Consider the following 72,089-nt stretch of genomic DNA (forward strand, 5'->3'; position numbering starts at 1 on the left):
TAACGTGACTAAGGAGAAAACCCAAATGGATCTGGAGATCTCCTCTGCTGCAGTGACAGACTCTGCTCTGTACTACTGTGCTGTGAAGCCCACAGTGACAGGAAACCCAGAGTCACTGTACAAAAACCTGACATCTCCTGACAGATTATTTAGACACTTCAGTTCTTCATTTTAATACCAACAGTGCCATCAAGTGGAATTATCAGAACAGCATGTTGACATGTTTCACTGAAAAAAAGCTTAATTATTTGATCTTTCACAAAATGGACTTACATTTTTACACTTAAACTTCACAATGTTATTGATTATTATTGACTTTTGATATAGATGTAATTGACAACAGTATCCTTTATCTCCACTCTGTTAGTTATTGCCGTTGTGGATGAGATGAAGTAGCAGACCTCATATTGTCTTCTTATACCTTGTAATGATATGAATACTAAATTGTATTCTGTGTTTCTCTCTATGCTAGAAATAGACTAATCTTATTTCTATCTGCCATGACTAATAAATGAAGTTACATGATGACTGCAGCTTCACTGTCAGAACTGTAACTCAGAGAAAATACAGTGTTATGAGAGGAGGGAGAGATACAGGGAGGAGAAAACTGTCACTGAACTATAGAAGAGAAAGGAACTTCCATATTCATAAGTGTTCAATACATGAACCATTATCTTTATTTGATGGCACGGTACAACTGCATATTTTCTCAACTGTTTCTCACCATAATTACAGGTATGTTACACACTGCATTAAGAACAACGTTTTATTCCAATGCCTTTGGAACATGTTTCATTCCACAAGTGTTTTACAACATGTTATAAACCAGTTATCTCTTCCTTTAGGTGTCAGCTGTGAAGAGTTAATTTAAGGAAGCAAGATGCTCTCAAAATGCCATTTGATTTGCTGAATCTCATTATCAAGTGTTTTATGTTCCCTTCTAACTCTTCAATTGAGGGATTGATTTTATTTTTTCCAGGGAGTGGAGTTCATACCAAAGAGTGCCTGTAAATTTGAGAAGACCAACACCACTACAAGAACAACAGTGTCCTCCTAACAGAAGTGGAGTGGGTGTGATGCTGTTCCATTCATGGTTTCTAAAGCAGTTCACTCCTCCTCCTTGTTCACTTCCGCTCCATGCGAGTATCACTCCACATGACAGATATACAGCAGCTGCCTCTTACAGTGGAGTGACAGTTTACACACTCCTGGAAGGAGATTCAGCTGTTGTGACTTTAGGAAAAGAGGATGGACTTCCTGTACGGCTGATCAGAAATACAGCAGACCTCACATAGTTCAGTTTTAGGATTATTGGTGTGTTTTTCTTCCAAGATGATGCTGTCAGCGTACTCACTGCTCTTCCTCAGCATATTTACCAGTAAGTTACTGTGACTGATTCTTTTAGATTTCAGTCCAATAGATTATGACATTGTTTTTTGGGAAATGTATGACCATTTTGCATTGAGATTTTTTTGCCACACAGAACAAATTACATGTCACTGGAAATGTAAATTTATTCAAAAATATTTGTGTTAAATTATTTTTATGTAGGTGTAACCTGTGCGGACCTCCATCCAGTCAAGAATGAAGAGTACAGCTTAGAAGGCAGCGCTGTTACTCTGTCATACAAAAACAAAAAACCTTCAACTAGTGAAACTTTCTTCTGGTATCTCCAAGACCCAGGAAAACCACCACAGTTCCTCATCTATCACTCAGCAACAGGTTCAGTATTGAACAGAGCAGATCCAAAGTCTGGACTGACTGTGAATGTGACTGAGGATAAAACCCAAATGGATCTGAAGATCCCCTCTGCTGCAGTGACAGACTCTGCTCTGTACTACTGTGCTGTGCAGCCCACAGTGACAGGAAACCCAGAGTCACTGTACAAAAACCTGACAGCCAGGAGCTGAAGATAACACATCTGTACATTGACAATGGAAACCATAAGAGAAATGGACTCACAGAGATATTGATGCTTGTGATGGAGTTCCCTCACTTCCCTCACATCATGTTGTGTGTTTGATTAATGTCTGTGCTTGTGTAACTTAGGAGGATTCACTGGTCTGCAGTTCTTAGCAGCCATGGAAGTCAGTCCGACACAAGGCAGGAGACATGGAGAAGCAGTTGGGGCAATACCACAAACAGGCATGACGGCTGTCTATTGTTTGATGGTAGTCTAAATACTGTTAACATAACTGTTTCTCTGGATGTACTTACCAGTGTGTTGTAGGTCCTGTGTTCGGGTAAAAGAGTCCTACAGCAGCTGAAGTTTAATTTATAGTTCTGGGTGCTCCCATTAGTAATGGAGGGGGGGGACATCCTACAGATTGGAAGCTATAGTAAGGTTGTATTGTTAGTAGTAGTAGTACTTCCTACATTATTGTTATATGTACATATATAGGAGACTACAAATTGTATAACTACTAAATATAACTCTATATCTGTTAATTATGTGTAAGAATGTCTTTGTGGGAGCTCCCCTGTTGTTGGTTTGATCCACTAATTAAGCACCTGGGTAGGATGGTATATAAGGAGTGACTGTGTGTGGGGATACAAGGCTGTTTGGGTAATGCTGCTTGGGCTGGTGGTAGCACCTGCAAAGAAGTTCTGCTTGAATAAATGTGCCTCACCATGGGCTTAAAAAGAAGTTGATCTGCCACCTGCCTCCTCACTGAATCTCCAGTATCGGCAAACTTCACAGTGCTCAACAGACAAACCCAACCATTTTGGACATTTTTCTATATTGGGTCTAAAGCAGTGATCTGAACTCCTTTTCAGTGTATTACTGGTGCATAATAATAATAATAATAATAATAATAAAAACACAATGGTGTAGTTGATTTTGTGTTGTTGATTTCATAATCAACAAGGGGGGAACTGTGGAAGAAAACTCAAGATGGTCACCTCACTGTAAACCTTGTGCCATAACTTACTATGCCAGAGGTCTTGTTGTCAGAGTGGCTCCTGGATGTCTCCAAGATGTCAATGGAAGCTTTAACTTAAGACATAACATGTCTTGCTTATACTCTACTTTGGTGACCTGTTTTAATGTCAGCACATTCTGTACATCCTTGGAAGATACATAAAGGACTGGTTCTCTTTCTCTTTGAAGAAGTGTATGTAGCCTCCTGCTGTGTGCATCTCTTCCTCTTGCAAGAATCTCCTTTCAATTAATATACATTCAAGTAAGAGGAACCTCTGACTCCAGACATTTCTTCAACACCCATCCTCTCTAAATTAGATGCAGCAGATTCTCCCTGTTTTCCCAAATTAGTTTCAGTCAGTTAACTCCAGCTGCCACTTGGGGTCGCCAAAGTACAAAGTGTCCTACGGCACCTTTAACTGTCTGTTGTCCCTGATGAAATGAGACAAAATACCTCAGTGGTGCTCAACTTAACATTTCTTAACTTTTACTACTGGTGAATATCTTGTTGAAAACTTCTCAGTCTACTTCAGCACACAATGATTTGCATTCAGGCAGTGTGGATGGAAGGAAATTCAGTGTAGGACAACCTGATGATGACCCATAACCCCACCCTGCTGAGATCAGTGATGTCAAGGCATATGATAAGAGGAGGTACTTCCTGTACAGCAGGGAGAGGTGAGGCTGTCAGGATCAGAAATACAGCAGACTTCAGTTTTAGGATTATTTGTGTGTTTTTCTTCTAAAATGGTGCTGTCAGTGTCAGTGTGCTCAATACTGTTCCTCAGTATATTCATCGGTAAGTTATTTAGTGAATTGTTATTCTACAGTTCAGTCCAATGGACAATTACATTAATATCTGGGAATATTATAACAGTTTCTATTGAAGCCCAGAACAAGCTCTAAAAGTCTCGGGAAAACCTTAATTATTCACTAACTTCTGTATGAAATTATTTTTTTGTAGGTGTCAGCTGTGAAGAACTCACTCCAGTCAAGACTGAAGAGTCCAGTTTAGAAGGCAGCACTGTTACTCTGTCATACAATTACTCTGTAACAACTGGTGATCATTTCTTCTGGTATCGACAATATCCAGGAAAACAACCAGAATTCCTCCTGTACATCTCAGGATATACAAAGTCAACAGAGACTCTTGAATCAGACACAAGGTTCTCTACTAAACTGGCTGAAGGAAAGCGTGGTGTGGATCTGGAGATCTCCTCTGCTGCAGTGACAGACTCTGCTCTGTACTACTGTGCTGTGAGGCCCACAGTGACAGGAAACACCAAAGCTCAATACAAAAACCTTTTGTGCATAAATCCTCTATGCAAAGACAAGGCAATACTCCACAATGTCCACTAGATAGAGGGAAATACAATTAAATTAAAGTGGTATGTTAGAATGTAGTGTCATTTCTTAGCGTCAATGACAAAAACAATTTAACAATCAGTAAATAAAGTTCAAGGGCAGAAAGAGATAGAGTGTTTGTTATTGCATATCAATTAAATTGCAGAGTGTGAGGTTTTCTGTGATGTTAACAATGAAGTATGATTACATAAATAAGAGAGTATTACACAGCAAGCTGTATGACACCTCTAACCTATACACATGAGAGTCATCTGTATAGGAACTGTTACCTGTTCACTTAAGAAAATCTACAGTAAATCAAAACGCTTTGAAACCTGAACATTCATGCTGGTTTCTTCTGCACTTCATCACTTCGTGGAAAGCAGATGCCATCCTAGGCAGTGGGTTTCACCCTCCAACCCAACAAACATACATATGAATATTAGTCATCCCATTATTTAAAACTGGGGATAGACATAATTTTACTAAATATTGGCCAGTGTCATTACTTTTCCAGTTCTTTCCCAGTTCTCCAAGGTGTTGGAAAAGCTCATCATTGATAGGCTTGACAGTTTTATTGATAATTATGCATTGCTGACTGATAGTCAAGGGAATATGTAATGCATAGTAATAGCAAAATCTAAAGATACAGAAAGCATTTGACACATTTTCCAGTTAGTAATATAGTAAATAAGATGGAACCAATTCAAAAACCCTGGGACAGTCCTTTACTGACACTTTGCAGTTCATTTATAAGTTCATGCCAGTCAAGAAAAATAAACAACCAACAAATAATTGAAAAGACGTTCACACATGAAGGGAAAGTGGTACAAAAGTGTGTATTGTATACAATCGGTAATTGGAGTAATAACACAGGGTTGTGAATGAGCCCTGTCACTCTGAACAAGCTCCTCCTTCAAATCTACCAACTTAGTTTTTAAGATGAAGACAAAACAGTGGGACTCAGAGCCTGCTCTCTAGTTGCTGTATCTCATAGTTACTGAAGAGTGCAGCTATGATGTCTCTGCTCATTTCAGTGTTGCTGTTTGCTATGTGCTTTGGTATGATTGAACTCTGTTCCCTTGATATTAATCCAACATTTTGCATATGGATTCGTTAACATTACATTGATACTGTTTGCTGTTGTTCTACAGAATGCAGAGCACAAAAAGACAACGTGCTACAACCAAAAGGAGATGTGACTGCTACTGAAGGAGAGGCAGTAACACTTGGCTGTGAATATAACACCAGTCAAAGAACTGCATATCTCTACTGGTACAAGCAGGATGTAAACGACATTCCCAAATTCATCCTTAGCCGCTATACGCTTGGCTATGAGAACAGAGTGGATGGGTTAAAGCAGAGATTTCAGGTCATGCTGGATACCACCTTAAGATCAGTTCCTCTGACAATCCAGAAGCTGCAGCCGTCTGACTCTGCTGTGTACTACTGTGCTCTGCAGCCCACAGTGACAGGAAACACCAAAACTCAGTACAAAAACCTTTAGTGCAGACATCCAGAATACTAGAACAACACAATAGTGCACAACCTCCACTAGAGGGAGGCAAACACAATTCAATTCCAATGGTATATTATACTACAGTCTAGTTTCTTTGCACTAATGACAAAAGCAGTAGAAAAAAGTTCAAAGAAAGAAGGAGGAAGCGTGTTTGTTGTAGCATGTAACACTTAAACTCGGCAGAGTGTGAGGTGTTGTGGGATGTTAACGATGTACATGAGGTATTTCATTTCATTTAAAACCATTATTTAAACTCGAATAACCATTGAGGTTGCCCTCATTTAAAATGATGTCGAGTTACAAACAAGTTAAAAGTTTTAAATAAATAGGACAAGACATAGATGAGATAAAAAATCAATTAAATCGATTAAAATTGACTTTTGATATAGATGTAATTGAAAACAAGATCCTTTATCTCCACTCTGTTAGTTATTGCCGTTGTGGATGAGATGTAGTAGCGGACCTCATATTGTCTTCTAATACCTTGTAACAATGTGAATACTAAATTGTATTGTATGTGTTTCTCTTTATGCTAGAAATAGACAAATCTTATTTCTATCTGCCATGACTAATAAATGTAGTGACATGATGACTGCAGCTTCACTGTCAGAACTATAACTCAGAGAAAATACAGAGAATACAGAGAAACATCCGCATTTTATTTTTTTTAGGGAGTGGAGTTCATACCAAAGAGTGCCTGTAAATTTGAGAAGACCAACACCACAACAGTGTCCTCCTAACAGAAGTGGAGCGGGTGTGATGCTGTTCCATTCATGGTTTCTAAAGCAGTTCACTCCTCCTCCTTGTTCACTTCCGCTCCATGCGAGTATCACTCCACATGACAGATATACAGCAGCTGCCTCTTACAGTGGAGTGACAGTTTACACACTCCTGGAAGGAGATTCAGCTGTTGTGACTTTAAGAAAAGAGGATGGACTTCCTGTACGGCTGATCAGAAATACAGCAGACCTCACAAAGTTCAGTTTTAGGATTATTGGTGTGTTTTTCTTCCAAGATGCTGCTGTCAGCGTACTCACTGCTCTTCCTCAGCATATTTACCAGTAAGTTACTGTGACTGATTCTTTAGATTTCAGTCCAATAGATTATGACATTGTTTTTTGGATGACCATTTTGCATTGAGATTTTTTTGCCACACAGAACAAATTACATGTCACAGGAAATGTTAATTTATTCAAAAATATTTGTGTTAAATTATTTTTATGTAGGTGTAACCTGTGCAGACCTCAGTCCAGTCAAGAATGAAGAGTACAGCTTAGAAGGCAGCACTGTTACTTTGTCATACAAAAACAAAAAACCTTCAGCTGGTGAAACGTTCCTCTGGTATCGCCAAGACCCAGGAAAACCACCACAGTTCCTCATCTCTCACTCAGCAACAGGTTCACTATCGAACAGAGCAGATCCAAAGTCTGGACTGACTGTTAATGTGACTGAGGATAAAACCCAAATGGATCTGAAGATCCCCTCTGCTGCAGTGACAGACTCTGCTCTGTATTACTGTGCTGTGAGGCCCACAGTGACAGGAAACCCAGAGTCACTGTTCAAAAACCTGACAGCCAGCAGTACAAGATAACACATCTGTACATTGGCAATGGAAACCATAAGAGAAAGAGACTCACAGAGACATTGGTGCAGATAAACAGATAAACCCAACCATTTTGGACATTTTTCTATATTAGTTCTAAAGCAGTGATCTCAACTCCTTTTTCAGTTCATTACTGCATGCATAATAATTATTATAATTATTAAAAACAATGATGTAGTTGATTTTGTGTTGTTGATTTCATAATCAACAAGGGGGGAACTGTGGAAGAAAACTCAAGATGGTCACCTTACTGTAACCCTTGTGCCATAACTTACTATGCCAGAGGTCTTGTTGTCAGAGTGGCTCCTGGATGTCTCCAAGATGTCAATGGAAGCTCTAACTTAAGACATAACATGTCTTGCTTATACTCTACTTTGGTGACCTGTTTTAATGTCAGCACATTCTGTACATCCTTGGAAGATACATGAAGGACTGGTTCAATCTCTTTCGCTTTGAAGAAGTGTATGTAGCCTCCTGCTGTGTGCATCTCTTCCTCTTGCAAGAATCTCCTTTCAATAAATATACATTCAAGTAAGATGAACCACTGACTCCAGAACATTTCTTCAACACCCATCCTCTCTGAATTAGATGCAGCATTCTCCCTCTTTTTCCAAATTAGATTCAATCAGTTAACTCCTGCTGCCACTTGGGGTTGCCAAAGTACAAAGTGTCCTACTGCACCTTTAACTGTCTGTTGTCACTGATGAAAGGAGACAAAATACCTCAGTGGTGCTCAACTTAACATTTAACTTTTACTACTGGTGAATCTTATGTTGAAAACTTCTCAGTCTACTTCAGCACACAATGATTTGTCTTTGAGCTAGGAATTAGTGATCATTTCCCTATAGCATGTATTAGAAATACTCGGCTAAAGAAAACAAAATCTCACACAGTTACAAAGAGAATTCTAAGACATTTTAGTGACCAAGCCTTTTTTACTGATGTTTTCCATAGCGACATACATTATACATCTGAAATCCCAGATATTGAAATGGCACTGGATTTTTTCACAAAAACCCTTCTTTCAGTCATTAACAAACATGCACCATTCAAAAAGTTTAGAATAAAAGACAGATTAACCCCTTGGTTTTCACCCGAATCATCAGCTTTATTTAAGGAAAGGAACAGAGCCTGGTCACTTGCCAGACACTCTGGGGATCCATCCCATTGGTCATCATTTAGACAGCTTATAAATAAATGCACATCATCTGTGAGAAATGCCAAATCTAATTATTACTTAGACTTAATTACTAGCTCCTATTCAAACCCTGCAAAATTTTGGAGAGCAGTACACTCAAACAGAAATGAAACCACTATTTCCCTACCTGCACATATTAAATGTGGTGACTGATTTCGGAACAGGAAGAGGTTTGCCAAGCTCTCAATAGGCACTTTTCAAATATATGCCCAGCATCAGCAAATGATTACACAGGGCTCCCTCTCATTAATATTAATAACGATTGTGTATGTACCATGAACCATGTCTCTCAGTTTAACTTTCAGCCGTTCTCTCCTAGTGATGTATTTGAAGCATTACAAGCCATTGATACCAGGGGTTCAACAGGAGAGGATAAATTGGATCCTTTTTTTCTAAGAGTGTCCGCTCCACTTATTACAGAGCAATTAACACATATATTTAATCTTTCTATCACAACAGGAATATTTCCTAGTGTTTGGAAATCAGCCCATGTAACTCCATTACATAAAGGAGATGATAGAAATGATCTAGATAATTACAGACCAATCTCCAAATTATCTTGTCTAGCAAAAATCCTGGAATCTTTGGTAAATAACCAACTCAAGGCATTTCTTTCAAGTCACTCTGTATTAAGTACGCACCAATCTGGATTTAGAGCTAACCACAGCACTATCTCAGCTATTACATTAGTTACAAATAATATAGTTTCCGCTCTAGACAATAAGAAACATTGTGCTGCCCTATTTATAGATCTGTCAAAAGCATTTGATACAGTTGATCATCCTTTGCTCTTACAAAGGTTATGCAGTATTGGCTTTGATGGAAAGGCTTGTGATTGGTTTCAGAGTTATTTGTTTGAGAGACTTCAGTGTGTAAAGTCGGGAAGTGTCCAGTCTGAGTTCTTGCCGGTAACAAAAGGTGTTCCGCCAGGTTCAATTTTGGGTCCTGTCCTCTTCACCATTTATATAAATGATATTGTCTCTTCATTGAGTGGCTGTCAAGTCCATCTTTATGCTGATGACACCATTGTATATTGTATTGCTGATTCTGTACAACTAGCCATTGAGAACTTGCAACTTTCCTTTAATGCTCTACAAGATGCTCTTATCAATCTTACACTGGTACTTAATGCATATAAAACAAAATTCATGCTGTTTACTAGAGCCAGAACTATTGATCACAATTGTATGCATATATCCACTGCAAATGGATCTAACATTGAGAAAGTTACTGAATATACTTATCTTGGCATCTGGCTTGATGAGAAATTTACTTTTAAATACCATATAGACAATCTTGTTCGCAAACTGCGTCAAAACATTGGTTCTGTTTCTGTAAAAGAAGCCAGCTTCCCTATGATTAGCAGAAAGAGGATTGTTGAGGCAGTTTTCCTATCAGTGTTGGATTATGGGGATGTAATTTACAGAAAGGGCGTAATAAACATTGGTATTTGTTTATATATAAAGCCCTCGTTGGAAAGCTACCACCCTACATTTCAGTGATGCTGGACTGGAACCTTGGACCCTATCAAACTCGCTCAAATGACTTTCTTATGCTTAAGGACCCCCAAGCACGGTCTAAATTTGGACAATCAGCCTTTTATTTTAGTGCTCCTAATTCTTGGAATGATCTTCAACACACACTAAAAATCAATACTCTACTAACCTATGGACAATTTAAAACCATGATCACAAACCTCCCTGCCTCAATGTGTAACTGTTTTAACTGATTTTCTTTATTCTCATCTATGTCTTGTCCTATTTATTTAAAACTTTGAACTTGTTTGTAACTCAACATCATTCTAAATGAGGGCAACCTCAATGGTTATTCGGGTTTAAATAAAGGTTTGAAATGAAATGAAGGAAGCAAGATGCTCTCAAAATGCCATTTGATTTGCTGAATCTCATTATTGAGTGTTTTATGTTCCCGTCTAGCTCTGCAATTGAGGGAATCCCCTGCATTACCTTATGAGTTAACACCCCCATTTTATTTTTTCCAGGGAGTGGAGTTCATACCAAAGAGTGCCTGTAAATTGGAGAAGACCAACACCACTACAACAACAACAGTGTCCATCCTAACAGAAGTGGAGCGGGTGTGATGCTGTTCCATTCATGGTTTCTAAAGCAGTTCACTCCTCCTCCTTGTTCACTTCCGCTCCATGCGAGTATCACTCCACATGACAGATATACAGCAGCTGCCTCTTACAGTGGAGTGACAGTTTACACACTCCTGGAAGGAGATTCAGCTGTTGTGACTTTAAGAAAAGAGGATGGACTTCCTGTACGGCTGATCAGAAATACAGCAGACCTCGCATAGTTCAGTTTTAGGATTATTGGTGTGTTTTTCTTCCAAGATGCTGCTGTCAGCGTACTCACTGCTCTTCCTCAGCATATTTACCAGTAAGTTACTGTGACTGATTCTTTTAGATTTCACTCCAATAGATTATGACATTGTTTTTCGGGAAATGTATGACCATTTTGCATTGAGATTTTTTTGCCACACAGAACAAACTGTATATATGTCACGGAAATCTTAATTTATTAAAAAATATTTGTGTCAAATTATTTTTATGTAGGTGTATCCTGTGCGGACCTCAGTCCAGTCAAGAATGAAGAGTACAGCTTAGAAGGCAGCACTGTTACTCTGTCATACAATTACTCCAAAACTGCTGACGGTGGTGATTATTTCTTCTGGTATCGCCAATATCCAGGAAAACCACCAGAATTCCTCCTGTCCATCACAGGTTATAAAACGTCAGCAGAGACTCTCAAATCAGATGCAAGATTCTCTACTAAACTGGCTGAAGGAAAGCGTGGTGTGGATCTGGAGATCTCCTCTGCTGCAGTGACAGACTCTGCTCTGTACTACTGTGCTGTGCAGCCCACAGTGACATGAAACACCAAAACTCAATACAAAAACCTTTTGTGCATAAATCCTGTATGCAAAGACAATGCAATACTCCACAATGTCCACTAGATGGAGGTAAATACAATTAAATAATAAATACAAGTAAATAAAGTTCAAGGGCAGAAAGAGATAGAGTGTTTGTTATTGCATATCAATTAAATTGCAGAGTGTTAACAATGAAGTATGATTACATAAATAAGAGAGTATTACACAGCAAGCTGTATGACACCTCTAACCTATACAGATGAGAGTCATCTGTATAGGAACTGTTACCTGTTCACTTAAGAAAATCTACAGTAAATCAAAGCGCTTTGAAACCTGAACATTGCTTCATGCTGGTTTCTTCTGCACTTCATCACTTCGTGGAAAGCAGATACCATCCTAGGCAGTGGGTTTCACCCTCCAACCCAATCCTTTACTGACACTTTGCAGTTCATTTATAAGTTCATGCCAGTCAAGAAAAATAAACAACCAACAAATAATTGAAAAGACTTTCACACATGAAGGGAAAGTGGTACAAAAGTGTGTATTGTATACAATCGGTAATTGGAGTAATAACACAGGGTTGTGAATGAGCCCTGTCACTCTGAACAAGCTCCTCCTTCAAATCTACCAACTTAGTTTTTAAGATGAAGACAAAACAGTGGGACTCAGAGCCTGCTCTCTAGTTGCTGTATCTCATAGTTACTGAAGAGTGCAGCTATGATGTCTCTGCTCATTTCAGTGTTGCTGGTTGCTATGTGCTTTGGTATGATCGAACTCTGTTCCCTTGATATTAATCCAACATTTTGCATATGGATTTGTTAACATTACATTGATACTGTTTGCTGTTGTTCTACAGAATGCAGAGCACAAAAAGACAACGTGCTACAACCAAAAGGAGATGTGACTGCTACTGAAGGAGAGGCAGTAACACTTGGCTGTGAATATAACACCAGTCAAACAAACGCATATCTCTACTGGTACAAGCAGGATGTAAACGACATTCCCAAATTCATCCTTAGCCGCTATACGCTTGGCTATGAGAACAGAGTGGATGGGTTAAAGCAGAGATTTCAGGTCATGCTGGATCCCACCTTAAGATCAGTTCCTCTGACGATCCAGAAGCTGCAGCCGTCTGACTCTGCTGTGTACTACTGTGCTCTGCAGCCCACAGTGACAGGAAACACCAAAACTCAGTACAAAAACCTTTAGTGCAGACATCCAGAATACTAGAACAGCACAATAGTGCACAACCTCCACTAGAGGGAGGCAAACACAATTCAATGCCAATGGTATATTATACTGCAGTCTAGTTTCTTTGCACTAATGACAAAAGCAGTAGAAAAAAAATTCAAAGAAAGAATGAGGAAGCGTGTTTGTTGTAGCATGTAACACTTAAACTCGGCAGAGTGTGAGGTGTTGTGGGATGTTTACTATGTACATGAGGTATTTAATTTAATTTCAAACCTTTATTTAAACTCGAATAACCATTGAGGTTGCCCTCATTTACAATGATGTTGAGTTACAAACAAGTTCAAAGTTTTAAATAAATAGGACAAGACATAGATGGGAATAAAGAAAATCAATTAAAACAGTTACACATTGAGGCAGGGAGGTTTGTGATCATGGTTTTAAATTGGTTAGTAGAGGTATGATTTTAAATTGTCCATAGGTTAGTAGAAGTATGATTACATAAATAAGACAGCATCACACAGCTAGCTGTATGACACCTCTAACCTATACATCTGAGAGACATCTGCCAAGGATTTCCACTCTCCACACACTACAACAGATAATCTCACACTAAAACAGATAATCCATTAATTTTTAGGGGGAATATTTTGGACTAAAAACAGAATCTTGATGAGTACATCAGTGTTTTTATGAGATCATTTCTCACTTTAACCTAAACAACTACTCAGATTTGATACAAACGTAATAGCTGTAGTACTTCTATGTGAGTGAAATACATCAGCAGTATTTCGACCTCTGCACATCTCTGTCCTTCCAGGTGTAAATGTTTGTCCCTGTGAAGATAGGAGGTGCAGAAGAAGAGTAGAGACTCTGTTTAAATAAAGATTAAAAAATATTTCTATCTAGAGGTGGGGCTTCAAGGTGACATGTCTTCAACAAGAGTCCTACTTACTTACTTGGTAAAACAAACCATGTTTTTTTATAATCTACACACTAATTCAAAGCTTATCAGTAAATAGGACTAGCATTATCTATCTTATGTTTTCACTTTTACTAGTAAAATACACTTTGTTCATGTTTACTACACTATGACACTGAACACACTGCTTCAAATCACAGATGAGCCTAATATTAGTATATCATTCTTTTAATTTTTTGCTTGTAAGATGCAGTGTGTTCTTGTCATTATTTATTGTATATAGTTTTACTTGCAGGTTTTACATTGAACTTAATTATTTTATTTTATCATACTGCTTTTTTCCCCCCTCACTACTGCTGTTTTTTATGCATATTATCTTTATTGGATGTTGTAACCTCTGTTTTGAAAAGTGTTTTTTTTAAATACATTTTAGTATATTATTCTTTGGCATTAGGGATTATATTATTTTTTACCATTTAACAATTGTATATTACACAAATAATATTCCTTATGATTCTAGGTGACAGTGTCCAGCAGGAGATCACATCAACCAGGACTGAAGAGCATATTTTTGAGGGAGAAACTGTCACTGTCTTGTACCTTCAAAGTTATTAGCTCAGGTGCTAATACTTTCCTTTGGTACAAAGAAAGGCCTAATTCCAGACCAGATTTCCAGCTCCTGACCACTGACTCAGGCTATAAGCCACCGACTGAATTCACTCATCCTCGACTGTCTGCTAAAATGAATGAGCAGAAGACCCGTATGTATCTGGAGATCTCCTCTGCTGCAGTGAGAGACTCTGCTTTGTACTTCTGTGGTTTGAGGTCCCCAGTGACAGGAAACCCAGATTCACTCTACAAAAACCTGACATCTCCTGACAGATTATTTAGACATTCCTCCTTCTATTTAAAAATACTGTCATCAAGTGGAGTTACATGTTACACTAACTAAATTATTTAGTTTTTTACACTTTCATAAAACACACATAATCCCATTTCACAGTGTCGCTGGTAGAGGCAATTGACAAGGGAGTCCTTTATCTCCACTAATTTTGTAAAAGGAGGAGCTTTATTTTGGAACAGAGCAGCTACTGTGTTCTTTTGCATCATTACTCAGTACACTTCAGCGACAATGTTACTCCATTTAACCTGGATGATTATATTTACATTTCATACTGGTAAGTGTTCTGTAACTAGAGATTTGATAATTTAACAATTTAACAATCTGGTTAAAAGCTTCAGCTAAATAAAAAAAGTAAATTCTGATATTGTTATTATTAAAAAGCAAATTTAACTGACTTTTATGTCCTTTTTCTTTCCAGGATCCTCTGAGGATTTAATTAAACCATTTAAGGATGTAATGCTGGTTTTAGAAGGAGACAGTGTTACTCTCTCCTGCAACTACTCTGTCTCTGCAAACAACCTTTTCTGGTATCGACAGTACTCCAGCTCATCTCCACAGCTTCTCATCATGGAACATTCAAAGAAAACAACCAGGTTGTCTTTTAAACATGACAGAAAAAGGAAAGAGTTTCATCTGGAGATCTCCTCTGCTGCAGTGACAGACTTTGCTCTGTACTACTGTGCTGTGGAGCCCACAGTGACAGGAAACCCAGAGTCACTGTACAAAAACCTTTGGAGAACTTTAAACACACCGTGACAGCACCAATACCATGTTAAGGGGACGGACCACCAGTAAACACAAGAAGTTAATAGAGTGTGGAACATACAGAAAGGCAAGGGAATTAGTGGCTCTTCATTTACCAGTTTGCTCGAATTTCATCCAACCTGTTATCACTGTACTGTTGCTGTTGTGTATTGTTAAAAGTAAACCCTGTTATAAATCACTTAGTATACAAAATCAATTTTACATGAGAGACATCTCTTTTTAACCCACTATGTCAAATGTAATCTGGCGAATTGTTTAAATACATGATCGTGAGTCCAATCTAGACTTTCATTTTTACACTTAAAATTCACGATGTTATCTATTAAAATTTACTTCTGATATAGATGTAATTGACAACAGGATCCTTTATCTCCACTCTGTTAGTTATTGCCGTTGTGGATGAGATGTAGTAGCGGACCTCATATTGTCTTCTAATACCTTGTAACAATGTGAATACTAAATTGTATTGTATGTGTTTCTCTCTATGCTAGAAAAACACTAATGTTATTTCTATCTGCCATGACTAATAAATGAAGTTACATGATGACTGCAGCTTCACTGTCAGAACTATAACTCAGAGAAAATACAGAGAATACAGAGAAACATCCCCATTTAATTTTTTTCCAGGGTGTGGAGTTCATGCCAAAGAGTGCCTGTAAATGTGAGAGGACCAACACCACTACAAGAACAACAGTGTCCTCCTAACAGAAGTGGAGCGGGTGTGATGCAGTTCCATTCATGGTTTCTAAAGCAGTTCCACTCCTCCTCCTTGTTCACTTCCGCTCCATGCGAGTATCACTCCACATGACAGATATACAGCAGCTGCCTCTTACAGTGGAGTGACAGTTTACACACTCCTGGAAGGAGATTCAGCTGTTGTGACTTTAAGAAAAGAGGATGGATTTCCTGTACGGCTGATCAGAAATACAGCAGGCCTCGCATAGTTCAGTTTTAGGATTATTGGTGTGTTTTTCTTCCAAGATGCTGCTGTCAGCGTACTCACTGCTCTTCCTCAGCATATTTACCAGTAAGTTACTGTGACTGATTCTTTTAGACTTCAGTCCAATAGATTATGACATTGTTTTTTGGATGACCATTTTGCATTGAGATTTTTTTGCCACACAGAACAAACTATATATGTGTCATGGAAATCTTAATTCATTCAGAAATATTTGTGTTAAATTATTTTTATGTAGGTGTATCCTGTGCGGACCTCAGTCCAGTCAAGAATGAAGAGTACAGCTTAGAAGGCAGCGCTGTTACTCTGTCATACAAAAACGACAAACCTTCAACTGGTGATGAATTCTACTGGTATCGCCAAGACCCAGGAAAACCACCACAGTTCCTCATCTATCACTCTGCAACAGGTTCAGTATTGAACAGAGCAGATCTAACCTCTAGACTGTCTATTAAAGTGAATAAGGATAACATCCAAATGGATCTGGAGATCTCCTCTGCTGCAGTGACAGACTCTGCTCTGTACTACTGTGCTGTGAGGCCCACAGTGACAGGAAACCCAGAGTCACTGTACAAAAACCTGACAGCCAGGAGCAGAAGATAACACATCTGTACATTGACAATGGAAACCATAAGAGAAAGGGACTCAGAGACATTGGTGCTCAACAGACAAACCATTTTGGACATTTTTCTGTATTAGGTCTAAAACAATGATCTTAACTCCTTTTTCAGTTTATCACTGGTGCATAATAATTTAAAAAAAATTTAAAAAATAACAACTGTGTCCCATCCTCTCTAAATTATATGCAGTAGATTCTCCCTGTTTACCCAAGTTAAATTCAGTTAACTGCTGCTGCCACTTGGGGTCACTAAAGTACTTTAACTGTCTTTTGTCCCTGATGAAAGGAGACAAGATGCCTCAGTGATGCTCAACTTGACATTTCTTAACTTTTACTACTGGTGAATATTTTGTTGAAAACTTAATGAAGCTATTTTTTTTCAATCTTCATTTATCCAGGAAAGTCAACTAGGCATGCTTGCACTTTTACTTCAGCATGCAATGATTTGCATCCAGGCAGTGTGGATGGAAGGAAATTCAGTGTAGAAAAACCTGATGATGACCCATAACCCCACCCTGCTGAGATCAGTGATGTCACTGCATATAATAAGAGGAGGTACATCCTGTACAGCAGGGAGAGCTGAGGCTGTCAGGATCAAAAATACAGCAGACTTCAGTTTTAGCATTTCTTGTGTGTTTTTCGTCTAAGATGCTGCTGTCAGTGTCAGTGTGCTCAATACTATTCCTCAGCATATTTATTGGCAAGTTACATGTATACAGTGAATGAGTCTCTTAAAGCTCAATCCAATGGACGATTGCATTAAAACCTGGGAATGTTATTTCAGTTTCTCTTAAGTTACTGAACCGCATAACAAGTTATAAATGTGTCAGGAAAACCTAATTTACTCACTAACTTCTGTATGAAATTATTTCCATGTAGGTGTCAGCTGTGAAGAACTCACTCCAGTCAAGACTGAAGAGTACAGTTTAGAAGGCAGCACTGTTACTCTGTCATACAATTACTCTGTAGCAGCTGGTGATAATTTGTTCTGGTATCGACAATATCCAGGAAAACAACCAGAATTCCTCCTGTACATCTCAGGGTTTGGCAGCACAAGAGCAGCAGAGTCTCTTGAATCAGACACCAGGTTCTCTACTAAACTGGCTGAAGGAAAGCGTGGTGTGGATCTGGAGATCTCCTCTGCTGCAGTGACAGACTCTGCTCTGTTCTACTGTGCTGTGAAGCCCACAGTGACAGGAAACCCAGAGTCACTGTACAAACACCTGACATCTCCTGACAGATTATTTAGACACTTCAGATATTCATTTTAATACCAACAGTGCCATCAAGTGGAATTATCAGATCAGCATGTTGACATGTTTCACTGGAAAAAAAAAAGCTCAATTATTTGATCTTTCACAAAATAGACTTACATTTTTACACTTAAACTTCACAATGTTATTGTTTGTTATTGACTTTTGAGACAGAGGTAATTGACAACTGTATCCTTTATCTCCACTCTGTTAGTTATTGCCGTTGTGGATGAGATGTAGTAGCGGACCTCATATTGTCTTCTAATACCTTGTCATGATGTGAATACTAAATTGTATTGTATGTGTTTCTCTCTATGCTAGAAAAACGCTAATCTTATTTCTATCTGCCATGACTAATAAATGAAGTTACATGATGACTGCAGCTTCACTGTCAGAACTATAACTCAGAGAAAATACAGTGTTATGAGAGTAGGGAGAGATATAGGGAGGAGAAAACTGTCACTGAACTATAGAAGAGAAAGGAACTTCCATATTCATAAGTGTTCAGTACATAAACTATTATCTTTATTTGATGTCACTGTATTACTGCATATTTTGTCAACTGTTTCTCACCATACTTACAGGTGTTTTACAACATGTTATAAACCAATTATCTCTTCCTTTAGATGTTAGCTGTGAAGAACTAATTTAAGGAAGCAAGACGCTCCCAAAATGCCATTTGATTTGCTGAATCTCATTATTGAGTGTTTTATGTTCCCTTCTAACTCTGCACTTGAGGGAATCCCCTGCAATACCTGGATGTGTTAACACCCCCTTTTGGTGTTGGTCCATTTTATTTTTCCCAGGGAGTGGAGTTCATACCAAAGAGTGCCTGTAAATTTGAGAAGACCAACACCACTACAAGAACAACAGTGTCCTCCTAACAGAAGTGGAGCGGGTGTGATGCTGTTCCATTCATGGTTTCTAAAGCAGTTCACTCCTCCTCCTTGTTCACTTCCACTCCATGCGAGTATCACTCCACATGACAGATATACAGCAGCTGCCTCTTACAGTGGAGTGACAGTTTACACACTCCTGGAAGGAGATTCAGCTGTTGTGACTTTAAGAAAAGAGGATGGACTTCCTGTACGGCTGATCAGAAATACAGCAGACATCACATAGTTCAGTTTTAGGATTACTGGTGTGTTTTTCTTCCAAGATGCTGCTGTCAGCGTACTCACTGCTCTTCCTCAGCATATTTACCAGTAAGTTATTGCGATTGATTCTTTTAGATTTCAGTCCAATAGATTATGACATTGTTTTTTGGGAAATGTATGACCATTTTGCATTGAGATTTTTTTGCCACACAGAACAAACTACATATGTGTCACGGAAATCTTAATTTATTAAAAAATATTTTTGTTAAATCATTTTAATGTAGGTGTCATCTGTGAAGAACTCACTCCAGTCAAGAATGAAGAGTACAGCTTAGAAGGCAGCGCTGTTACTCTGTCATACAAATACTCCAAAACTGCAGCTGGCAATGAGTACTTCTACTGGTATCGCCAAGACCCAGGAAAACCACCACAGTTCCTCATCTATCACTCAGCAACAGGTTCAGTATTGAACAGAGCAGATCCAAAGTCTAAACTGACTGTTAATGTGACTAAGGAGAAAACCCAAATGGATCTGGAGATCCCCTCTGCTGCAGTGACAGACTCTGCTCTGTACTACTGTGCTGTGAAGCCCACAGTGACAGGAAACCCAGAGTCACTGTACAAAAACCTGACAGCCAGGAGCAGAAGATAACACATCTGTACATTGGCAATGGAAACCGTAAGAGAAAGGGACTCACAGAGACATTGGTGCTGAACAGCCCAAACATTTTGGACATTTTTCTGTATTAGGTCTGAAGCAGTAATCTGAACTCCTTTTTCAGTTTATTACTGGTGCATAATTAATTTAAAAAAAAACAAACAAACAAAAAAAACAACAACAGTGTAGTTGATTTTGTGTTGTTGATTTCATAGTCAACAAGGGGGGGACTGTGGAAGAAAACTCAAGATGGTCACCTCACTGTAAACCTTGTGCCATAACTTACTATGCCAGAGGTCTTGTTGTCAGAGTGGCTCCTGGATGTCTCCAAGATGTCAATGGAAGCTCTAACTTAAGACATAACATGTCTTGCTTATACTCTACTTTGGTGACCTGTTTTAATGTCAGCACATTCTGTACATCCTTGGAACATACATAAAGGACTGGTTCAATCTCTTTCTCTTTGAAGAAGTGTATGTAGCCTCCTGCTGTGTGCATCTCTTCCTCTTGCAAGAATCTCAATTCAATAAATATACATTCAAGTAAGATGAACCTCTGACTCCAGACATTTCTTCAACATCCATCCTCTCTAAATTAGATGCAGCATTCTCCCTATTTTTCCAAATTAGATTCAGTCAGTTAACTCCTGCTGCCACTTGGGGTCGCCAAAGTACAAAGTGTCCTACTGCACCTTTAACTGTCTGTTGTCCCTGATGAAAGGAGACAAAATACCTCAGTAGTGCTCAACTTAACATTTATTAACTTTTCCTACTGGTGAATATTTTATTGAAAACCTCTCAGTCTACTTCAGCACACAATGAGTTGCATTCAGGCAGTGTGGATGGAAGGAAATTCTGTGTAAAAAAAACCTGATGATGACCCATAACCCCACCCTGCTGAGATCAGTGATGTCACTGCATATAATAAGATGAGGTACTTCCTGTACAGCAGGGAGAGGTGAGGCTGTCAGGATCAGAAATACAGCAGACTTCAGTTTTAGGATTATTTTGTGTGTTTTCTTCTAAGATGCTGCTGTTAGTGTCAGTGTGCTCAATACTGTTCCTCAGTATATTCATCGGTAAGTTATATAGTGAATTGTTATTCTACTGTTCAGTCCAATGGACAATTACATTAATACCTGGGAATATTATAACAGTTTCTATTGAAGCCCAGAACAAGCTCTAAAAGTCTTGGGAAAACCTTAATTAACCACTAACTTCTGTATGAAATTATTTCCATGTAGGTGTCAGCTGTGAAGAACTCACTCCAGTTAAGAATGAAGAGTACAGTTTAGAAGGCAGCACTGTTACTCTGTCATACAATTACTCTGTAGCAACTGGTGATAATTTCTTCTGGTATCGACAATATCCAGGAAAACAACCAGAATTCCTCCTGTACATCTCAGGGTTTGGCAGCACAAGAGCAGCAGAGTCTCTTGAATCAGACACAAGGTTCTCTACTAAACTGGCTGAAGGAAAGCGTGGTGTGGATCTGGAGATCTCCTCTGCTGCAGTGACAGACTCTGCTCTGTACTACTGTGCTGTGCAGCCCACAGTGACAGGAAACCCAGAGTCACTGTACAAAAACCTGACATCTCCTGACAGATTATTTAGACACTTCAGTTCTTCATTTTAATACCAACAGTGCCATCAAGTGGAATTATCAGATCAGCATGTTTACATGTTTCACTGAAAAAAAAGCTTAATTATTTGATCTTTCACAAAATAGACTTACATTTTTACACTTAAACTTCACAATGTTATCGAATATTATTGACTTTTGAGACAGAGGTAATTGACAACAATATCCTTTATCTCCACTCTGTTAGTTATTGCCGTTGTGGATGAGATGTAGTAGCAGACCTCATATTGTCTTCTAATACCTTGTAATGATGAGAATACTAAATTGTATTGTATGTGTTTCTCTCTATGCTAGAAAAACACTAATTTAATTTCTCTCTGCCATGACTAATAAATGAAGTTACATGATGACTGCAGCTTCACTGTCAGAACTATAACTCAGAGAAAATACAGAGAATACAGAGAAACATCACCTTTTTATTTTTTCCAGGGAGTGGAGTTCATACCAAAGAGTGCCTGTAAATTTGAGAAGACCAACACCACTACAAGAACAACAGTCTCCTCCTAACAGAAGTGGAGCGGGTGTGATGCTGTTCCATTCATGGTTTCTAAAGCAGTTCACTCCTCCTCCTTGTTCACTTCCGCTCCATGCGAGTATCACTCCACATGACAGATATACAGCAGCTGCCTCTTACAGTGGAGTGACAGTTTACACACTCCTGGAAGGAGATTCAGCTATTGTGATTTAAAGAAAAGAGGATGGACTTCCTGTACGGCTGATCAGAAATACAGCAGGCCTCACATAGTTCAGTTTTAGGATTATTGGTGTGTTTTTCTTCCAAGATGATGCTGTCAGCGTACTCACTGCTCTTCCTCAGCATATTTACCAGTAAGTTACTGTGACTGATTCTTTTAGATTTCAGTCCAATAGATTATGACATTGTTTTTTGGATGACCATTTTGCATTGAGATTTTTTTGCCACACAGAACAAACTACATGTCACGGGAAATGTTAATTTATTCAAACATATTTGTGTTAAATAATTTTTTTTTAAATTATTTCCATGTAGGTGTCAGCTGTGAAGAACTCAGTCCAGTCAAGAATGAAGAGTACAGCTTAGAAGGCAGCACTGTTACTCTGTCATACAAAAACAAAAAACCTTCAACTGGTGAAACTTTCTTCTGGTATCGCCAAGACCCAGGAAAACCACCACAGTTACTCATCTATCACTCAGCAACAGGTTTAGTATTGAACAGAGCAGATCCAAAGTCTGGACTGACTGTTAACGTGACTGATAAAACCCAAATGGATCTGAAGATCCCCTCTGCTGCAGTGACAGACTCTGCTCTGTACTACTGTGCTGTGCAGCCCACAGTGACAGGAAACCCAGAGTCACTGTACAAAAACCTCACAGCCAGGAGCAGAAGATAACACATCTGTACATTGGCAATGGAAACCATAAGAGAAAGGGACTCACAGAGATATTGGTGCTCAACAGACAAACCCAACCATTTTGGGACATTTTCTGTATTAGGTCTAAAGCAGTGATCTCAACTCCTTTTTCAGTTTATTACTGGTGCATAATAATTAAAAAAAAACAAAAAAAAACAATGGTGTAGTTGATTTTGTGTTGTTGATTTCATAATCAACAAGGGGGGAACTGTGGAAGAAAACTCAAGATGGTCACCTCACTGTAACCTTTGTGCCATAACTTACTATGCCAGAGGTCTTGTTGTCAGAGTGGCTCCTGGATGTCTCCGAGATGTCAATGGAAGTTCTAACTTAAGACATAACATGTCTTGCTTATACTCTACTTTGGTGACCTGTTTTAATGTCAGCACATTCTGTACATCCTTGGAAGATACATAAAGGACTGGTTCAATCTCTTTCTCTTTGAAGAAGTGTATGTAGCCTCCTGCTGTGTTTATCAATTCCTCTTGCAAGAATCTCCTTTCAATAAATATACATTCAAGTAAGACGAACCTCTGACACCAGAACATTCCTTCAACACCCATCCTCTCTAAAATTAGATGCAGCAGATTCTCCCCATTTTCCCAAATTAAATTCAGTCAGTTAACTCCTGCTGCCACTTGGGGTCGCCAAAGTACAAAGTGTCCTAGTGCACCTTTAACTGTCTTTTGTCCCTGATGAAAGGAGACAAAATACCTCAGTGGTGCTCAACTTCACATTTCTCAATTTTTACTACTGGTGAATATTTTGTTGAACACACTTGTCAGACTACTTCAGCATGCAATAATTTCCATTCATGCAGTGTGGATGGAAGGAAATTCAGTGCAGAAAAGCCTGATGATGACCCATAACTCCACCCTGCTGAGATCAGTGATGTCACTGCATATAATAAGAGGAGGTACTTCCTGTACAGCAGGGAGAGGTGAGGCTGTCAGGATCAGAAATACCGCAGACTTCAGTTTTAGGATTTCTTGTGTGTTTTCTTCTAAGATGCTGCTTTCAGTGTCAGTGTGCTCAATACTGTTCCTCAGTATATTCATCGGTAAGTTATTTAGTGAATTGTTATTCTACTGTTCAGTCCAATGGACAATTACATTAATATCTGGGAATATTATAACAGTTTCTATTGAAGCCCAGAACAAGCTGTAAAAGTCTTGGGAGAACCTTAATTATTCACTAACTTCTGTATGAAATTATTTCCATGTAGGTGTCAGCTGTGAAGAACTCACTCCAGTCAATAATGAAGAGTACAGTTTAGAAGGCAGCACAGTTACTCTGTCATACAATTACTCTGTAGCAACTACTGATTATTTCTTCTGGTATCGACAATATCCAGGAAAACAACCAGAATTCCTCCAGTACATCTCAGGGTTAGGCATCACAAGAGCAGCAGAGACTCTTGAATCAGACACAAGGTTCTCTACTAAACTGGCTGAAGGAAAGCGTGGTGTGGATCTGGAGATCTCCTCTGCTGCAGTGACAGACTCTGCTCTGTACTACTGTGCTGTGAAGCCCACAGTGACAGGAAACCCAGAGTCACTGTACAAAAACCTGACAGCCAGGAGCAGAAGATAACACATCTGTACATTGGCAATGGAAACCATAAGAGAAAGGGACTCACAGAGACATTGGTGCTCAACAGACAAACCCAACCATTTGGGACATTTTTCTATATTAGGTCTAAAGCAGTGATCTCAACTCCATTTTCAGTTTATTACTGGTGCATAATAATTAAAAAATAACAAAAAAAACAATGGTGAAGTTGATCTTGTGTTGTTGATTTCATAATCAACAAGGGGGGGACTGTGGAAGAAAACTCAAGATGATCACCTTACTGTAAACCTTGTGCCATAACTTACTATGCCAGAGGTCTTGTTGTCAGAGTGGCTCCTGGATGTCTCCAAGATGTCAATGGAAGCTCTAACTTAAGACATAACATGTCTTGCTTATACTCTACTTTGGTGACCTGTTTTAATGTCAGCACATTCTGTACATCCTTGGAAGATACATAAAGGACTGGTTCAATCTCTTTCTCTTTGAAGAAGTGTATGCAGCCTCCTGCTCTGTGCATCTCTTCCTCTTGCAATAATCTCCTTTCAATAAATATACATTCAAGTAAGACGAACCACTGACTCCAGAAAATTTCTTCAACACCCACCCTCTCTAAATTAGATGCAGCATTCTTCCTATTTTTCCAAATTAGATTCAATCTGGAACCTGTTTTACAATGATTTTAGTACCATTATCAATAAACACGCCCCCAGAAGGTCAATGAGAATTAAGACTCGTCTCAGTCCATGGATTAACCGTGATCTGGTTGAGCTTCTTCATCACAAAAATGCTTCGTGGCGTAAGGCTCGACTCTCACAGTCTCCTACAGACTGGCTGACATTCAGACAACTTCGAAATAAATGCACCCAGACCATCCGAAAACTCAAAGCTGATTATTTTAAAGATCAGTTCTCCCATAGTATCTCAGATCCAAATAAGTTCTGGAAAACGGTCAGTTATGGAAGAGTTATGGAAGATAAGAACCCGTTCTCCCGGTTTCCTATGTCCCTTAACTCTGATGGTACAATCGTTTCAGACAAGGTGCTCATGGCAGAGGTCTTCAATCGCCATTTCATCACATCTGGGTTCTTATTTGATTCTATCAACCCCCACCAAGCACCCCAATTCTGCTAGCCTGTCTGATGCTGTGTCTTCACACAGTGCCATCTCATCTTCAGTACATTCTTTCAGTTTTCGCACTATCACTGTGGATGAAGTGCTGGATGAGCTACTTAGCTAGACCCTAAAAAACCATCCGGGTGTGATGACCTTGACCCTTACTTTTTCAAGGTTGCTGCTCCCATAATTGCTGCCCCAGTTTCTTATCTCTATAATCTTTCCATTCAAACTGCTGAAATCCCTTGTTCTTGGAAAGCTGCTATTGTTTTACCTTTGTTTAAAGGGGGTGATCAGACTGATCCTAATTGTTACAGGCCTATTTCTATCTTGCCCTGTATATCTAAGATTTTGGAAAAACTTATAAATAGGCAACTAACATCATATCTTGACACTTACAGTATTATCTCTGGTATGCAATCTGGTTTCCGGTCTGGGCATGGCTGTGTCACTGCAACTCTTAAGGTCCTCAATGACATTATTACCACTCTTGATTCCAGACAACATTGTGCAGCAAATTTTATTGATCTAGCAAAAGCTTTTGACACAGTAGATCACTCGATTCTCAGAGATAGACTTAGTAACATTGCTGTCAACTACCATTCCTTAGCCTGGTTCTCCTCCTATTTGTCTGGTAGAACCCAGTGCGTTAAATCAGAACACCACCTGTCGCAGCCCTTGCCTGTAACTAAAGGTGTACCTCAGGGCTCCATCCTTGGCCCCACCCTGTTCTCCTTATACATAAATAACATTGTCAGTGTAGTAGGAAATTCAAAGATTCATTTGTATGCCGATGATACAGTTTTATATGCAGTTGGACCTTCCCCTGATGCTGTTCTGCGCTCTCTTCAAGACAGCTTCAATAGTATACAGGTGGCCTTCTCTAGTCTTAACCTTGTGTTAAATACATCTAAAACAAAAGTTATGTGGTTTGGTAGGAAGCCTGTTATCCCGCTTGGAAGCATCACAACAACTAATGGCTCAGTTCTGGACACAGTCACCTCTTATAAATACCTCGGTATATGGTTAGATAACACACTTTCTTTTTCTCAGCATTTATTACATCTTCAGTCAAAAGTAAAAGCAAGACTTGCCTTCTTGTACCGGAATCGCTCTTCCTTTACTTGCTCTGCGAAACGCTCCCTAGTCCAAATGACCATTCTCCCCTTGTTTGACTATGGTGATGTCATTTACAGACATGCAAGCAAGAGTGTCCTTGAACGCCTTAATGTTTTGTACCACTCAGCAATTAGGTTTGCCACAAATGCCCCCTATACAACACATCATTGTGACTTATACACTTCGGTTAATTGGCCATCGTTACACATTCGACGAGAGATCCATTGGCTTACACTTGTTTACAAAACCCTCCTTGGTCTGACTCCTCCTTATTTGATACACTTGTTAAAATTGTCCCTATAACACCAGAGCTGCCCGCCATATCTCGCTAGAAGTTCCCTGTGCTAATACTTCTTTCGGCCGGTCCTCCTTCCAGTCTGCTGCTCCGAGCAGTTGGAATGAGCTGCAAAAGACTCTGAAACTGGAGAAATTGATCTCCCTCACCACTTTTAAGGACTCTATTGCAGAGTTGTTCACACACAACTGCAACTGTCACCCAGCTTTTAAACTGACAAAGAAACTTGTTTATTCTGCTTCAAGACTTGCATGACTTGTAATTTTATTTGGTTGTTTGTTTGGTGTGTGTTTTGATTATTTCCTCGTTCCCATAGTGTGTTGGGTTTCTCTGCCTCTGCGATGTATGTAACATTTGTGTCTGATAGTCTTATCTGGATTGTTCTTTGTTTAGTTTCTTTTGTGTGTTTTTTTTTTTTTTTTTGTCCCCTATTCCCTTCACCCTTCGAGACGTCCTTTTGTCCTCTCGCTAGGCCGTCATTGTAAATAAGAATTTGTTCTTAATTGACCTGCCTGGTTAAATAAAGGTTAAATAAAAATAAAATAAAAAATCAGTTAACTCCTGCTGCCACTTGGGGTCGCCAAAGTACAAAGTGTCCTATTGTACCTTTAACTGTCTGTTGTCACTGATGAAAGGAGACAAAATACCTCAGTGGTGCTCAACTTAACATTTAACTTTTACTACTGGTGAATATTTTGTTGAAAACTTCTCAGTCTACTTCAGCACACAATGATTTGTCTTTGAGCTAGGAATTAGTGATCATTGCCCTATAGCATGTATTAGAAATACTCGGCTAAAGAAAACAAAATCTCACACGGTTACAAAGAGAAATCTAAGACATTTTAGTGACCAAGCCTTTTTAACTGATGTTTTCCATAGCGACATACATTATACATCTGAAATCCCAGATGTTGAAATGGCACTGGATTTTTTCACAAAAACCCTTCTTTCAGTCATTAACAAACATGCACCATTCAAAAATCTTAGAATAAAAGTCAGATTAACCCCTTGGTTTTCACCTGAATTATCAGCTTTATTTAAGGAAAGGAACAGAGCCTGGTCACTTGCCAGACACTCTGGGGATCCATCCCATTGGTCATCATTTAGACAGCTTAGAAATAAATGCACATCATCTGTGCCAAATCTAATGATTACTTAGACTTAATTACTAGCTCCTATTCAAACCCTGCAAAATTTTGGAGAGCAGTAAACTCAAACAGAAATGAAACCACTATTTCCGTACCTGCACATATTACATGTGGTGACTGTTTGATTTCGGAACAGGAAGAGGTTTGCCAAGCTCTCAATAGGAACTTTTCAAATAAATGCCCAGCATCAGCAAAGGATTACACAGGGCCCCCTCTCATTAATATTAATAATGATTGTGTATGTACCATGAACCATGTCTCTCAGTTTAACTTTCAGCTGTTCTCTCCTAGTGATGTATTTGAAGCATTACAAGCCATTGTTACCAGGAGTTCAACAGGAGAGGATAAATTGGATCCTTTGTTTCTAAGAGTGTCCGCTCCACTTATTACAGAGCAATTAACACATATATTTAATCTTTCTATCACAACAGGAATATTTCCTCGTGTTTGAAAGTCAGCCCATGTAACTAATTACAGACCAATCTCCAAATTATCTTGTCTAGCAAAAATCCTGGAATCTTTGGTAAATAACCAACTCAAGACATTTCTTTCAAGTCACTCTGAATTAAGTACACACCAATCTGGATTTAGAGCTAACCACAGCACTATCTCAGCTATTACATTAGTTACAAATAATATAGTTTCCGCTCTAGACAATAAGAAACATTGTGCTGCCCTATTTATAGATCTGTCAAAAGCATTTGATACAGTTGATCATCCTTTGCTCTTACAAAGGTTATGCAGTATTGGCTTTGATGGAAAGGCTTGTGATTGGTTTCGGAGTTATTTGTTTGAGAGACTTCAGTGTGTAAAGTCGGGAAGTGTCCAGTCTGAGTTCTTGCCAGTAACAAAAGGTGTTCCGCAAGGTTCAATTTTGGGTCCTGTCCTCTTCACCATTTATATAAATGATATTGTCTCTTCATTGAGTGGCTATCAAGTCCATCTTTATGCTGATGACACCATTGTATATTGTATTTCTGATTCTGTACAACTAGCCATTGAGACCTTGCAACTTTCCTTTAATGCTCTACAAGATGCTCTTATCAATCTTACACTGGTACTTAATGCAAATAAAACAAGATTCATGCTGTTTACTAGAGCCAGAACCATTGATCACAATTGTATGCATATATCCACTGCGAATGGATCTAACATTGAGAGAGTTACTGAAAATAAATATCTTGGCATCTGGCTTGATGAGAAATTTACTTTTAAATACCATAGAGACAATCTTGTTCGCAAACTGCGTCAAAAAATTGGCTTCTTTTGCAGAAACAGAACCAGCTTCCCTATGATTAGCAGAAAGAGGATTGTTGAGGCAGTTTTCCTATCAGTGTTGGATTATGGGGATGTAATTTACAGAAATGCTGCTCTTTCCACTCTTAAACCCCTAGACACGGTTTATCATTCTGCCCTCAGATTTATTACTGATGACAGCTATGGTACTCACCATTGTATTCTGTATAATAATGTGGGTTGGTCTTCTCTGGCAGAGAGGCGCAATGAACATTAAATTCAGTCAGTTAACTCCTGCTGCCACTTGGGGTCGCCAAAGTACAAAGTGTCCTACTGCACCTTTAACTGTCTGTTGTCCCTGATGAAAGGAGACAAAATACCTCAGTGGTGCTCAACTTAAGATTTCTTAACTTTTACTACTGGTGAATATTTTGTTGAAAACTTCTCAGTCTACTTCAGCACACAATAATTTGCATTCAGGCAGTGTGGATGGAAGGAAATTCAGTGTAGAAAAACCTGACGATGACCCATAACCCCACCCTGCTGAGATCAGTGATGTCACTGCATATAATAAGAGGAGATACTTCCTGTACAGCAGGGAGGGGTAAGGCTGTCAGGATCAGAAATACAGAAGACTTCAGTTTTAGGATTATTTCACTTCATCACTTCATGGAAAGCAGATGCCATCCTAGGCAGTGGGTTTCACCCTCAAACCCAACAAACATACATATGAATATTAGTCAGCCCATTATTTAAAACTGGGGATAAACATAATTTTACTAAATATTGGCCAGTGTCATTACTTTTCCAGTTCTTTCCCAGTTCTCCAAGGTGTTGGAAAAGCTCATCATTGATAGGCTAGACAGTTTTATTGATAATTATGCATTGCTGACTGATAGTCAAGGGAATATGTAATGCATAGTAATAGCTATGAGGACGGAACAAAAATCTAAAGATACAGGAAGCATTTGACATATTTTCCAGTTAGTAATATAGTAAATAATATGGAACCAATTAAAAAACCCTGGGACAGTCCTTTACTGACACTTTGCAGTTCATTTATAAGTTCATGCCAGTCAAGAAAAATAAACAACCAACAAATAATTGAAAAGACTTTCACACATGAAGGGATAGTGGTACAAAAGTGTGTATTGTATACAATCGGTGATTGGAGTAATAACACAGGGTTGTGAATGAGCCCTGTCACTCTGAACAAGCTCCTCCTTCAAATCTACCAACTTAGTTTTTAAGATGAAGACAAAACAGTGGGACTCAGAGCCAGCTCTCTAGTTGCTGTATCTCATAGTTACTGAAGAGTGCAGCTATGATGTCTCTGCTCATTTCAGTGTTGCTGGTTGCTATGTGCTTTGGTATGATCGAACTCTGTTCCCTTGATATTAATCCAACATTTTGCATATGGATTCGTTAACATTACATTGATACTGTTTGCTGTTGTTCTACAGAATGCAGAGCACAAAAAGACAATGTGCTACAACCAAAAGGAGATGTGACTGCTACTGAAGGAGAGGCAGTAACACTTGGCTGTGAATATAACACCAGTCAAACAAGCGCATATCTCTACTGGTACAAGCAGGATGTAAACGACATTCCCAAATTCATCCTTAGCCGCTCTAAACTTGGCTATGAGAACAGAGTGGATGGGTTAAAGCAGAGATTTCAGGTCATGCTGGATCCCACCTTAAGATCAGTTCCTCTGACGATCCAGAAGCTGCAGCCGTCTGACTCTGCTGTGTACTACTGTGCTCTGCAGCCCACAGTGACAGGAAACACCAAAACTCAGTACAAAAACCTTTAGTGCAGACATCCAGAATACTAGAACAACACAATAGTGCACAACCTCCACTAGAGGGAGGCAAACACAATTCAATTCCAATGGTATATTATACTGCAGTCTAGTTTCTTTGCAATGACAAAAGCAGTAGAAAAAAGTTCAAAGAAAGAATGAGGAAGCGTGTTTGTTGTAGCATGTAACACTTAAACTCAGCAGAGTGTGAGGTGTTGTGGGATGTTTACGATGTACATGAGGTATTTCATTTCATTTAAAACCTTTATTTAAACTCGAATAACCATTGAGGTTGCCCTCATTTACAATGATGTTGAGTTACAAACAAGTTCAAAGTTTTAAATAAATAGGACAAGACATAGATGGGAATAAAGAAAATCAATTAAAACAGTTACACATTGAGGCAGGGATGTTTGTGATCATGGTTTTAAATTGTCCATAGGTTAGTAGAGGTATGGTTTTAAATTGTCCATAGGTTAGTAGAAATATGATTACATAAATAAGACAGCATCACACAGCTAGCTGTATGACACCTCTAACCTATACATCTGAGAGACATCTGCCAAGGATTTCCGCTCTCCACACACTACAACAGATAATCCCACACTAAAACAGATAATCCATTAATTTTTAGGGGGAAGATTTTGGAATTAAAACATAATCTTAATGAGTACATCAGTATTTTTATGAGATCATTTCTCACTTTAACCTAAACAACTACTCAGATTTGATACAAACGTAATAGCTGTAGTACTTCTATGTGAGTGAAATACATCAGCAGTATTTCGACCTCTGCACATCTCTGTCCTTCCAGGTGTAAATGTTTGTACCTATGAAGATAGGAGGTGCAGAAGAAGAGTATAGAGACTCCGTTTAAATAAAGATTAAAAAATATTTCTATCTAGATGTGGGGCTTCAAGGTGACATGTCTTCAACAAGAGTCCTACCTACTTACTTGGTAAAACAAACCATGTTTTTTATAATCTACACACTAATTCAAAGCTTATCAGTAAATAGGATCTTATTTTTTCACTTTTGCTAGTAAAATACACTTTGTTCATGTTTACTACACTATGACACTGAACACACTGCTTCAAATCACAGATGAGCCTAATATTAGTATATCATTCTTTTAATTTTTGCTTGTAAGATGCAGTATGTTCTTGTCATTATTTATTGTATATAGTTTTACTTGCAGGTTTTACATTGAACTATTTTATTTTATCATACTGCTTTTTTTCCCCTCACTACTGCTGTTTTTATGCATATTCTCTTTATTAGATGTTGTAACCTCTGTTTTTTTAATACATTTTAGTATATTATTCTTTGGCATTAGGGATTATATTATTTTTTACCATTTAACAATTGTATATTACACAAATAATATTCCTTATGATTCTAGGTGACAGTGTCCAGCAGGAGATCACATCAACCAGGACTGAAGAGCATATTTATTTAGGGAGAAACTGTCACTGTCTTGTACCTTCAGAGTTATTAGCTCAGGTGCTAATACTTTCCTTTGGTACAAAGAAAGGCCTAATTCCAGACCAGATTTCCAGCTCCTGACCACTGACTCAGGCTACAAGCCACCGACTGAACTCACTCATCCTCGACTGTCTGCTAAAATGAATGAATGAAAATCTGACATCTCCTGACAGATTATTTAGACATTCCTCCTTCTATTTAAAAAATACTGTCATCAAGTGGAGTTATCAGATCAGCGCTGACAACATGTTACACTAACAAAATGCAAATTATTTAGTTTTTTACACTTTCATAAAACACAGATAATCCCATTTCACAGTGTCGCTGATAGAGGCAATTGACAAGGGAGTCCTTTATCTCCACTAATTTTGTAAATCTCCATGCTGGAAAAATATTTACCTTATTTCTAATGCATAACTCAAAGCAGACCACAGCAAGAGGAGGAGCTTCATTTTGAAACAAAGCAGCTACTGTGTTCTTTTGCATCATTACTCAGTACACTTCAGCGACAATGTTACTCCTTTTAACCTGGATGATTATATTTACATTTCATACTGGTAAGTGTTCTGTAACTAGAGATCTGATAATATAACAATTATTTCGATTTTTCTACTACTGAAATCGGCTGGTTAAAAGCTTCAGCTAAATAACTAAAATGTAAACTCTTATATTTGTTATTTTTAAAAAGCTAATTTAACTGACTCTTATGTCCTTTTTCTTTCCAGGATCCTCTGAGGATTTAATTAAACCATTTAAGGATGTAATGCTGGCTTTAGAAGGAGACAGAGTTACTCTCTCCTGCAACTACTCTGTCTCTGCAAACAACCTTTTCTGGTATCGACAGAACTCCAGCTCATCTCCACATCTTCTCATCATGGAACATTCACCGAAAATACCTGGGTTGTCTTTTAAACAAGAGAAAGAAAGAAAAGAGTTTCATCTGGAGATCTCCTCTGCTGCAGTGACAGACTCTGCTCTGTACTACTGTGCTTTGAGGCCCACAGTGACAGGAAACCCAGAGTCACTGTACAAAAACTCTATTTCCCACTCTATTTCTTTGTACATGACTCCCCTTATCTGTTTCACTGAAAAATTACAAAATTGTTTGCCTTATCTTTCACAAATTAGACTTTTTTTGCACTTGCTATTTTTATCTTTTTTCACAATCACAATGTGGGTGTTATACACCAGTTTATAACTGGTGTATAATAAAAAAGAATACTATATAAATGAGATGCAGTAGATTCTCGCTGTTTGCCCAAATTAAACTCAGTCAGCTGCCACTTGGGGTCAGCAAAGTACAAAGTGTCCTACTGGAAGATACATAAAGGACTGGTTCAATCTATTTCTCTTTGAAGAAGTGTATGTAGCCTCCTGCTGTGTGCATATCTTCCTCTTGCCAGAATCTTCTTTCAATAAATATAGATCAGTGATGTCACTGCATATAAAAACACTAATCTTATTTCTATCTGCCATGACTAATAAATGAAGTAACATGTTGACTGCAGCTTCACTGTCAGAACTATAACTCAGAGAAAATACAGTGTTATGAGAGGAGGGAGAGATATAGGGAGGAGAAAACTGTCACTGAACTTCCGCTCCATGCGAGTATCACTCCACATGACAGATATACAGCAGCTGCCTCTTACAGTGGAGTGACAGTTTACACACTCCTGGAAGGAGATTCAGCTGTTGTGACTTTAAGAAAAGAGGATGGACTTCCTGTACGGCTGATCAGAAATACAGCAGACATCACATAGTTCAGTTTTAGGATTATTGGTGTGTTTTTCTTCCAAGATGCTGCTGTCAGCGTACTCACTGCTCTTCCTCAGCATATTTACCAGTAAGTTACTGTGACTGATTCTTTTAGATTTCAGTCCAATGGATTATGACATTGTTTTTTGAGAAATGTTATCACCATTTTGCATTGAGATTTTTTTGCCACACAGAACAAATTACATGTCACGGGAAATGTTAATTTATTAAAAAATATTTGTGTTAAATAATTTTTTTATGTAGGTGTAACCTGTGTGGACCTCAGTCCAGTCAAGAATGAAGACTACAGCTTAGAAGGCAGCACTGTTACTCTGTCATACAAAAACAAAAAACCTTCAGCTGGTGATTACTTCTTCTGGTATCGCCAAGACCCAGGAAAACCACCACAGTTCCTCATCTCTCACTCAGCAACAGGCTCAGTATCGAACAGAGCAGATCCAAAGTATGGACTGACTGTGAATGTGACAAAGGAGATAACCCAAATGGATCTGAAGATCCCCTCTGCTGCAGTGACAGACTCTGCTCTGTACTACTGTGCTGTGCAGCCCACAGTGACAGGAAACCCAGAGTCACTGTACAAAAACCTGACAGCCAGGAGCAGAAGATGACACATCTGTACATTGGGACTCACAGAGACATTTGTGCTCAACAGCCCAACCATTTTGTAATTTTTTCTGTATTAGGTCTAAAGCAATGATCTCAACTCCCTTTTCAGTTTATTACTGGTGCATAATAATTACTACCATATTTCCTCTAATATTGGCTTTATTTACCTCAACTGCAAAGGGGACCAGGCCTTTATTGGAAGCAGGCTTATATTAGAGACAGGCCTTTATTTCTAATTCCCTCTCTTTGATAAGTATATTTGCTCATATTTTAGTATAAAGCCTCCTTGTTTTCTGATCTGCTTCTGTTTGGGTTTGTTAGGTAGCCGTTTTTTTGTTACTGCAATGCATTACGATAATTACGGTAATCGACGGCGGCACGTTCCAGAGACTTCCGCCAGGAGTTTACCGGTGTCCACCGTTGTTTTTAGCTACGACCAGCAGCTCTATAGCTCGCTCTGGCGGTCGGTCGGTTGGTCGGTTGGTCCACAAAAATTTCCCCACCCTTTGGCGGCTTATAGCCGCACAGTACGTGGTCGCAGCTATGGCGAATTCACGCTTGTTTCCTTTGTTTTTTTCCCCGGCTTGTATTTGGAGCCGGCCTTTATTTGTTCGTGTCGACCACAGCCCCGGCCATTATCGGAGACCCGGCTTTTAATTGACTACCGGCCACTATTAGAGGAAATACGGTAATTAAAAAAAAAAAACAACTGTGTCGCATCCTCTCTGAATCAGATGCAGTAGATTCTACCTGTTTACCCAAATTAAATTCAGTTAACTCCTGCTGCCACTTGGGGTCACTAAAGTACAAAGTGTCCTACTGCACCTTTAACTGTCTGTTGTCCCTGATGAAAAGAGACAAAATACCTCAGTGGTGCTCAACTTGACATTTCTTAACTTTTACTACTGGTGAATATTTTGTTGAAAACTTGATGAAGCGATTTTTTTTTTTCAATCTTCATTTATCCAGGAAAGTCAACTAGGCATGCTTGCACTTTTAATTCAGCATGCAATAATTTGCATCCAGGCAGTGTGGATGGAAGGAAATTCAGTGTAGAAAAACCTGATGATGACCCATAACCCCACCCTGCTGAGATCAGTGATGTCACTGCATATAATAAGAGGAGGTACTTCCTGTACAGCAGGGAGAGGTGAGGCTGTCAGGATCAGAAATACAGCAGACTTCAGTTTTAGGATTATTTGTGTGTTTTTCGTCTAAGATGCTGCTGTCAGTGTCAGTGTGCTCACTACTATTCCTCAGCATATTTATTGGTAAGTTACATGTATATAGTGAATGAGTCTTTTAAAGTTCAATCCAATAGACGATTACATTAATACCTGGGAATGTTATTTCAGTTTCTGTTGAGTGACTGAACCGCATAACCAGTTATAAATGTGTCAGGAAAACCTAATTTACTCACTAACTTCTGTATGAAATTATTTCCATGTAGGTGTCAGCTGTGAAGAACTCACTCCAGTCAAGAATGAAGAGTACAGTTTAGAAGGCAGCACTGTTACTCTGTCATACAATTACTCCAAAAGTGCAACTAGTGATACTTTCTTCTGGTATCGCCAAGACCCAGGAAAACCACCACAGTTCCTCATCTCTCACTCCGCAACAGGTTCAGTAATACTGAAAGCAGATCCAAAGTCTGGACTGATTGTTAATGTGACTAAGGAGAAAACCCAAATGGATCTGGAGATCCCCTCTGCTGCAGTGACAGACTCTGCTCTGTACTACTGTGCTGTGCAGCCCACAGTGACAGGAAACCCAGAGTCACTGTACAAAAACCTGACAGCCAGCAGCAGAAGATAACACATCTGTACATTGGCAATGGAAACCATAAGAGAAAGGGACTCAGAGACATTGGTGCTCAACAGACAAACCATTTTGGATATTTTTCTATATTAGTTCTAAAGCAATGATCTCAACTCCTTTTTCAGTTCATTACTGCATGCATAATAATTATGAAAAAAAAAACATAAAAAACAACGGTGTAGTTGATTTTGTGTTGTTGATTTCATAATCAACAAGGGGGGAACTGTGGAAGAAAACTCAAGATGGTCACCTCACTGTAAACCTTGTGCCATAACTTACTATGCCAGAGGTCTTGTTGTCAGAGTGGCTCCTGGATGTCTCCAAGATGTCAATGGAAGCTCTAACTTAAGACATAACATGTCTTGCTTATACTCTTCTTTGGTGACTTGTTTTAATGTCAGCACATTCTGTACATCCTTGGAAGATACATAAAGGACTGGTTCAATCTCTTTCTCTTTGAAGAAGTGTACGTAGCCTCCTGCTGTGTGCATCTCTTCCTCTTGCAAGAATCTCCTTTCAATAAATATACATTCAAGTAAGACGCACTTCTGACTCCAGAACATTTCTTCAACACCCATCCTCTCTAAATTAGATGCAGCATTCTCCCTGTTTTTCCAAATTAGATTCAGTCAGTTAACTCCAGCTGCCACTTGGGGTCGCTAAAGTGTCTTTAACTGTCTTTTGTCCCTGATGAAAGGAGACAAAATACCTCAGTGGTGCTCAACTTGACATTTCTTAACTTTTACTAATGGTGAATATTTTGTTGAAAACTTCTCAGTCTACTTCAGCACACAATGATTTGCACCCAGGCAGTGTGGATGGAAGGAAATTCAGTGTAGAAAAACCTGATGATGACCCATAACCCCACCCTGCTGAGATCAGTGATGTCACTGCATATAATAAGAGGAGGTACTTCCTGTACAGCAGGGAGAGGTGAGGCTGTCAGGATCAGAAATACAGCAGACTTCAGTTTTAGGATTTCTTGTGTGTTTTCTTCTAAGATGCTGCTGTCAGTGTCAGTGTGCTCAATACTGTTCCTCGGTATATTCATAGGTAAGTTATATAGTGAATTGTTATTCTACAGTTCAGTCCAATGGACAATTACATTAATACCTGGGAATATTATAACAGTTTCTATTGAAGCCCAGAACAAGCTCTAAAAGTCTTGGGAAAACCTTAATTATTCACTAACTTCTGTATGAAATTATTTCCATGTAGGTGTCAGCTGTGAAGAACTCACTCCAGTCAATAATGAAGAGTACAGTTTAGAAGGCAGCACTGTTACTCTGTCATACAATTACTCTGTAGCAACTACTGATTATTTCTTCTGGTATCGACAATATCCAGGAAAACAACCAGAATTCCTCCAGTACATCTCAGGGTTAGGCATCACAAGAGCAGCAGAGACTCTTGAATCAGACACAAGGTTCTCTACTAAACTGGCTGAAGGAAAGCGTGGTGTGGATCTGGAGATCTCCTCTGCTGCAGTGACAGACTCTGCTCTGTACTACTGTGCTGTGAGGCCCACAGTGACAGGAAACCCAGAGTCACTGTACAAAAACCTCACAGCCAGGAGCAGAAGATAACACATCTGTACATTGGCAATGGAAACCATACGAGAAAGGGACTCAGAGACATTGGTGCTCAACAGACAAACCATTTTGGACATTTTTCTATATTAGATCTAAAGCAATGATCTCAGTTCCTTTTTCAGTTCATTACTGGTGCATAATCATTAAAAAAAAACAACAACAACAAAAAAACAGTGTAGTTGATTTTGTGTTGTTGATTTCATAATCAACAAGGGGGGAACTGTGGAAGAAAACTCAAGATGGTCACCTCACTGTAACCCTTGTGCCATAACTTACTATGCCAGAGGTCTTGTTGTCAGAGTGGCTCCTGGATGTCTCCGAGATGTCAATGGAAGCTCTAACTTAAGACATAACATGTCTTGCTTATACTCTACTTTGGTGACCTGTTTTAATGTCAGCACATTCTGTACATCCTTGGAAGATACATAAAGGACTGGTTCAATCTCTTTCTCTTTGAAGAAGTGTATGTAGCCTCCTGCTGTGTGCATCTCTTCCTCTTGCAAGAATCTCTTTTCAATAAATATACATTCAAGTAAGATGAACCACTGACTCCAGAACATTTCTTCAACACCCATCCTCTCTAAATTAGATGCAGCAGATTCTCTCTATTTTCCCAAATTAGATTCAGTCAGTTAACTCCTGCTGCCACTTGGCGTCGCCAAAGTACAAAGTGTCCTACTGCACCTTGAACTGTCTGTTGTCCCTGATGAAAGGAGACAAGATACCTCAGTGGTGCTCAACTTGACATTTCTTAACATACTACTGGTGAATATTTTGTTGAACACTTCTCAGTCTACATTAGCATGCAATAATTTGAATTCAGGAAGTGTGGATGGAAGGAAATTCAGTGTAGGAAAACCTGATGATCACCCATAACCCGACCCTGCTGAGATCAGTGATGTCATTGCATATAATAAGAGGAGGTACTTCCTGTACAGCAGGGAGAGGTGAGGCTGTCAGGATCATAAATACAGCAGACTTCAGTTTTAGGATTATTTTGTGTGTTTTCGTCTAAGATGCTGCTGTCAGTGTCAGTGTGCTCAATACTGTTCCTCAGCATTTTTATTGGTAAGTTACATGTATATAGTGAATGAGTCTCTTAAAGTTCAATCCAATGGACGATTACATTAATACCTGGGAATGTTATTTCAGTTTATGTTAAGTGACAGAACCGCATAACAAGTTATAAATGTGTCAGGAAAACCTAATTTACTCACTAACTTCTGTATGAAATTATTTCCATGTAGGTGTCAGCTGTGAAGAACTCACTCCAGTCAAGACTGAAGAGTACAGTTTAGAAGGCAGCACTGTTACTCTGTCATACAATTACTCTGTAGCAGCTGGTGATAATTTGTTCTGGTATCGACAATATCCAGGAAAACAACCAGAATTCCTCCTGTCCATCTCAAGTTATACAACATCAGCAGAGTATCTTAAATCAGACACAAGGTTCTCTACTAAACTGGCTGAAGGAAAGCGTGGTGTGGATCTGGAGATCTCCTCTGCTGCAGTGACAGACTCTGCTCTGTACTACTGTGCTGTGAAGCCCACAGTGACAGGAAACCCAGAGTCACTGTACAAAAACCTGACATCTCCTGACAGATTATTTAGACACTTCAGTTCCTCATTTTAATACCAACAGTGCCATCAAGTGGAATTATCAGATCAGCATGTTGACATGTTTCACTGGAAAAAAAAAGCTCAATTATTTGATCTTTCACAAAATAGACTTACATTTTTACACTTAAACTTCACAATGTTATTGTTTGTTATTGACTTTTGAGACAGAGGTAATTGACAACAGGATTCTTTATCTCCACTCTGTTAGTTATTGCCGTTGTGGATGAGATGTAGTAGCGGACCTCATATTGTCTTCTAATACCTTGTCATGATGTGAATACTAAATTGTATTGTATGTGTTTCTCTCTATGCTAGAAAAACGCTAATCTTATTTCTATCTGCCATGACTAATAAATGAAGTTACATGATGACTGCAGCTTCACTGTCAGAACTATAACTCAGAGAAAATACAGTGTTATGAGAGGAGGGAGAGATATAGGGAGGAGAAAACTGTCACTGAACTATAGAAGAGAAAGGAACTTCCATATTCATAAGTGCTCAGTACATAAACCATTATCTTTATTTGATGTCACTGTATTACTGCATATTTTGTCAACTGTTTCTCACCATATTTACAGGTGTTTTACAACATGTTATAAACCAATTATCTCTTCCTTTAGGTGTCAGCTGTGAAGAACTAATTTAAGGAAGCAAGACGCTCCCAAAATGCCATTTGATTTGCTGTATCTCATTATTGAGTGTTTTATGTTCCCTTCTAACTCTGCACTTGAGGGAATCCCCTGCAATACCTGGATGTGTTAACACCCCCTTTTGGTGTTGGTCCATTTTATTTTTCCCAGGGTGTGGAGTTCATACCAAAGAGTGCCTGTAAATTTGAGAAGACCAACACCACTACAAGAACAACAGTGTCCTCATAACAGAAGTGGAGCGGGTGTGATGCCGTTCCATTCATGGTTTCTAAAGCAGTTCACTCCTCCTCCTTGTTCACTTCCGCTCCATGCGAGTATCACTCCACATGACATATATACAGCAGCTGCCTCTTACAGTGGAGTGACAGTTTACACACTCCTGGAAGGAGATTCAGCTATTGTGACTTTAAGAAAAGAGGATGGACTTCCTGTACAGCTGATCAGAAATACAGCAGACATCACATAGTTCAGTTTTAGGATTATTGGTGTGTTTTTCTTCCAAGATGCTGCTGTCAGCGTACTCACTGCTCTTCCTCAGCATATTTACCAGTAAGTTATTGCGATTGATTCTTTTAGATTTCAGTCCAATAGATTATGACATTGTTTTTTGGGAAATGTATGACCATTTTGCATTGAGATTTTTTTGCCACACAGAACAAACTACATATGTGTCACGGAAATCTTAATTTATTAAAAAATATTTGTGTTAAATCATTTTTATGTAGGTGTCATCTGTGAAGAACTCACTCCAGTCAAGAATGAAGAGTACACTTTAGAAGACAGCACTGTTACTCTGTCATACAAATATTCCAAAACTGCAGCTGGCAATGAGTACTTCTACTGGTATCGCCAAGACCCAGGAAAACCACCACAGTTCCTCATCTATCACTCAGCAACAGGTTCAGTATTGAACAGAGCAGATCCAAAGTCTAAACTGACTGTTAATGTGACTAAGGAGAAAACCCAAATGGATCTGGAGATCCCCTCTGCTGCAGTGACAGACTCTGCTCTGTACTACTGTGCTGTGCAGCCCAATGTGACAGGAAACCCAGAGTCACTGTACAAAAACCTGACAGCCAGGAGCAGAAGATAACACATCTGTACATTGGCAATGGAAACCGTAAGAGAAATGGACTCACAGAGACATTGGTGCTGAACAGCCCAAACATTTTGGACATTTTTCTGTATTAGGTCTGAAGCAGTAATCTGAACTCCTTTTTCAGTTTATTACTGGTGCATAATTAATTTAAAAAAAACAAACAAACAAAAAAAACAACAACAGTGTAGTTGATTTTGTGTTGTTGATTTCATAACCAAAAAGTGGGGAACTGTGGAAGAAAACTCAAGATGGTCACCTCACTGTAAACCTTGTGCCATAACTTACTATGCCAGAGGTCTTGTTGTCAGAGTGGCTCCTGGATGACTCCAAGATGTCAATGGAAGCTCTAACTTAAGACATAACATGTCTTGCTTATACTCTACTTTGGTGACTTGTTTTAATGTCAGCACATTCTGTACATCCTTGAAAGATACATAAAGGACTGGTTCAATCTCTTTCTCTTTGAAGAAGTGTATGTAGCCTCCTGCTGTGTGCATCTCTTCCTCTTGCAAGAATCTCAATTCAATAAATATACATTCAAGTAAGATGAACCTCTGACTCCAGACATTTCTTCAACATCCATCCTCTCTAAATTAGATGCAGCATTCTCCCTATTTTTCCAAATTAGATTCAGTCAGTTAACTCCTGCTGCCACTTGGGGTCGCCAAAGTACAAAGTGTCCTAGTGCACCTTTAATTGTCTGTTGTCCCTGATGAAAGGAGACAAAATACTTCAGTAGTGCTCAACTTAACATTTCTTAACTTTTCCTACTGGTGAATATTTTATTGAAAACCTCTCAGTCTACTTCAGCACACAATGATTTGTCTTTGAGCTAGGAATTAGTGATCATTGCCCTATAGCATGTATTAGAAATACTCGGCTAAAGAAAACAAAATCTCACACAGTTACAAAGAGAATTCTAAGACATTTTAGTGACCAAGCCTTTTTTACTGATGTTTTCCATAGCGACATACATTATACATCTGAAATCCCAGATGTTGAAATGGCACTGGATTTTTTCACAAAAACCCTTCTTTCAGTCATTAACAAACATGCACCATTCAAAAAGTTTAGAATAAAAGACAGATTAACCCCTTGGTTTTCACCCGAATTATCAGCTTTATTTAAGGAAAGGAACAGAGCCTGGTCACTTGCCAGACACTCTGGGGATCCATCCCATTGGTCATCATTTAGACAGCTTAGAAATAAATGCACATCATCTGTGAGAAATGCCAAATCTAATTATTACTTAGACTTAATTACTAGCTCCTATTCAAACCCTGCAAAATTTTGGAGAGCAGTAAACTCAAACAGAAATGAAACCACTATTTCCCTACCTGCACATATTAAATGTGGTGACTGATTTCGGAACAGGAAGAGGTTTGCCAAGCTCTCAATAGGCACTTTTCAAATATATGCCCAGCATCAGCAAATGATTACACAGGGCTCCCTCTCATTAATATTAATAACGATTGTGTATGTACCATGAACCATGTCTCTCAGTTTAACTTTCAGCCGTTCTCTCCTAGTGATGTATTTGAAGCATTACAAGCCATTGATACCAGGGGTTCAACAGGAGAGGATAAATTGGATCCTTTTTTTCTAAGAGTGCCCGCTCCACTTATTACAGAGCAATTAACACATATATTTAATCTTTCTATCACAACAGGAATATTTCCTAGTGTTTGGAAATCAGCCCATGTAACTCCATTACATAAAGGAGGTGATAGAAATGATCTAGATAATTACAGTCCAATCTCCAAATTATCTTGTCTAGCAAAAATCCTGGAATCTTTGGTAAATAACCAACTCAAGGCATTTCTTTCAAGTCACTCTGTATTAAGTACGCACCAATCTGGATTTAGAGCTAACCACAGCACTATCTCAGCTATTACATTAGTTATAAATAATATAGTTTCCGCTCTAGACAATAAGAAACATTGTGCTGCCCTATTTATAGATCTGTCAAAAGCATTTGATACAGTTGATCATCCTTTGCTCTTACAAAGGTTATGCAGTATTGGCTTTGATGGAAAGGCTTGTGATTGGTTTCGGAGTTATTTGTTTGAGAGACTTCAGTGTGTAAAGTCGGGAAGTGTCCAGTCTGAGTTCTTGCCAGTAACAAAAGGTGTTCCGCAAGGTTCAATTTTGGGTCCTGTCCTCTTCACCATTTATATAAATGATATTGTCTCTTCATTGAGTGGCTGTCAAGTCCATCTTTATGCTGATGACACCATTGTATATTGTATTGCTGATTCTGTACAACTAGCCATTGAGAACTTGCAACTTTCCTTTAATGCTCTACAAGATGCTCTTATCAATCTTACACTGGTACTTAATGCATATAAAACAAAATTCATGCTGTTTACCAGAGCCAGAACTATTGATCACAATTGTATGCATATATCCACTGCAAATGGATCTAACATTGAGAGAGTTACTGAAAATAAATATCTTGGCATCTGGCTTGATGAGAAATTTACTTTTAAATACCATATAGACAATCTTGTTCGCAAACTGCGTCAAAACATTGGTTCTGTTTCTGTAAAAGAAGCCAGCTTCCCTATGATTAGCAGAAAGAGGATTGTTGAGGCAGTTTTCCTATCAGTGTTGGATTATGGGGATGTAATTTACAGAAAGGGCGTAATAAACATTGGTATTTGTTTATATATAAAGCCCTCGTTGGAAAGCTACCACCCTACATTTCAGTGATGCTGGACTGGAACCTTGGACCCTATCAAACTCGCTCAAATGACTTTCTTATGCTTAAGGACCCCCAAGCACGGTCTAAATTTGGACAATCAGCCTTTTATTTTAGTGCTCCAAATTCTTGGAATGATCTTCAACACACACTAAAAATCAATACTCTAACCTATGGACAATTTAAAACCATGATCACAAACCACCCTGCCTCAATGTGTAACTGTTTTAACTGATTTTCTTTATTCTCATCTATGTCTTGTCCTATTTATTTAAAACGTTGAACTTGTTTGTAACTCGACATCATTCTAAATGAGGGCAACCTCAATGGTTATTCGAGTTTAAATAAAGGTTTGAAATGAAATGAAGGAAGCAAGATGCTCTCAAAATGCCATTTGATTTGCTGAATCTCATTATTGAGTGTTTTATGTTCCCGTCTAGCTCTGCAATTGAGGGAATCCCCTGCATTACCTTATGAGTTAACACCCCCATTTTATTTTTTCCAGGGAGTGGAGTTCATACCAAAGACTACCTGTGAATTTGAGAAGACCAACACCACTACAAGAACAACAGTGTCCATCCCAACAGAAGTGGCGTGGGTGTGATGCTGTTCCATTCATGGTTTCTAAAGCAGTTCACTCCTCCTCCTTGTTCACTTCCGCTCCATGCGAGTATCACTCCACATGACAGATATACAGCAGCTGCCTCTTACAGTGGAGTGACAGTTTACACACTCCTGGAAGGAGATTCAGCTATTGTGACTTTAAGAAAAGAGGATGGACTTCCTGTACGGCTGATCAGAAATACAGCAGACCTCACATAGTTCAGTTTTAGGATTATTGGTGTGTTTTTCTTCCAAGATGCTGCTGTCAGCGTACTCACTGCTCTTCCTCAGCATATTTACCAGTAAGTTACTGTGATTGATTCTTTCAGATTTCAGTCCAGTAGATTATGACATTGTTTTTTGGATGACCATTTTGCATTAAGATTTTTTGCCACACAAAACAAACTGTATAGATCTCGCGGAAATATTAATTTATTCAAAAATATTTGTGTTAAATTATTTTTATGTAGGTGTAACCTGTGCGGACCTCAGTCCAGTCAAGACTGAAGAGTACAGCTTAGAAGGCAGCGCTGTTACTCTGTCATACAAATACTCCAAAACTGCAACTAGTAATGATTACTTCTACTGGTATCGCCAAGACCCAGGAAAACCACCACAGTTCCTCATCTATCACTCAGCAACAGGTTCAGTATTGAACAGAGCAGATCTAACCTCTAGACTGTCTATTAAAGTGAGTAAGTATAAAACCCACATGGATCTGGAGATCTCCTCTGCTGCAGTGACAGACTCTGCTCTGTACTACTGTGCTGTGAAGCCCACAGTGACAGGAAACCCAGAGTCACTGTACAAAAACCTGACAGCCAGGAGCAGAAGATAACACATCTGTACATTGGCAATGGAAACCATAAGAGAAAGGGACTCACAGAGACATTGGTGCTCAACAGACAAACCCAACCATTTGGGACATTTTTCTATATTAGGTCTAAAGCAGTGATCTCAACTCCATTTTCAGTTTATTACTGGTGCATAATAATTAAAAAATAACAAAAAAAACAATGGTGAAGTTGATCTTGTGTTGTTGATTTCATAATCAACAAGGGGGGGACTGTGGAAGAAAACTCAAGATGATCACCTTACTGTAAACCTTGTGCCATAACTTACTATGCCAGAGGTCTTGTTGTCAGAGTGGCTCCTGGATGTCTCCAAGATGTCAATGGAAGCTCTAACTTAAGACATAACATGTCTTGCTTATACTCTACTTTGGTGACCTGTTTTAATGTCAGCACATTCTGTACATCCTTGGAAGATACATAAAGGACTGGTTCAATCTCTTTCTCTTTGAAGAAGTGTATGCAGCCTCCTGCTCTGTGCATCTCTTCCTCTTGCAATAATCTCCTTTCAATAAATATACATTCAAGTAAGACGAACCACTGACTCCAGAAAATTTCTTCAACACCCACCCTCTCTAAATTAGATGCAGCATTCTTCCTATTTTTCCAAATTAGATTCAATCTGGAACCTGTTTTACAATGATTTTAGTACCATTATCAATAAACACGCCCCCAGAAGGTCAATGAGAATTAAGACTCGTCTCAGTCCATGGATTAACCGTGATCTGGTTGAGCTTCTTCATCACAAAAATGCTTCGTGGCGTAAGGCTCGACTCTCACAGTCTCCTACAGACTGGCTGACATTCAGACAACTTCGAAATAAATGCACCCAGACCATCCGAAAACTCAAAGCTGATTATTTTAAAGATCAGTTCTCCCATAGTATCTCAGATCCAAATAAGTTCTGGAAAACGGTCAGTTATGGAAGAGTTATGGAAGATAAGAACCCGTTCTCCCGGTTTCCTATGTCCCTTAACTCTGATGGTACAATCGTTTCAGACAAGGTGCTCATGGCAGAGGTCTTCAATCGCCATTTCATCACATCTGGGTTCTTATTTGATTCTATCAACCCCCACCAAGCACCCCAATTCTGCTAGCCTGTCTGATGCTGTGTCTTCACACAGTGCCATCTCATCTTCAGTACATTCTTTCAGTTTTCGCACTATCACTGTGGATGAAGTGCTGGATGAGCTACTTAGCTAGACCCTAAAAAACCATCCGGGTGTGATGACCTTGACCCTTACTTTTTCAAGGTTGCTGCTCCCATAATTGCTGCCCCAGTTTCTTATCTCTATAATCTTTCCATTCAAACTGCTGAAATCCCTTGTTCTTGGAAAGCTGCTATTGTTTTACCTTTGTTTAAAGGGGGTGATCAGACTGATCCTAATTGTTACAGGCCTATTTCTATCTTGCCCTGTATATCTAAGATTTTGGAAAAACTTATAAATAGGCAACTAACATCATATCTTGACACTTACAGTATTATCTCTGGTATGCAATCTGGTTTCCGGTCTGGGCATGGCTGTGTCACTGCAACTCTTAAGGTCCTCAATGACATTATTACCACTCTTGATTCCAGACAACATTGTGCAGCAAATTTTATTGATCTAGCAAAAGCTTTTGACACAGTAGATCACTCGATTCTCAGAGATAGACTTAGTAACATTGCTGTCAACTACCATTCCTTAGCCTGGTTCTCCTCCTATTTGTCTGGTAGAACCCAGTGCGTTAAATCAGAACACCACCTGTCGCAGCCCTTGCCTGTAACTAAAGGTGTACCTCAGGGCTCCATCCTTGGCCCCACCCTGTTCTCCTTATACATAAATAACATTGTCAGTGTAGTAGGAAATTCAAAGATTCATTTGTATGCCGATGATACAGTTTTATATGCAGTTGGACCTTCCCCTGATGCTGTTCTGCGCTCTCTTCAAGACAGCTTCAATAGTATACAGGTGGCCTTCTCTAGTCTTAACCTTGTGTTAAATACATCTAAAACAAAAGTTATGTGGTTTGGTAGGAAGCCTGTTATCCCGCTTGGAAGCATCACAACAACTAATGGCTCAGTTCTGGACACAGTCACCTCTTATAAATACCTCGGTATATGGTTAGATAACACACTTTCTTTTTCTCAGCATTTATTACATCTTCAGTCAAAAGTAAAAGCAAGACTTGCCTTCTTGTACCGGAATCGCTCTTCCTTTACTTGCTCTGCGAAACGCTCCCTAGTCCAAATGACCATTCTCCCCTTGTTTGACTATGGTGATGTCATTTACAGACATGCAAGCAAGAGTGTCCTTGAACGCCTTAATGTTTTGTACCACTCAGCAATTAGGTTTGCCACAAATGCCCCCTATACAACACATCATTGTGACTTATACACTTCGGTTAATTGGCCATCGTTACACATTCGACGAGAGATCCATTGGCTTACACTTGTTTACAAAACCCTCCTTGGTCTGACTCCTCCTTATTTGATACACTTGTTAAAATTGTCCCTATAACACCAGAGCTGCCCGCCATATCTCGCTAGAAGTTCCCTGTGCTAATACTTCTTTCGGCCGGTCCTCCTTCCAGTCTGCTGCTCCGAGCAGTTGGAATGAGCTGCAAAAGACTCTGAAACTGGAGAAATTGATCTCCCTCACCACTTTTAAGGACTCTATTGCAGAGTTGTTCACACACAACTGCAACTGTCACCCAGCTTTTAAACTGACAAAGAAACTTGTTTATTCTGCTTCAAGACTTGCATGACTTGTAATTTTATTTGGTTGTTTGTTTGGTGTGTGTTTTGATTATTTCCTCGTTCCCATAGTGTGTTGGGTTTCTCTGCCTCTGCGATGTATGTAACATTTGTGTCTGATAGTCTTATCTGGATTGTTCTTTGTTTAGTTTCTTTTGTGTGTTTTTTTTTTTTTTTTTGTCCCCTATTCCCTTCACCCTTCGAGACGTCCTTTTGTCCTCTCGCTAGGCCGTCATTGTAAATAAGAATTTGTTCTTAATTGACCTGCCTGGTTAAATAAAGGTTAAATAAAAATAAAATAAAAAATCAGTTAACTCCTGCTGCCACTTGGGGTCGCCAAAGTACAAAGTGTCCTATTGTACCTTTAACTGTCTGTTGTCACTGATGAAAGGAGACAAAATACCTCAGTGGTGCTCAACTTAACATTTAACTTTTACTACTGGTGAATATTTTGTTGAAAACTTCTCAGTCTACTTCAGCACACAATGATTTGTCTTTGAGCTAGGAATTAGTGATCATTGCCCTATAGCATGTATTAGAAATACTCGGCTAAAGAAAACAAAATCTCACACGGTTACAAAGAGAAATCTAAGACATTTTAGTGACCAAGCCTTTTTAACTGATGTTTTCCATAGCGACATACATTATACATCTGAAATCCCAGATGTTGAAATGGCACTGGATTTTTTCACAAAAACCCTTCTTTCAGTCATTAACAAACATGCACCATTCAAAAATCTTAGAATAAAAGTCAGATTAACCCCTTGGTTTTCACCTGAATTATCAGCTTTATTTAAGGAAAGGAACAGAGCCTGGTCACTTGCCAGACACTCTGGGGATCCATCCCATTGGTCATCATTTAGACAGCTTAGAAATAAATGCACATCATCTGTGCCAAATCTAATGATTACTTAGACTTAATTACTAGCTCCTATTCAAACCCTGCAAAATTTTGGAGAGCAGTAAACTCAAACAGAAATGAAACCACTATTTCCGTACCTGCACATATTACATGTGGTGACTGTTTGATTTCGGAACAGGAAGAGGTTTGCCAAGCTCTCAATAGGAACTTTTCAAATAAATGCCCAGCATCAGCAAAGGATTACACAGGGCCCCCTCTCATTAATATTAATAATGATTGTGTATGTACCATGAACCATGTCTCTCAGTTTAACTTTCAGCTGTTCTCTCCTAGTGATGTATTTGAAGCATTACAAGCCATTGTTACCAGGAGTTCAACAGGAGAGGATAAATTGGATCCTTTGTTTCTAAGAGTGTCCGCTCCACTTATTACAGAGCAATTAACACATATATTTAATCTTTCTATCACAACAGGAATATTTCCTCGTGTTTGAAAGTCAGCCCATGTAACTAATTACAGACCAATCTCCAAATTATCTTGTCTAGCAAAAATCCTGGAATCTTTGGTAAATAACCAACTCAAGACATTTCTTTCAAGTCACTCTGAATTAAGTACACACCAATCTGGATTTAGAGCTAACCACAGCACTATCTCAGCTATTACATTAATTACAAATAATATAGTTTCCGCTCTAGACAATAAGAAACATTGTGCTGCCGTATTTATAGATCTGTCAAAAGCATTTGATACAGTTGATCATCCTTTGCTCTTACAAAGGTTATGCAGTATTGGCTTTGATGGAAAGGCTTGTGATTGGTTAGTTATTTGTTTGAGAGACTTCAGTGTGTAAAGTCGGGAAGTGTCCAGTCTGAGTTCTTGCCAGTAACAAAAGGTGTTCCGCAAGGTTCAATTTTGGGTCCTGTCCTCTTCACCATTTGTATAAATGATATTGTCTCTTCATTGAGTGGCTGTCAAGTCCATCTTTATGCTGATGACACCATTGTATATTGTACTGCTGATTCTGTACAACTAGCCATTGAGAACTTGCAACTTTCCTTTAATGCTCTACAAGATGCTCTTATCAATCTTACACTGGTACTTAATGCAAATAAAACAAAATTCATGCTGTTTACTAGAGCCAGAACCATTGATCACAATTGTATGCATATATCCACTGCGAATGGATCTAACATTGAGAGAGTTACTGAAAATAAATATCTTGGCATCTGGCTTGATGAGAAATTTACTTTTAAATACCATAGAGACAATCTTGTTCGCAAACTGCGTCAAAAAATTGGCTTCTTTTGCAGAAACAGAACCAGCTTCACTATGATTAGCAGAAAGAGGATTGTTGAGGCAGTTTTCCTATCAGTGTTGGATTATGGGGATGTAATTTACAGAAATGCTGCTCATTCCACTCTTAAACCCCTAGACACGGTTTATCATTCTGCCCTCAGATTTATTACTGATGACAGCTATGGTACTCACCATTGTATTCTGTATAATAATGTGGGTTGGTCTTCTCTGGCAGAGAGGCGCAATGAACATTAAATTCAGTCAGTTAACTCCTGCTGCCACTTGGGGTCGCCAAAGTACAAAGTGTCCTACTGCACCTTTAACTGTCTGTTGTCCCTGATGAAAGGAGACAAAATACCTCAGTGGTGCTCAACTTAAGATTTCTTAACTTTTACTACTGGTGAATATTTTGTTGAAAACTTCTCAGTCTACTTCAGCACACAATAATTTGCATTCAGGCAGTGTGGATGGAAGGAAATTCAGTGTAGAAAAACCTGACGATGACCCATAACCCCACCCTGCTGAGATCAGTGATGTCACTGCATATAATAAGAGGAGATACTTCCTGTACAGCAGGGAGGGGTAAGAAAATAGAAATACAGAAGACTTCAGTTTTAGGATTATTTCACTTCATCACTTCATGGAAAGCAGATACCATCCTAGGCAGTGGGTTTCACCCTCCAACCCAACAAACATACATATGAATATTAGTCAGCCCATTATTTAAAACTGGGGATAAACATAATTTTACTAAATATTGGCCAGTGTCATTACTTTTCCAGTTCTTTCCCAGTTCTCCAAGGTGTTGGAAAAGCTCATCATTGATAGGCTAGACAGTTTTATTGATAATTATGCATTGCTGACTGATAGTCAAGGGAATATGTAATGCATAGTTATAGCTATGAGGACGGAACAAAAATCTAAAGATACAGAAAGCATTTGACATATTTTCCAGTTAGTAATATAGTAAATAATATGGAACCAATTAAAAAACCCTGGGACAGTCCTTTACTGACACTTTGCAGTTCATTTATAAGTTCATGCCAGTCAAGAAAAATAAACAACCAACAAATAATTGAAAAGACTTTCACACATGAAGGGATAGTGGTAGAAAAGTGTGTATTGTATACAATCGGTGATTGGAGTAATAACACAGGGTTGTGAATGAGCCCTGTCACTCTGAACAAGCTCCTCCTTCAAATCTACCAACTTAGTTTTTAAGATGAAGAAACAGTGGGACTCAGAGCCTGCTCTCTAGTTGCTGTATCTCATAGTTACTGAAGAGTGCAGCTATGATGCCTCTGCTCATTTCAGTGTTGCTGGTTGCTATGTGCTTTGGTATGATCGAACTCTGTTCCCTTGATATTAATCCAACATTTTGCATATGGATTTGTTAACATTACATTGATACTGTTTGCTGTTGTTCTACAGAATGCAGAGCACAAAAAGACAACGTGCTACAACCAAAAGGAGATGTGACTGCTACTTAAGGAGAGGCAGTAACACTAGTCTAGTTTCTTTGCACTAATGACACAAGCAGTAGAAAAAAAGTTCAAAGAAAGAATGAGGAAGCGTGTTTGTTGTAACATGTAACACTTAAACTCGGCAGAGTGTGAGGTGTTGTGGGATGTTTACTATGTACATCAGGTATTTAATTTCATTCCAAACCTTTATTTAAACTCGAATAACCATTGAGGTTGCCCCCATTTACAATGATGTCGAGTTACAAACAAGTTCAAAGTTTTAAATAAATAGGACAAGAATAAAGAAATTCAATTAAAACAGTTACACATTGAGGCAGGGAGGTTTGTGATCATGGTTTTAAATTGTCCATAGGTTAGTAGAGGTATGGTTTTAAATTGTCCATAGGTTAGTAGAGGTATGGTTTTAAATTGTCCATAGGTTAGTAGAGGTATGATTTTAAATTGTCCATAGGTTAGTAGAGGTATGATTACATAAATAAGACAGCATCACACAGCTAGCTGTATGACACCTCTAACCTATACATCTAAGAGACATCTGCCAAGGATGTCTGCTCTCCACACACTACAACAGATAATCCCACACTAAAACAGATAATCCATGAGTGTTTAGGGGGAACCTTTTGGACTAAAAACAGAATCTTAATGAGTACATCAGTATTTTTACAAGATCATTTCTCACTTTAACCTAAACAACTACTCAGATTTGATACAAACGTAATAGCTGTAGTACTTCTATGTGAGTGAAATACATCAGCAGTATTTCAACCTCTGCACATCTCTGTCCTTCCAGATGTAAATATTTGTCCCTGTGAAGATAGGAGGTGCAGAAGAAGAGTATAGAGACTCTGTTTAAATAAAGATTAAAAAATATTTCTATCTAGATGTGGGGCTTCAAGGTGACATGTCTTCAACAAGAGTCCTACCTACTTACTTGGTAAAACAAACCATGTTTTTTATAATCTACACACTAATTCAAAGCTTATCAGTAAATAGGATCTTATTTTTTCACTTTTGCTAGTAAAATACACTTTCTTCATGTTTACTACACTATGACACTGAACACACTGCTTCAAATCACAGATGAGCCTAATATTAGTATATCATTCTTTTAATTTTTGCTTGTAAGATGCAGTATGTTCTTGTCATTATTTATTGTATATAGTTTTACTTGCAGGTTTTACATTGAACTTAATTATTTTATTTTATCATACTGCTTTCCCTCACTACTGCTGTTTTTATGCATATTCTCTTTATTAGATGTTGTAACCTCTGTTTTTTTAATACATTTTAGTATATTATTCTTTGGCATTAGGGATTATATTATATTTTACCATTTAACAATTGTATATTACACAAATAATATTCCTTATGATTCTAGGTGACAGTGTCCAGCAGGAGATCACATCAACCAGGACTGAAGAGCATATTTATTTAGGGAGAAACTGTCACTGTCTTGTACCTTCAGAGTTATTAGCTCAGGTGCTAATACTTTCCTTTGGTACAAAGAAAGGCCTAATTCCAGACCAGATTTCCAGCTCCTGACCACTGACTCAGGCTACAAGCCACCGACTGAATTCACTCATCCTCGACTGTCTGCTAAAATGAATGAATGAAAACCTGACATCTCCTGACAGATTATTTAGACATTCCTCCTTCTATTTAAAAATACTGTCATCAAGTGGAGTTATCAGATCAGCGCTGACAACATGTTACACTAACAAAATGCAAATTATTTAGTTTTTTACACTTTCATAAAACACAGATAATCCCATTTCACAGTGTCGCTGATAGAGGCAATTGACAAGGGAGTCCTTTATCTCCACTAATTTTGTAAATCTCCATGCTGGAAAAATATTTACCTTATTTCTATTGCATAACTCAAAGCAGACCACAGCAAGAGGAGGAGCTTCATTTTGGAACAAAGCAGCTACTGTGTTCTTTTGCATCATTACTCAGTACACTTCAGCGACAATGTTACTCCTTTTAACCTGGATGATTATATTTACATTTCATACTGGTAAGTGTTCTGTAACTAGAGATCTGATAATATAACAATTATTTCGATTTTTCTACTACTGAAATCAGCTGGTTAAAAGCTTCAGCTAAATAACTAAAATGTAAACTCTTATATTTGTTATTTTTAAAAAGCTAATTTAACTGACTCTTATGTCCTTTTTCTTTCCAGGATCCTCTGAGGATTTAATTAAACCATTTAAGGATGTAATGCTGGCTTTAGAAGGAGACAGAGTTACTCTCTCCTGCAACTACTCTGTCTCTGCAAACAACCTTTTCTGGTATCGACAGAACTCCAGCTCATCTCCACATCTTCTCATCATGGAACATTCACCGAAAATACCTGGGTTGTCTTTTAAACAAGAGAAAGAAAGAAAAGAGTTTCATCTGGAGATCTCCTCTGCTGCAGTGACAGACTCTGCTCTGTACTACTGTGCTTTGAGGCCCACAGTGACAGGAAACCCAGAGTCACTGTACAAAAACTCTATTTCCCACTCTATTTCTTTGTACATGACTCCCCTTATCTGTTTCACTGAAAAATTACAAAATTGTTTGCCTTATCTTTCACAAATTAGACTTTTTTTGCACTTGCTATTTTTATCTTTTTTCACAATCACAATGTGGGTGTTATACACCAGTTTATAACTGGTGTATAATAAAAAAGAATACTATATAAATGAGATGCAGTAGATTCTCGCTGTTTGCCCAAATTAAACTCAGTCAGCTGCCACTTGGGGTCAGCAAAGTACAAAGTGTCCTACTGGAAGATACATAAAGGACTGGTTCAATCTATTTCTCTTTGAAGAAGTGTATGTAGCCTCCTGCTGTGTGCATATCTTCCTCTTGCCAGAATCTCCTTTCAATAAATATAGATCAGTGATGTCACTGCATATAAAAACACTAATCTTATTTCTATCTGCCATGACTAATAAATGAAGTAACATGTTGACTGCAGCTTCACTGTCAGAACTATAACTCAGAGAAAATACAGTGTTATGAGAGGAGGGAGAGATATAGGGAGGAGAAAACTGTCACTGAACTATAGAAGAGAAAGGAACTTCCATATTCATAAGTGTTCCATACATAAACCATTACCTTTATTTGATGTCACTGTATTCTGTATTATGTCATTCCACAAGTGTTTTACAACATGTTATAAACCAGTTATCTCTCCCTTTAGGTGTCAGCTGTGAAGAACTAATTTAAGGAAGCAAGATCCTCTCAAAATGGCATTTGATTTGCTGAATCTCATTATTGAGTGTCTTATGTTCCCTTCTAACTCTGCACTTGAGGGATTGATTTTATTTTTTCCAGGGAATGGAGTTCATACCAAAGAGTGCCTGTAAATTTGAGAAGACCAACACCACTACAAGAACAACAGTGTCCTCCTAACAGAAGCGGAGCGGGTGTGATGCTGTTCCATTCATGGTTTCTAAAGCAGTTCACTCCTCCTCCTTGTTCACTTCCACTCCATGCAAGTATCACTCCACATGACAGATATACAGCAGCTGCCTCTTACAGTGGAGTGACAGTTTACACACTCCTGGAAGGAGATTCAGCTATTGTGACTTTAAGAAAAGAGGATGGACTTCCTGTACGGCTGATCAGAAATACAGCAGACCTCACATAGTTCAGTTTTAGGATTACAGGTTTGTTTTTCTTCCAAGATGCTGCTGTCAGCGTACTCACTGCTCTTCCTCAGCATATTTACCAGTAAGTTACTGTGACTGATTCTTTTAGATTTCAGTCCAATGGATTATGACATTGTTTTTTGAGAAATGTTATCACCATTTTGCATTGAGATTTTTTTGCCACACAGAACAAATTACATGTCACGGGAAATGTTAATTTATTAAAAAATATTTGTGTTAAATATTTTTTTTATGTAGGTGTAACCTGTGTGGACCTCAGTCCAGTCAAGAATGAAGAGTACAGCTTAGAAGGCAGCACTGTTACTCTGTCATACAAAAACAAAAAACCTTCAGCTGGTGATTACTTCTTCTGGTATCGCCAAGACCCAGGAAAACCACCACAGTTCCTCATCTCTCACTCAGCAACAGGCTCAGTATCGAACAGAGCAGATCCAAAGTCTGGACTGACTGTGAATGTGACAAAGGAGAAAACCCAAATGGATCTGAAGATCCCCTCTGCTGCAGTGACAGACTCTGCTCTGTACTACTGTGCTGTGAAGCCCACAGTGACAGGAAACCCAGAGTCACTGTACAAAAACCTGACAGCCAGGAGCAGAAGATGACACATCTGTACATTGGGACTCACAGAGACATTTGTGCTCAACAGCCCAACCATTTTGTAATTTTTTCTGTATTAGGTCTAAAGCAATGATCTCAACTCCCTTTTCAGTTTATTACTGGTGTATAATAATTACTACCATATTTCCTCTAATATTGGCTTTATTTACCTGAACTGCAAAGGGGACCAGGCCTTTATTGGAAGCAGGCTTATATTAGAGACAGGCCTTTATTTCTAATTCCCTCTCTTTGATAAGTATATTTGCTCATATTTTAGTATAAAGCCTCCTTGTTTTCTGATCTGCTTCTGTTTGGGTTTGTTAGGTAGCCGTTTTTTTGTTACTGCAATGCATTACGATAATTACGGTAATCGACGGCGGCACGTTCCAGAGACTTCCGCCAGGAGTTTACCGGTGTCCACCGTTGTTTTTAGCTACGACCAGCAGCTCTATAGCTCGCTCTGGCGGTCGGTCGGTCGGTTGGTCCACAAAAATTTCCCCACCCTTTGGCGGCTTATAGCCGCACAGTACGTGGTCGCAGCTATGGCGAATTCACGCTTGTTTCCTTTGTTTTTTTCCCCGACTTGTATTTGTAGCCGGCCTTTATTTGTTCGTGTCGACCACAACCCCGGCCATTATCGGAGACCCGGCTTTTAATTGACTACCGGCCACTATTAGAGGAAATACGGTAATTAAAAAAAACAAAACAACTGTGTCGCGTCCTCTCTGAATCAGATGCAGTAGATTCTACCTGTTTACCCAAATTAAATTCAGTTAACTCCTGCTGCCACTTGGGGTCACTAAAGTACAAAGTGTCCTACTGCACCTTTAACTGTCTGTTGTCCCTGATGAAAAGAGACAAGATACCTCAGTGGTGCTCAACTTGACATTTCTTAACTTTTACTACTGGTGAATATTTTGTTGAAAACTTGATGAAGCTATTTTTTTTCAATCTTCATTTATCCAGGAAAGTCAACTAGGCATACTTGCACTTTTACTTCAGCACGCAATAATTTGCATCCAGGCAGTGTGGATGGAAGGAAATACAGTGTACACAAACCTGATGATGACCCATAACCCCACCCTGCTGAGATCAGTGATGTCACTGCATATAATGAGAGGAGGTACTTCCTGTACAGCAGGGAGAGGTGAGGCTGTCAGGATCACAAATACAGCAGACTTCAGTTTTAGGATTATTTGTGTGTTTTTCATCTAAGATGCTGCTGTCAGTGTCAGTGTGCTCACTACTATTCCTCAGCATATTTATCGGTAAGTTACATGTATATAGTGAATGAGTCTTTTAAAGTTCAATCCAATAGACGATTACATTAATACCTGGGAATGTTATTTCAGTTTCTGTTGAGTGACTGAACCGCATAACCAGTTATAAATGTGTCAGGAAAACCTAATTTACTCACTAACTTCTGTATGAAATTATTTCCATGTAGGTGTCAGCTGTGAAGAACTCACTCCAGTCAAGAATGAAGAGTACAGTTTAGAAGGCAGCACTGTTACTCTGTCATACAATTACTCCAAAAGTGCAACTAGTGATACTTTCTTCTGGTATCGCCAAGACCCAGGAAAACCACCACAGTTCCTCATCTCTCACTCCGCAACAGGTTCAGTAATACTGAAAGCAGATCCAAAGTCTGGACTGATTGTTAATGTGACTAAGGATAAAACCCAAATGGATCTGGAGATCCCCTCTGCTGCAGTGACAGACTCTGCTCTGTACTACTGTGCTGTGCAGCCCACAGTGACAGGAAACCCAGAGTCACTGTACAAAAACCTGACAGCCAGCAGCAGAAGATAACACATCTGTACATTGGCAATGGAAACCATAAGAGAAAGGGACTCAGAGACATTGGTGCTCAACAGACAAACCCAACCATTTTGGATATTTTTCTATATTAGTTCTAAAGCAATGATCTCAACTCCTTTTTCAGTTCATTACTGCATGCATAATAATTATGAAAAAAAAAACATAAAAAACAACGGTGTAGTTGATTTTGTGTTGTTGATTTCATAATCAACAAGGGGGGAACTGTGGAAGAAAACTCAAGATGGTCACCTCACTGTAAACCTTGTGCCATAACTTACTATGCCAGAGGTCTTGTTGTCAGAGTGGCTCCTGGATGTCTCCAAGATGTCAATGGAAGCTCTAACTTAAGACATAACATGTCTTGCTTATACTCTACTTTGGTGACCTGTTTTAATGTCAGCACATTCTGTACATCCTTGGAAGATACATAAAGGACTGGTTCAATCTCTTTCTCTTTGAAGAAGTGTATGCAGCCTCCTGCTGTGTGCATCTCTTCCTCTTGCAAGAATCTCCTTTCAATAAATATACATTCAAGTAAGATGAACCTCTGACTCCAGTACATTTCTTCAACATCCATCCTCTCTAAATTAGATGCAGCATTATCCCTGTTTTTCCAAATTAGATTCAGTCAGTTAACTCCAGCTGCCACTTGGGGTCACCAAAGTACAAAGTGTCCTACTGCACCTTTAACTGTCTGTTGTCCCTGATGAAAGGAGACAAAATACCTCAGTGGTGCTCAACTTAACATTTCTTAACTTTTACTACTGGTGAATATTATGTTGAAAACTTCTCAGTCTACTTCAGCACGCAATGATTTGCATTCAGGCAGTGTGGATGGAAGGAAATTCAGTGTAGAAAAACCTGATGATGACCCATAACTCCACCCTGCTGAGATCAGTGATGTCACTGCATATAATAAGAGGAGGTACTTCCTGTACAGCTGGGAGAGGCGAGGCTGTCAGGATCAGAAATACAGCAGACTTCAGTTTTAGGATTATTGTGTGTTTTCTTCTAAGATGCTGCTGTTAGTGTCAGTGTGCTCAATACTGTTCCTCAGTATATTCATCGGTAAGTTATATAGTGAATTGTTATTCTACTGTTCAGTCCAATGGACAATTACATTAATATCTGGGAATATTATAACAGCTTCTATTGAAGCCCAGAAGAAGCTCTAAAAGTCTTGTGAAAACCTTAATTATTCACTAACTTCTGTATGAAATTATTTTCATGTAGGTGTCAGCTGTGAAGAACTCACTCCAGTCAAGAATGAAGAGTCCAGTTTAGAAGGCAGCACTGTTACTCTGTCATACAAATACTCTGCAGCTGTTGATAATTTGTTCTGGTATCGACAATATCCAGGAAAACAACCAGAATTCCTCCTGTACATCTCAGGTTATGCAACATCAGCAGAGACTCTTGAATCAGACACAAGGTTCTCTACTAAACTGGCTGAAGGAAAGCGTGGTGTGGATCTGGAGATCTCCTCTGCTGCAGTGACAGACTCTGCTCTGTACTACTGTGCTGTGAAGCCCACAGTGACAGGAAACCCAGAGTCACTGTACAAAAACCTCACATCTCCTGACAGATTATTCAGACACTTCAGTTCTTCATTTTAATACCAACAGTGCCATCAAGTGGAATTATCAGATCAGCATGTTGACATGTTTGACTGAAAAAAAAGCTTAATTATTCGATCTTTCACAAAATAGATTTACATTTTTACACTTAAACTTCACAATGTTATCGATTATTATTGACTTTTGAGACAGAGGTAATTGACAACTGTATCCTTTATCTCCACTCTGTTAGTTATTGCTGTTGTGGATGAGATGTAGTAGCAGACCTCATATTGTCTTCTAATACCTTGTAACAATGTGAATACTAAATTGTATTGTATGTGTTTCTCTCTATGCTAGAAATAGACAAATCTTATTTCTATCTGCCATGACTAATAAATGAAGTGACATGATGACTGCAGCTTCACTGTCAGAACTATAACTCAGATAAAATACAGAGAATACAGAGAAACATCCGCTTTTTATTTTTTCTAGGGAGTGGAGTTCATACCAAAGAGTGCCTGTGAATTTGAGAAGACCAACACCACTACAAGAACAACAGTGTCCTCCTAACAGAAGTGGAGCGGGTGTGATACTGTTCCATTCATGGTTTCTATAACAGTTCACTCCTCCTCCTTGTTCACTTCCGCTCCATGCGAGTATCACTCCACATGACAGATGTACAGCAGCTGCCTCTTACAGTGGAGTGACAGTTTACACACTCCTGGAAGGAGATTCCGCTATTGTGACTTTAAGAAAAGAGGATGGACTTCCTGTACGGCTGATCAGAAATACAGCAGACCTCACATAGTTCAGTTTTAGGATTACTGGTGTGTTTTTCTTCCAAGATGCTGCTGTCAGTGTACTCACTGCTCTTCCTCAGCATATTTACCAGTAAGTTACTGTGACTGATTCTTTTAGATTTCACTCCAATAGATTATGACATTGTTTTTTGGATGACCATTTTGCATTGAGATTTTTTTGCCACACAGAACAAACTATATATGTGTCATGGAAATGTTAATTCATTCAGAAATATTTGTGTTAAATTATTTTTATGTAGGTGTATCCTGTGCGGACCTCAGTCCAGTCAAGAATGAAGAGTACAGCTTAGAAGGCAGCGCTGTTACTCTGTCATACAAAAACGACAAACCTTCAACTGGTGAAACTTTCTTCTGGTATCGCCAAGACCCAGGAAAACCACCACAGTTCCTCATCTATCACTCAGCAACAGGTTCAGTATTGAACAGAGCAGATCTAACCTCTAGACTGTCTATTAAAGTGAATAAGGATAACACCCAAATGGATCTGGAGATCTCCTCTGCTGCAGTGACAGACTCTGCTCTGTACTACTGTGCTGTGAAGCCCACAGTGACAGGAAACCCAGAGTCACTGTACAAAAACCTGACAGCCAGGAGCTGAAGATAACACATCTGTACATTGGCAATGGAAACCATAAGAGAAAGGGACTCACAGAGATATTGGTGCTGAACAGCCCAACAATTTTGGATATTTTTCTATATTAGGGCTAAAGCAGTGATCTCAACTCCTTTTTCAGTTTATTACTGGTGCATAATAATTAACAAAAAAAAAAAAAAAGAAAACAACTGTGTCCCATCCTCTCTAAATTATATGCAGTAGATTCTCCCCATTTACCCAAGTTAAATTCAGTTAACACCTGCTGCCACTTGGGGTCACTAAAGTACAAAGTGTCCTACTGCACCTTTAACTGTCTGTTGTCCCTGATGAAAGGAGACAAGATGCCTCAGTGGTGCTCAACTTGACATTTCTTAACTTTTACTACTGGTGAATATTTTGTTGAAAACTTCTCAGTCTACTTCAGCATGCAATAATTTGCATTCAGGCAGTGTGGATGGAAGGAAATTCAGTGTAGGACAACCTGATGATGACCCATAACCCCACCCTGCTGAGATCAGTGATGTCACTGCATATGATAAGAGGAGGTACTTCCTGTACAGCAGGGAGAGGTGAGGCTGTCAGGATCAGAAATACAACAGACTTCAGTTTTAGGATTATTTGTGTGTTTTTCTTCTAAAATGGTGCTGTCAGTGTCAGTGTGCTCAATACTGTTCCTCAGTATATTCATCGGTAAGTTATTTAGTGAATTGTTATTCTGCAGTTCAGTCCAATGGACAATTACATTAATATCTGGGAATATTATAACAGTTTCTATTGAAGCCCAGAACAAGCTCTAAAAGTCTCGGGAAAACCTTAATTATTCACTAACTTCTGTATGAAATTATTTTTTTGTAGGTGTCAGCTGTGAAGAACTCACTCCAGTCAAGACTGAAGAGTCCAGTTTAAAAGGCAGCACTGTTACTCTGTCATACAATTACTCTGTAACAACTGGTGATCATTTCTTCTGGTATCGACAATATCCAGGAAAACAACCAGAATTCCTCCTGTACATCTCAGGATATACAAAGTCAACAGAGACTCTTGAATCAGACACAAGGTTCTCTACTAAACTGGCTGAAGGAAAGCGTGGTGTGGATCTGGAGATCTCCTCTGCTGCAGTGACAGACTCTGCTCTGTACTACTGTGCTGTGAAGCCCACAGTGACAGGAAACACCAAAACTCAATACAAAAACCTTTTGTGCATAAATCCTCTATGCAAAGACAATGCAATACTCCACAATGTCCACTAGATAGAGGGAAATACAATTAAATTACAGTGGTATGTTAGAATGTAGTGTCATTTCTTAGCGTCAATGACAAAAACAATTTAACAATCAGTAAATAAAGTTCAAGGGCAGAAAGAGATAGAGTGTTTGTTATTGCATATCAATTAAATTGCAGAGTGTGAGGTGTTCTGTGATGTTAACAATGAAGTATGATTACATAAATAAGAGAGTATTACACAGCAAGCTGTATGACACCTCTAACCTATACACATGAGAGTCATCTGTATAGGAACTGTTACCTGTTCACTTAAGAACATCTACAGTAAATCAAAGCGCTTTGAAACCTGAACATTGCTTCATGCTGGTGTCTTCTGAACTTCATCACTTCGTGGAAAGCAGATGCCATCCTAGGCAGTGGGTTTCACCCTCCAACCCAACAAACATGCATATGAATATTAGTCAGCCCATTATTTAAAACTGGGGATAGACATAATTTTACTAAATATTGGCCAGTGTCATTACTTTTCCAGTTCTTTCCCAGTTCTCCAAGGTGTTGGAAAAGCTCATCATTGATAGGCTAGACAGTTTTATTGATAATTATGCATTGCTGACTGATAGTCAAGGGAATATGTAATGCATAGTAATAGCAAAATCTAAAGATACAGAAAGCATTTAACACATTTTCCAGTTAGTAATATAGTAAATAAGATGGAACCAATTCAAAAACCCTGGGACAGTACCTTTACTGACACTTTGCAGTTCATTTATAAGTCCATGCCAGTCAAGAAAAATAAACAACCAACAAATAATTGAAAAGACTTTCACACATGAAGGGAAAGTGGTACAAAAGTGTGTATTGTATACAATCGGTAATTGGAGTAATAACACAGGGTTGTGAATGAGCCCTGTCACTCTGAACAAGCTCCTCCTTCAAATCTACCAACTTAGTTTTTAAGATGAAGACAAAACAGTGGGACTCAGAGCCTGCTCTCTAGTTGCTGTATCTCATAGTTACTGAAGAGTGCAGCTATGATGTATCTGCTCATTTCAGTGTTGCTGGTTGCTATGTGCTTTGGTATGATCGAACTCTGTTCCCTTGATATTAATCCAACATTTTGCATATGGATTCGTTAACATTACATTGATACTGTTTGCTGTTGTTCTACAGAATGCAGAGCACAAAAAGACAACGTGCTACAACCAAAAGGAGATATGACTGCTACTGAAGGAGAGGCAGTAACACTTGGCTGTGAATATAACACCAGTCAAACAAATCCATATCTCTACTGGTACAAGCAGGATGTAAACGACATTCCCAAATTCATCCTTAGCCGCTCTAAACTTGGCTATGAGAACAGAGTGGATGGGTTAAAGCAGAGATTTCAGGTCATGCTGGATCCCACCTTAAGATCAGTTCCTCTGACGATCCAGAAGCTGCAGCCGTCTGACTCTGCTGTGTACTACTGTGCTCTGCAGCCCACAGTGACAGGAAACACCAAAACTCAGTACAAAAACCTTTAGTGCAGACATCCAGAATACTAGATCAACACAATAGTGCACAACATCCACTAGAGGGAGGCAAACACAATTCAATTTCAATGGTATATTATACTACAGTCTAGTTCAGACCTGGGCATTATACGGCCAGCGGGCCGGAACCGGCCCTCATGATGGTGCTGCCTGGCCCGGGAGGTCTAAGACAAACCACACCATTTTACTTAAGAATTGAATGAGATTGAACCTAAATTGGCTTTTATTTTGAAACGCTTGTGTCGTGAGTGTGCTTCTTCCTGTCACCGTTGACATTGACGTGAGTGATGTTTGAAGTCATAGCGACATCAGCTGGCGAGAGGAGGGCCGGCTGAGGCACTTCTCATTTTGTTCGTGCAACGCAGTCGATGGCGGTACAATTTGGGGTAGCCTTCCACACAAAATGAGCGCTAAAAAGCGAAAGGTTGATGCCAAATGTGGACTGTTTAAGAAATCATTGACTGCTACGTATTTTTTCACTGAGGTTGGCGGTACAGCTGTGTGCCTAGTTTGCAACGAACATGTGGCTGTATTCAGAGAGTACAGCTTGAGCCGTCACTTCGAGACAAAACACGCGGAAAAATACAGAAATCTATCGGAAGATGAGAAGATGAGGACAGCCGATTGCTAGCTAAGCTACAAAAGCAGGAAGGACTTTTTACAAAGCTTCACAGAACGAAAGTTATTGTTTTTTGGCATTGACAATCCACAGTGGATTATCCAACAAACAAACTCAAGTTCTCATAAATTGTGGAAAAAAACTAGGCTAACGTGTGCATGTGTGTATATGAGATGGTGTAGCCTACTGGTTTGGATTTATTATTTTTTTTATCAGGTTTGTTTGGTTTTATTTTTCAACCTTGCTTTTTGGACCTGCAGTGCATGTTTTTTTATCTTTTGGCATGCTGAGAGATTTTTTGTTTTGTTTAGTTTTTTTAATTTTGGACATTTTTACCCAAAATGGTCAGTCCTGTACAGTAGGTTCAAAGACTCCTGCATATAGCTTAATTTTCTTAATAAGATGCTGTTTGCAGTGATTTTCAATATAATAAATGCTGAAGAATAAGTGCACAGTATGTTTTTCTATAATTTAATCTAGTGATAAAATTAGAGGTTACGGCATGACAAAATTTGTTTGGGCCCCGGCAACAATCTGGGTTTCTCATGTGGCCCCCCAGGAAAAATAATTGCCCACCCCTGGTCTAGTTTCTTTGCACTAATGACAAAAGCAGTAGAAAAAAAGTTCAAAGAAAGAATGAGGAAGCATGTTTGTTATAGCATGTAACACTTAAACTCGGCAGAGTGTGAGGTGTTGTGGGATGTTAACTATGTACATAAGGTATTTCATTTCATTTAAAACCTTTATTTAAACTCGAATAACCATTGAGGTTGCCCTCATTTACAATGATGTCGAGTTACAAACAAGTTAAAAGTTTTAAATAAATAGGACAAGACATAGATGAGATAAAAAATCAATTAAATCGATTAAAATTGACTTTTGATATAGATGTAATTGAAAACAAAATCCTTTATCTCCACTCTGTTAGTTATTGCTGTTGTGGATGAGATGTAGTAGCGGACCTCATATTGTCTTCTAATACCTTGTAACAATGTGAATACTAAATTGTATTGTATGTGTTTCTCTCTATGCTAGAAATAGACAAATCTTATTTCTATCTGCCATGACTAATAAATGTAGTGACATGATGACTGCAGCTTCACTGTCAGAACTATAACTCAGATAAAATACAGAGAATACAGAGAAACATCCGCTTTTTATTTTTTCTAGGGAGTGGAGTTCATACCAAAGAGTGCCTGTAAATTTGAGAAGACCAACACCACTACAAGAACAACAGTGTCCTCCTAACAGAAGTGGAGCGGGTGTGATGCTGTTCCATTCATGGTTTCTAAAGCAGTTCACTCCTCCTCCTTGTTCACTTCCGCTCCATGCGAGTATCACTCCACATGACAGATATACAGCAGCTGCCTCTTACAGTGGAGTGACAGTTTACACACTCCTGGAAGGAGATTCAGCTGTTGTGACTTTAAGAAAAGAGGATGGACTTCCTGTACGGCTGATCAGAAATACAGCAGACCTCACAAAGTTCAGTTTTAGGATTATTGGTGTGTTTTTCTTCCAAGATGCTGCTGTCAGCGTACTCACTGCTCTTCCTCAGCATATTTACCAGTAAGTTACTGTGACTGATTCTTTTAGATTTCAGTCCAATAGATTATGACATTGTTTTTTGGGAAATGTATGACCATTTTGCATTGAGATTTTTTTGCCACACAGAACAAACTATATATGCGTCATGGAAAATCATTCAAAAAATATTTGTGTTAAATTATTTTTATGTAGGTGTAACCTGTGCGGACCTCCGTCCAGTCAAGAATGAAGAGTACAGCTTAGAAGGCAGCGCTGTTACTCTGTCATACAATTACTCTGCAGAAGCCGGCGATCAGATCTTCTGGTATCGCCAAGACCCAGGAAAACCACCACAGTTCCTCATCTATCACTCAGCAACAGGTTCAGTTTTGAGCAGAGCAGATCTAACCTCTGGACTGTCTATTAAAGTGACTAAGGAGAAAAGCCTAATGGATCTGGAGATCTCCTCTGCTGCAGTGACAGACTCTGCTCTGTACTACTGTGCTGTGAAGCCCACAGTGACAGGAAACCCAGAGTCACTGTACAAAAACCTGACAACCTCTGGCACAAGATATAGACGCTACAGTTCACCCATTGCCTTGACTGTGGCTCCTCCTGTTGGATTCTTCTGCACACTGACAACATTTACTGATAGACGCATAATGATGATTCAAAATGTCTCAAGAGGAGGAGCATAGTTACAGATGATGAAGAGACTTTTATGTGAATTGTTCAGAAGAAAATCATTCCTTTTGATTTTCTACTCATATTGTACTGTTCATTGAGTTAACTATGAAGATTATCTGTTCAATTATTTTATGCTGCATATTATGGGGTAAGAATATATAATTTAATGAGACATGGTTTTCTTCAACTGATACCATGAGACTACACATGGATTTTGCAAAGAAAAGTTTTTTTTTTTGTTTTTTTTTCAAGAATATGTTTAGCATGCAGGATTAGTTAATGAAATTCTCTGAGGACTTTTGGATTCAGTTCCATTCACTCAAACTTTTCATTACAGGTCAAAGTGTTGAAGACACCATCACACCAGAGAAGGATGTTGAACAAGCTATTGAGGGCAGTAAAGTGAAGCTCTCCTGCAGATACAACAGCTCTCTAGTTAACAGTCTGTTATGGTACCGCCAGTATCCTGGATCAGCTCCCTGGTTCCTCATATTGGACTGCTCAGTAATTGTAAATAATCCCATACCAGGACTGAGCATCCAACATGTCAAAGAGCAGAGTCGTGTGGATCTGGAGATCTCCTCTGCTGCAGTGACAGACTCTGCTCTGTACTACTGTGCTGTGAAGCCCACAGTGACAGGAAACCCAGAGTCACTGTACAAAAACCTGACAGCCAGGAGCAGATGACACATCTGTACGTTGGCAATGAAATCCATAAGAAAAATTACTCACAGTGACATTGGTGCTCAACAGACAATCCATTTTGTACATTTTTATTAGGTCTACTCCTTGTTGTTAAAGCACCGATCTCAACTCCTTCTCACTTTTTCAGTTTATTAATGGTGTATAATAAAAAATAATAATAAGCAGTGTCCCATCCTCTCTAATTTAGCTGCAGTAGATTCTCAGTTTGCCAAATTAAAGCCAGTGAGTTAACTCCTGCTGCCACTTGGGGACACCAAACTGCAAAGTGTCCAACTGCACCTTTAACTGTCTTTTGTCACTGATGAAAGCAGACAGTGGTGCTCAACTTGACATTTCTTAACTTTTAATGCTGGTGAAAAGTTTGTTCAACACTGTATACAACATTTTCCTTTAACCTTTATTCTTCCAGGGAAAGACAACTAAGCACACTTGCTCTGTTCATTGAGGATGACCCATAACCCCACCCTGCTGAGAGCAGTGATGTCACTGCATATAATAACAGGAGGTACTTCCTGTACAACTGGGATGGGTGAGGTTGTCAGGATCAGAAATATAGCACACGTCAGACACTTTGGCTGTAGAATTATTTGTGTTTTTCTTCTAAGATGCTGCTTTCAGTGTCAGTGTCCTCACTGCTGTTTGTCAGCATACTCACTGGTAAGTTATATATTAAATGACATTAAGAGTAGGGAGCTTTATTAGCAATTTCCATTGAGGGATTTAAGTCCAGAACAAGCTTTAAATATGTGCAGAAAGCCAAACTTTATTTAATAACTTCTGTATTAAATACTTTTCATGTAGGTGTCATGTGTGAGGACCTAACTCCAGTCAAGAATGAAGAGTACAGTATTGAAGTCAACACTGTTACTCTGTCCTACAAATACTCCAAAACTGCAACTGGTAGTGATTACTTCTACTGGTATCACCAAGACCCAGGAAAACCACCACAGTTCCTCATCTCTCACTCGGGAACAGGTTCACCGTTGAATAAGGAGAAAACCCAAATGGATCTGGAGATCTCCTCTGCTGCAGTGACAGACTCTGCTCTGTACTACTGTGCTGTGAAGCCCACAGTGACAGGAAACCCAGAGTCACTGTACAAAAACAGAAGCTGACATACTGACAAGCTGCTGGAAGCCTTTTTCCCACGTTGTTGAATTGAACTTTTAACCTCCACTAGAGGGCGACATTATCAAGTAGGCGTTGCACTGTTGCTGCACTGTGTTTGACCATTCTGTCATTAATAACTGCTGCCATGAAGAGAACAACTCTCAGACTGAATGTTGAACATCAGTTAGTTTCTCCTGTTGCTTTAAACCTTGTTGTAGAGATGGAACATTGGCTGTGGATTATTCTTGCTGCCCTTCTCTTTGGTATGATAGAAAGGACATTGTGTTTGTTTTTTCACATATTTATATGAATATAGTAGGACAGTAAACTATCTCAACAGTTCATGTGTTGCTGGCCATAGAGTAACACTGTACAGTTGACATTTTCCACTGTCTTCTCCTCTAAGCCTCATGGACAATGTTACTCTAATGGATTGATTTTCTTTACTTTTTCCAGGACTAACAGCTGGAGACAACATCTCTCCTGTAGAAGATGAAGTCAGTGGAAGAGAGGGAGAATCTGTGACACTGAGCTGCTCCTATGATACAACTTATGAGTATGTTGACCTTTACTGGTACAGACATCAATTTAACCAGGCTCCAAAGTTTATACTCTGGAAAGGAGCCAGGTCTCGGAGCAGTGATCAATATATTCCTGATAATCGTTATCGATCCACAACATCCAGAACATCAACTGAACTCACCATAACAAGCCTCACCCTGGCAGACACAGCTCTCTACTACTGTGCTCTAGAAACACAGTGATGGAAAGTATAGAAGAGGCTGTACAAAAACCTGAACACAGATATCTCACTATTCTTCAAAGAGGAGGGAAGTGGTATTCAAACCACAACTTCATATCAGATGGATTCTGTTATTCATGGTTTATCAGAGCCACTGTGGTTACACCTGCTAATGAAACACTGTGGGAGGATTTACATGAGCAGGAAATCCAAATAAATGACAAATCAACATTATGATGGTGCAAACACACCACCCTAAAAAAACACTGAATGCACAAAAAGAAAAGAGTATTTTTCTTCACTAAATAATAACCTTCAAATTTCTGATCAGTTGATTAATTCATTTCAACTAGAATTTAATGTGGACTCATTTTCCCTTTTCTTATAGCTTTACAGCTTTTCAGATTTCAAAAAGATCTGCTTCATCCAAAATCTGAATCATAAGTTTTCATACATCAAATAAGCCAGTGAAGTGTTTCTGATTTTCTCCAAAAGATAAAATATAAATAAGAAATGATAAAAAAAAGGTCACAGTTTGGTCTGGGCAGATCTTTGTACACTTGGCAAATTACAGCTTCTGGAAACATGATCATACATGTACATAATTCTCATATGTTATTGTATCCAGTTTATCCTCCTCAGTATATCTGTGTCATGATACATTGGTCCAGTGCCCTGCTGGACTCTCACCATGTCCCTCTACAGCTACAACCAGACCTGATGTCGCTCTGCCTGAACACTCATGTTGACTGAATGCTGAATGTACATCTGTAGACTGAAATGTACAGTCAGCTGTCTGTTGTCTGTGTTGCTCTGTACAGAATGTGAGCTGCTGTTGTCCTTGTACTATGAGTCAGTATGTAGGCTACATCTACATGCTACACTTGACAAGTGTGTTCTTTATCTCCACTATTTTTGTTACTGCTGTTGTGGATGAGATTTCCTAGTGGACCTCATGTTATATACAGGAACCTTTACCATCATTTTAACACTGAGTTGTATTGTATCTGTATGTGTCTATGCTGGAAAAACACCTTATTTATATGCATCATGAGTAATACATTAATTTACACAATGCTGATTGTAGCATTACTGCCATTTCCAGACCTTAATGTACCAGAACTGTAACTCAGAGAAAATAGAGTGCTGCGAGTGGAGGGAGAGATTCAGGGAGGAGCAAAACTGTTACTGAACTATAGAAGAGAAAGGAACTTCCATATTCATCAGTGTTGCATCTATAAAACATCACTATTACCTGTATTTAGGATGGTGTCACTGTATGATTGTGTGTTTTGTCTACTGTTTCTGACCATTCTTACAGGTATGTTAGATTCTGTACTAAGAAAACGTTTTAATTCCAACGCCTTTTGAACATTATTCATTCCACAATACTTTTGCAACATGTTATAACACAGTTATCTCTTCCTTTAGGTGTCAGCTGTGAAGAACTCACTCCAGTGAAGAATGAAGAGTACAGTTTAGAAGGCAGCACTGTTACTCTGTCATACAAATACTATAAAAATGCAACTGGTAGTGATTACTTCTACTGGTATCGCCAAGACCCAGGAAAACCACCACAGTTCCTCATCTCTCACTCGGGAACAGGTTCATTAATATTGGAAGTAGATCCAAACTCTGGACTGTCTTTTAAAGTGAATAAGGAGAAAACCCAAATGGATCTGGAGATCTCCTCTGCTGCAGTGACAGACTCTGCTCTGTACTACTGTGCTGTGAAGCCCACAGTGACAGGAAACCCAGAGTCACTGTACAAAAACCCCTGGCAGAAGTTATAGACACTACAGTTCACTTTTCATTTGACTGTGGTGCCTCCTACTGGATTCTTGTGGACATTGACACCATTTACTGATGGACTCATAATGATGATTCAAAATGTGTGAAGAGGAGGAGCATAGTTACACATTAGAACAGATGATGATGAGACTTTTGTGTGAATCCTTCAGAGGAAAATCATTCCTGCTCTACTCATATTGTACTGTAGCTATGATGATTCTCTGTTCAATTATTGTATTCTGCATATTATGGGGTAAGAATATCTAATTTAATGAGGAATTGTTTTCTTGAAGTGATACCATCAGACCACATACACATCTTGTGAAGTCTTTTGGAAACATTGAAATGTTTGAAAGAATATTTTAACATACAAAATTACTTGATGTAACCCTCAAAGGACTTTTGGATCCAGTTCCATTCACTCAAACTTTTCATTACAGGTCAAAGTGTTGAAGACACCATCACACCAGAGAAGGTTGTTGAACAAGCTATTGAGGGCAGTAAAGTGAAGCTCTCCTGCAGATACAACAGCTCAGCTGTTTACAGTCTGTTATGGTACCGCCAGTATCCTGGAACAGCTCCACAATTCCTCATACTGGAGTACGTAGGAATCGTAAATAATCCCATACAAGGACTGAGCATCAAACATGTCAAAGAGCAGAGTCGTGTGGATCTGGAGATCTCCTCTGCTGCAGTGACAGACTCTGCTCTGTACTACTGTGCTGTGAGGCCCACAGAGACAGGAAACCCA

At 38.9% G+C, this 72,089-nt stretch overlaps 6 gene segments (V, D, J or C); all 6 read left to right on the forward strand.

The window, feature by feature from the left end:
* Positions 1-1,332: 1,332 nt before the first annotated feature.
* On the forward strand, positions 1,333-1,910 carry LOC139638004 (T cell receptor alpha variable 4-like). The segment is given in 2 exon segments: positions 1,333-1,378; positions 1,552-1,910. Coding segments are annotated over 2 exon segments (405 nt in total).
* A 14,329-nt stretch (positions 1,911-16,239) lies between these two features.
* On the forward strand, positions 16,240-18,972 carry LOC139638011 (T cell receptor alpha variable 26-1-like). The segment is given in 4 exon segments: positions 16,240-16,285; positions 16,455-16,625; positions 17,877-18,025; positions 18,895-18,972. Coding segments are annotated over 4 exon segments (444 nt in total).
* A 275-nt stretch (positions 18,973-19,247) lies between these two features.
* Positions 19,248-19,837, forward strand: LOC139638020 (T cell receptor alpha variable 26-1-like). The segment is given in 2 exon segments: positions 19,248-19,293; positions 19,470-19,837. Coding segments are annotated over 2 exon segments (414 nt in total).
* Positions 19,838-34,445: 14,608 nt separating this feature from the next.
* Positions 34,446-35,032, forward strand: LOC139638028 (T cell receptor alpha variable 13-2-like). The segment is given in 2 exon segments: positions 34,446-34,491; positions 34,668-35,032. Coding segments are annotated over 2 exon segments (411 nt in total).
* Positions 35,033-41,213: 6,181 nt separating this feature from the next.
* LOC139638039 (T cell receptor alpha variable 26-1-like) lies at positions 41,214-41,803 on the forward strand. The segment is given in 2 exon segments: positions 41,214-41,259; positions 41,436-41,803. Coding segments are annotated over 2 exon segments (414 nt in total).
* Positions 41,804-56,023: 14,220 nt separating this feature from the next.
* On the forward strand, positions 56,024-56,610 carry LOC139638048 (T cell receptor alpha variable 13-2-like). The segment is given in 2 exon segments: positions 56,024-56,069; positions 56,246-56,610. Coding segments are annotated over 2 exon segments (411 nt in total).
* Positions 56,611-72,089: the final 15,479 nt, after the last annotated feature.

This window comes from Centroberyx affinis, unplaced genomic scaffold, assembly GCF_046629955.1.
Source record: "Centroberyx affinis isolate AG114_WGS23_722 - 3 ecotype Tasmania unplaced genomic scaffold, CSIRO-AGI_Caff_v1 ptg000272l_1, whole genome shotgun sequence".
Classification (NCBI taxonomy): domain Eukaryota; kingdom Metazoa; phylum Chordata; class Actinopteri; order Beryciformes; family Berycidae; genus Centroberyx; species Centroberyx affinis.